The sequence below is a fragment of the Nesoenas mayeri genome, assembly GCF_963082525.1.
Source record: "Nesoenas mayeri genome assembly, chromosome: 3".
Classification (NCBI taxonomy): domain Eukaryota; kingdom Metazoa; phylum Chordata; class Aves; order Columbiformes; family Columbidae; genus Nesoenas; species Nesoenas mayeri.
This window is the reverse complement of record NC_137544.1, coordinates 16420052-16492140: the sequence shown is the minus strand read 5'-3', so window position 1 is coordinate 16492140 and position 72089 is coordinate 16420052. Positions and strand designations below refer to the sequence as shown.

General features: G+C 40.3%; 1 protein-coding gene across 1 annotated transcript; it reads left to right on the top strand.

Annotated features, from left to right (window-relative positions):
* Window positions 1-16452: 16452 nt before the first annotated feature.
* Window positions 16453-65324, top strand: TAF1B (TATA-box binding protein associated factor, RNA polymerase I subunit B; the record flags this gene model as incomplete). Its single annotated transcript, XM_080342962.1, has 15 exons — window positions 16453-16896; window positions 17683-17781; window positions 18264-18351; window positions 20203-20300; window positions 20590-20685; window positions 21259-21391; window positions 24520-24676; window positions 31927-32026; window positions 52753-52900; window positions 54708-54885; window positions 55197-55243; window positions 58110-58200; window positions 58518-58588; window positions 60835-61060; window positions 65132-65324. 15 exons carry the CDS (start codon window positions 16453-16455, stop codon window positions 65322-65324), a joined length of 2169 nt encoding a protein of 722 aa, XP_080199088.1.
* Between the last annotated feature and the right edge of the window lie 6765 nt (window positions 65325-72089).

Sequence of the window (72089 nt, the reverse complement as noted above, 5' to 3'; positions counted from 1 at the left end):
CTCTTAACCTTGACACATTCAGACAGAGACAAGAAATATTTATAGGGTAATGCTCTTTGCTAAAATGCAGTATTTCATGGAGTATATGTATGTTTTGCTTATATATTTTTTTCATTAGGGATTTTGTAAAAAATCTGAATATTAGTAGATGATTTAGCTGTACCATAAGAGATTAGAGATTAAAATATATACTATAAAAGTTTGTATAATTTTTTTAGAATGGTTTGATTCTCGGAACAACAAAAATCCTCACAGCTTTGGAAGTTTAGTTAGGCCCTGTGTGGGCCTTGTCTTTTCACATCAGCTAGACTTCATGTATTACACATTGCAAGAGTGTTAAAGAGAATGAGACCATTAGCATATACTTAGGTTACCTAATATTTTACATTTTAAAGGTTTTTAAAGGAACTTTTGGAAGAGCTCTTTCTTTTCCACACAGGACACCCCCAACAGTAGTTGAGCAGCTAATGTGAGGCCTTTCTTAGACTTCCAAAAAATCTCTTTTGACACGGCAACGTTGAAAAAAGCCAAAGATCCTTTCCATTTTTGTGTTCCCCAGGTCAGAGAGCATATTGGAAAGGCACTGCAGCAAAAGCCAGACAGCTATAGGTTTGGGCATATATATCTGCTCACTATAGCTTTAATAGCATTATGCCTTAATGACTTTCGATAGGATCTTGCAAGATTACATGAGCTGTTGAGTCCTGGCATGAGTTTCATTAGGTAAGCACTTAAATACTTGGCAAGAAATTCAGAAGCTTCACAGTCAAGAAAAGGTGATGGAAGGCACTGAGTTCACGATTAACCACGTAGGAAAATGCAGTCATGTTCATCATACCGAGCCAATGTGCTAAGGACAAAAACCAAAATGAAATAATTATTTCTATACATAAAATTGTCCAAAACAATGTCAATGACAGAACAGTTATCAGGATTGCATGATGTCAGGGGAAATTTTAGCTATTCTAAGCACAAAGTTTTGGAGCAAAGAGAGGGATCTGTTTCACACAGCTATAAATGAATCTTCATCTTTTTGCTGCACTATTCAACCTGCTACGACAAATCCCACCAGGAAACCCCTTTACTGACCTAAGAATTTCAATCCTTTGCCATGGGCTGCTCCATTGCAATAAGAAGCAAAGCAGGGTTCATCAGAGCAAATATATGACACTCAGGAAATTAGAGAGCTTTGGTAAAAAAGAAAAGAAATCCCACCTTTTAAATCAAGAAGCTTTTGTGACCATTTATGTTTTCAATATGTGGTGATACCGTAAGCTGAGCCAAGAACATCTTTACATCTCCAGTCTGAAAGCTTAGAGGTAGCTGTAACATATCAAGCACAGCTCTGTGTTGCTACTGGAATAAAAGACTTCACCAAGCTGCCAAAAATAAAAATAAAATGAGGCTCCTCTCTAAAATGTATTCCTACATCTCAAATGGTTGAGACAGATGACAAATAGCTGGCAAAGGCAGCAATTCACTGGACCAATATATAAACTACTCAAATTCCAGAAGCCTTGAGAATGGCATTACTGAAAAATAAAGCACAGCCTCCAAAGTAGCTCCTGCAGTCAATCATACCACACGTTTAAGGCAATTCTGCTCCTCCTGGGTTCAGGGAAAGTTGACCAGAAAGAAAAAAAACATCCCTGGAAGACAAAAAAAGAGAAAAGAGCAGCTTCTGCAAGCCTGGCCTTAGGGCTTGGTTGGGGGTTCATACAGATCAGTGCTAGCGGACTGGAGTTTTCTGGCTGGGCTTCTCTGCTGCAGTTTTACAAGGAGTAAATCCAGAAACACAAAGTAAGTGCAGAGGCTGTGTAGCCCATGACTCCCTGATGCACGGCTGGTGCGGTTCCCTCCTCTCTGGGACTGATCACATCTGGACCCAGCTGTCATCAGGGGCTGAATATACACGGGAGATGGGCACAGGCCTGGAGAAGAGCCATGCCCAGGAGGGCACCAGGAAAAACTCCCCTAGGACCCCCCAAACTGGCTGCCTGGTGCTTGTCCCCCTGGCCACTGCTGCCAAGCCAAGCTCCCGGACTGGTAACGGGATTGTGAAATCTGCTCAAACAGTCACAGTTCGTAATTCTAGCCAGACATGAGAGCAATACCATTTGTTTCTCTCTTGGAGCCCTGCTTGGAAAGACGTCCTCCAAATCCCGGGACTAGCTAGTTTGGCAAAGGTTTCTTTCCCCTACAAGAACAACTGTGGCCCTTTCTTGACGACTACCGCAAGAGTAACCTGGAAACTGTAAAAAAATCCTAATGCTTCCAAACTTGCAAAGTGAATCAATAAAATTAGAAGCAGTGGAAATCCCAGACTGATGAAAACCCTGGGAAGCCAAGTACATTAGAGAAGCGGCTGCTTGTAGCTCTGCTTTGAAGCAGAAGATAAAAACCCACAGTATTTAAATACTATATAATACTATATAATGTGTGATGAATTATCTACTGACAGTCTCTGTAGTACAATCCAGATAAATAAATATACGTTTAATGGGACACTAGTGTGAAAGCAGTATTAGGATTCAAATAAAGAAAAAAAATCAAGTTGACAGTAGAAGACTGCATTTCCATTCATAGTTCATCCATCAATGACAGGGATAGCCACCTGCGCTCCAGTGGGCTCCCGAGCTATTTATATACCAGAAAGCCAAAATATATGAACCCTTAGAAACACATCATTTGAAACCCTTATTGCTACAGAGAGGTCTTTGTTAAAGAAAAACCGCATGATTTTCCAGAACTAGGATGTTAAGCTGTGCATACACCTTCAAGAGAATTTTAAAATGTGGTCAAGTTCAAGTAACAAATCATCTAAGGACAAAGAGCTAAACATGGTGTTTTGAAGATGGTGGCATTGCATTGGTTAGGAATTCAGCCCAATTTTATTATTTGGACACAGGAGAAATTATTTACTCCTGTAGCCATTTGCTTATGGGCTCAGTTAATAAATATTTATTCAGCTTTTTCTGCTATATATGGTTTATAACCAGAAGAGCGGGCATGAATGAAGTAATTTAAAACCAATAGATATTCACTGGTCTATTAGAGGATAAATTAACCTGTATAATGCAATATAAGATATTAATGTGATTCCATTATTTTTTACCAGGAGGCATCCTGATACATACATTTATTGGAAGTACAAGAATTTGTTTATTAGATGGTTTAACCCCATTAGATCAAAAAGCATAATTACTATGCAAAAGCCTTAAGAATGCATTAGTACTTTGTGATCTCTTAGGTGTAAAATTTGAAATGGCAAAAGTATGTTTCTGAAAACAATATGCCATAAGCATCATTATTTGTATTGCTTGGAAGTAACGCGATGTCATTTTATATCAAGAAGTATGTAAGGAGATCTCCACCTGCATCTCTCTGGCAGGTGGTGCTCCCAGCTCCAGGAGAGGTTTGAGAGTAACCCTTGGAATGCCGTGTCCTGGGCTCTCTCTGAGGAGGTGACTTTCCCAGCAGGAGGTGGCCTTTTCCATTCCAGTCAGCTACGATGCTGGAAAGGACTTCGGCAAGAGCTGGAAAGAAATTTACTCCATTCCGAGCAGCTGGTTTTGTCTCACGCCCTTAACACCTGAACCAACCAAAGGAAGCTGCAAAGAGAAGAACTGAAGCTCTCGTCCTGATGCAAATCTTATGCGTCTTCTCCAAACACTATTTCTGCCCCAGCTGTAGCTCTGCTTTAATGAGACACCACGATTTTCTACCTAATTCGCCATCTCACCATAACACAAAGATGCCCGTCTACAGACTGGATCCACATGAGATGACGCAGGACCATAACCAGCAGTAATTGTAGGACCAGTTGTGAGCACACAGCTTACTCACTGCCACCAGTATTTTAGCAGGACCTGTGTTTCTACATAGCGATAAAATGCTGAAGTCATAGATTTCATCACCACTATTAGTCCTGGGGCTGCACCTTTTTTTCAGCATGGAGAGAATGATTTATTTTGCTTGTAGGACTGAACCTAGAAGTAGGTGCACACACATTTACACTTATTTTCTCTGAATTAACTATTTTTCTTTTTTTTTTTTTTTTTTTTTTCCCAATTCTTCTGATCTCTATTAAGGTTTTGCTTCAAGAATGTCATCACCAAATTTGCCATAGCTGTTATTGATAAAGGACCCAGCAAACACTGGCTGTGTTGACGGCTCCGCAGCAGCTGGTGGCCAAGAGCCTGCGCTGCTGCTCCACCCCAGGGCTGGGCACAACTGCACAACTCGTGCAAACTGGGGCTACATTTGAAAGTCTGAAAACTCTTTTGTGCTGTTTGTATTTGTTTGAACATATTTTCTTGTTTCTAATTTAGCAATCGAGCACATAAATGTGTAGAAGTATAAACTATACTGGAAGGCAACATGTGTTAAACAAGGAGACATAATGATACCAGCCTTGGTGCGATATGGCAGCCAAACTTAGGCCACAGCAAAGTGGTTTTTTTCTTGAGAGGGATTGAAAAGTGTTTTAGAAGTGCACAGCACTTATCCACACTGATGCTTTAGAAACTGTAATATGCAAAGAGAAACTAGCAGTGTAGGGATGGGAAGGGAGGAAGGGGGTTTCCTCAGGGACGGTGTGGGAGCAGTCACTGCAGCAAGGCAGACGGGAGCTACAGCACTAACACCGTGTGCTGGATAAAGGAACAAAACCTCCACAAAACCCCAGACTCCTCTAGCCGTCATCAAGGGTGTTTAGAAAAGGAAACGGGAACAGATATGAAAATCTTTTTCACTTTCTCAGGCAGGGAACTGAGAAATACATTATTTTTTAGACAATCATACGCCCTTCAGTATAGGCACGAAGGCATGCAATTATGGAAATGTGGGTATATTGTTTCAGCAGCTCTTAGCGCTTTGAGAGCAAGGCATGTTAATCACGCTGCCTGCTTTAGACATCTAACCCAAATGTGATCCAAATGATCGAAAACAGGAGCCTAACTTTACTAGAGACATTCCTGATAAATTGAAATGAGAGGAGCGGGGTGCACTTTCTGAGTGAGGGTGCTGTTGGCAACACCAAGAGCCAACACCACAGAAACCCAAGTACAAGTTAATTTGGATGGAGCCATGTCAATGGGATCCTAAATGAAGCTAACACCTGAATGCAGTTGTCCAGTTGGGCTCCTGCCTCAGTAGTCTCCTGCCATCCCCACCAGAGGTTCTTACCCATGGATGGCTTTTCCATGCAGCCATACCTGGGAGAAGAAGGCAAGTGATAGGAGCAAATAGGAAACTTTGCAAAGGGTCATCAGTTGTTCCCAAGGGGTCTATAGTGAAAATCCCGAGAGTTATAAAATTGTCTCCTTCAAGTGCTTCACTTTTTATCTTTGGGGTTAAAAGACTACTGATAAGAGTGACCAGGGAGAGTAAGCACTCTTTTCTGAGGAGGGCATGCAACGTGAACCGAAAGGAAGACCCAGTTTGGTGTATGCAAAAGAGAGGTTGCTGCCTGATCACTGTGTACTGACCACAGCAACCACATCTCTCATGAACCTCACGTTCTCCTGATGATAAGCATCCCAAATAAAACTAAAGACACAGCCACTGGGGTTCAATGACAATCAATTAATTATTCATGAACTGATAGCTGGAAAAAAAAGTAGTAAACATAAATTTTCTTTTATCGTTTTGCCTCAAATGAAGACTTAGAAAAATGTTCTGCATTTTCTGCTTCTAGTACGAAGGTTCTTCATGATGCTTTTCTGAGTTAACCCTGGAGAATACTTAAACTGTGCACTAATCCCTCCTCAAGACCTGCTTCTTAATACAAGACATTCCAGAAAGTGATCATAGAATCATTTAGGTTGGAAAGAACCTCTGAGATCACGTCCTACCGTTAACCCAGCACTGCCAAGTCCACCACTAAACTATGTCCCTAAGCACCACATCTACACGTCTGTTAAACACCTCCAGGGCTGGTGACTTAACCACTTCCCCGGGCAGCCTGTTCCAGTGCTTGACAATCCTTCCAGTGAAGAAATTTTTCCTAATATCCAATCTAAATGGTTAAGTGGAGAGCCGTGAGGATTTCAGCTACATATTAAATATATATATATATATGTATGTATATTTAATTTTGGTTCTCCTGAGTCTCCTCATGTATTTCTTTAGCTTCCTTAATAATGAAGTCTTCAGAGCAAGGAGCACATAACAGCATTCGTCTGGAAAGCGCCTGGCAAACCCAGGGAGCAGCAGCTTCCCAGCTCTGCCAGCCCAGCACAGCCCAGCACCATCTCCCCAGGCGCTGGTGTGTGCTCTGCAGCAGCTGATCAGCATTGGTGTGGGGCACCCAGACAGTCGACATCAAGGGAAGATGTAAAAACCTGGATGGTATTTTCCATCTTTGTTCATAGGCAGAATGTCTATATGTTTTAGCTGTTCTTTCTCTCAACAGTTACACCCTGTCCAAAGAGTGATGAAGACATAAGGATGGAGCATTCAGACCTGATTGCAGGTCTCTGATCTGCACCCAGCAGAGTGCACTTGTTCCTGCACAGGGATAATCCTGGGCTAGACTGTTTTGTTTCCCTGTGTGCTGGTACAGAGCTACTCAGCCATGTATGTTGTCCTGTGTGGGTGGAGATAATGTCTGTGCCTTTGCCAGTACCTTCCTAACTCTTTTGAAGCTAAGTGTCACACACAAGTACTTTCTGTTGTTGTCAGCCTGTGCTTCAAAGTTATTTCAGACTTGCTTTGTGAATGGATTATTTTAACATACTTTTGTATATAATCTTCTTGATTATATACCCTTCTGCAAGCTTAGAAATCACAAAGTTAACTAATAAAACACATGCTGTTTTTTCTCATGGCTTTGTGAATGAATAAGGGTGGAAAGTGAACAGATTTTCACTTCAAATGTTAATTCTGCACTAATTTCATTTATTTGTCTTGTACGTGCAGACCTTTTGTTTGACAGGCAAAAGAATGCACTGGAGTGCAGCGGAAAGGCAAATACAGACCATTTCTCACTACTCTGTCAGAGCTTGAGACATCTCAAGGACTGTCACCCTGTAAGTCCAAAGCTCATGTGCCAGGTCCTAAGTATCAGGCAACTAGCCCCAATTTCTTTGGAGAAGAAGTTGTGGACTTTTATCTGTCTCTTGATATTGCCAGGACTTTCTTGTCCTTGTGTGTAGATAAGGGAGAACTGCGGTATCCCCCACATTTCTGGAACGTAATCCCTGGTGCAGAAGTTCTCATCCTACATCTGTTTCCCCTTTCCATTCTCAGCCCATACAGCAGCCCCACGTGCGCTCCTCTGCCTGCTCAGGGAGGTCAGGAAACTTCAGACAGAGGAGAAAACACCACGGGCTCTTTTATTCCACCTTCCTGGGTCTGGTGTTGCACAGAAAGACAAGAAGGAAGACAGATGAAGGCAACGTGGAATAGATGGGCTCTTCCTACTCCTAAATTCCCATACCTGAGAGGTTAAAAATATATGGCTCAGTAAAGACTGCAGCTAAGTGTGGCCTCCAGTACCCAGGCCAGCAGAATCACCAAAATGTGTCACTGCCTAATAGTGCATGTTTTCATAGGAAACTGGAAAAGATTAAAATATGTATGAGCTACAAAAAAACACTCTGACAACTTGAAGCATATGCAATTTTCAACCTTTTAGCCTAGCAATTATTTCATTGTTATTTTAAAAAATATTTCACATAAAAGTTTTTCCTCAACATTTCCATTTTCCAGCATCAGAAGACTTACTAAAAAGGGGAAAAACATTTCCCTGCCACTATCCTCTGATTTGTTTTTTCAAAACTTCACATATCTACGTAGTTCTGTCTTATCTCTTCTTTCCCCACTTCACTGCCTCTTGAGACCAAAATGCTGATCAGATGGGGTTTCCCTTCCAGACTGAGCTTTGTATGGTTTCTCCCATTCAGGAGACCAGCTCCAGTCCTGGCAAAATGCTGTCAGCTACAGGGAAAAAACACAACCAACCAACAAATGTTGGCAAGACCGCAAAATACAGTGTGTGTCTGTAGGAGGAATATATTCTCAGGCTGGGGAAATACTGAATTTTCACAACAGTGAAGTAGATAATCTGGAGGAGGGTGGAATTTTTTTCCCTAGCACTCCCTAGTACAAATAAACACCGCTGAGAAAACAAACTTGTTTAGGTGAGAGAGGATTGAATTAAACAGTGGTATCCATTTGTGGTCACCTAAAGCTGCTTCTATGCAGATCGCTTATCTTTGTTTACTGCTCTAAATTGCCTAAATGGTGTGAGCAATTCTGGGGATGGGTGTATGCTGTTTATGCTTTTGTTTGGGTTTGCTTGCCCTTGTCATATGGACAGGGATAAGATGAAAATATGGTTCCTGGCCTGACTTTCAGATATCCTTTTTCTTCCTTTCTGACGATTGTGACTTGTACTTAGAGTGCACTAGGATTTTTAAATCAGTAGGATTAATTATCCCTTCCCTGTCTTGCATATGCTCTTGAATTAGTGTCTCATATGAGTGGCTAAAAGAAGAAATGGAACAAAGACTGTGAAGGCAGCAGTGATTTGGGCACATGGCCTTTATACCACACAGTATATTCATGTGAAAAAGCAAGCCTGTATCTGGCTACCATGGAAACAAATACACAAAGCAAACAAACAAAATCAAAACAAAACAAAAAACCCACACACAAAAACAACACAAAAAACCTGTGTAAAATCAAGCCCCAAACCCCTTCTCTGTGAGTCCACATGATTTCACACGCTACCTTCAGAGTGTGATCAGACCACTAAGCAAAGGTGACTTTATTACACAGGTATGTGCTGGATTTTCCTCCAGGCAAGGGTGGGATTCCCGAAGCTCTCCATGTGTCACGGATTTGCATCACACCTTTCCAGTTTCAAAGTCTCTTCTGAAAAGAGCTCATTTGAAGGGGTGGTCTAGGTAGGCAGAAGAGACATGAAAAGAAAATCACTAGTTTTTTAAACCTCTATAAGCCAATGTGAAATATTTGCTGTATGCAGACTGATCCAAGAAGTGCAGGCTATAAGAAATTTCATTATTTATACGTTCTTTGCGTGCCAGGAGTAGAAAAGAAGGTTTAAATAAATAAATAACAAAGATAAAGTGGGGAAAGAAGTCCCTGATGCAATAGTAAGCTATCGCTCCAGAATTACGTGCTGTAGGACTATGTGCTGACCCGACTAAGAGAACTCATGTGCAGATCTACAGATCCATCTGCAAGTGGTGACAGCGATACTTCTGTTTCCCAAGGGTGAGCTAAGGCTAAATATATTCATCTGTGATAATTGCTACAGTATGTATACATACACCTCGCCCAAGTCAGTGTTCAAGAGGGCATGATCCAAAATCCACTGAAATGAGTGAATTTTTTTTTGCTCTCTTTAATGGGCTTTGGATGGGATCTTGAATCTTGTACTTTAATGAGCAGTCAAATAGTTTTATGTTTAAAAGCAGGAAAACGCCTAGTGCAGGAACACAATGCATTAAAAGGACACCAGATGGACAATTTTCAATCATAATTAAATCATTGTCCTCAGGTAGAGACTGTATTGTTTAAAAAAGTCTTAAGATGAAATGTATTAATAAATTATAAAAAAGCATCACTCATCCCTGGTTTTCCTCTTCCCATCCTCATTGCACGAAATCTCTTAGAAATTGGTTCCAGCGTTTTTCTCCTATTATAACACTTGATCCCTTTGCCACTACTAAATGCATCCCCTTAAGGCAAAAATTTGCTAGAACTGTACTGATAAAACATGGCTGCAATTCAATGTGCTGTACTCAAACAGGTCCTCATGGAGTCTCAGGTCCATCTCCGTCCTGGCCAGGGCCTTCCTGCACTTCTGATATTTCCGCCATATAAGCAATACCTGAAGCAAAGAGATGCAGTCTCCAGCACCGCAGGAACAAAGCTTTCCTCTCGGACCTTTCTGTGTATCTACAGAAATAAGCTGTTTCAAGAATATTATGTAGGGGTGAGACAAAAAGGAGCTGTCGTGGCTCTGTCCCCTTGCTATCGTGGTGTATTTGGTAAGCACCGCCACAAATGCTGCAGCACACAGGCGAGCTCACTGAACCTTGCTGAGGCACAACGTTTTCATACTGGTGTGAAGCCATTTGGGTTCCACAATGTGCTGTAACTTACAGGCTTCATCAGGCTTTGGAAAGGGATGGTGACCTTTTCTTTCCTCAGAAGGAAAGGCCAGGAAATAGATGATGAGAAAAGGAGGGCAAAAGCCATTGGGGACATAAGATCATAAGTCAAAGCAAACCGATGCCTCTGTTTTACTATATTTTTACTATATTTTCATTTTTATTATTACAATAGCAAACACAACTACTTTTTATAGTGCCCCCCAACCCCCTCCTTAAAAATAGCTAATGAATTTCAAAGGGTCCTCAAAATTTAATTGAAATTTTGTAAAATGTTGTAGTTAGAACAGAAAATATATGTTTCTAAACTCTTCTTTTAAACCCCACAACCCTGCATAAGTATTTAAAATGAAAGCTATGGTAAAAAACGTGTGTTGTGGATGGAGAATAGAAAATTAGAAAGATAGTATTTTTGTTTATTTTAAGAATGTATTAAATATTGTTTTCAGTTTAATTTTCTTCGTAGAACATTCACTTTGCCTGGGCCATGTCTAGTTTAGAACAGCATTTATCAAACATCCCTTGTAACTGTGAACACGCATGTTGGTTTTGAAGAGTCCAGCATCTTGGCCAGGGTGATCCTGCTGGTTCTTCTGGATTCTCTTGAATGCTGCTGCATTTTTCTCTTGACAGACACAATTTGAGAAGTGCAGACTGGAGTCCAAAGCTTGGGAATGTTCTGAAAACATGGGTTTCAATTCTGCTCATTTCTACTTCTTCTGGATTTGGCTTTCCTTCATCTCTGTATTTGAACGTGAATCATGTATCTTTTTGTTTTTGAACACTGCTTCCTGTGCTCTATGGATCCATGCACCATGGCCTCTTGGAAGCATGATGGAATGAAGTACGATAGGAAAAGCTGCAGGGTTTTTTGAGACTTACATATTTTCAAAACCAGAATAGAAGGTGTTGGCTCCTTACCGTAGCCTTGTTGTCTTTTTGCATTTTCTCCTGCTACCACATGTCAGCTTATATGTGGTTACATTTAAATTACTGGGGGAAAAATTAAACCAGTCTGAAGCAACCATTAAGGATAGCAATAGATATCTCCTGTTTACCAAAACCATGTTTGAACAAAAGGGAAATCTAAACTCTATTAAGTATAAAGGATATGCTGGGCTTGCTGGGCTTGTCTGTTAAGACTTGGCCTAAAAATGACTTTTCAAGTTGCTTTCACATGCTAGTTGCTTTGTAGTGTGCTTTGGGATATTAATGATTGTTTGGCTAACAACAATTTTGAAAGTGGTATCTTTTCTGAAATTTAGTTTAACTTAGAGTTCTGTTAGTGTGCAACTAATTAAAAAAGCTTCTGGAGCTGAAACTTGGCTCACTAGAAGATGGGTAAAAGCACATAAGACTGCTCAGTGTTCAGGGTCCTGCTCTGGACTTTGTTGTGTCATGATTCAACTATCAGACTGATTATCAGCAGATTACCAGCGATGTACCTCAGCAATGGCTTCTCTAGCACCTGGATAATGGCTCCAGCGTCTCAGTCCGTTCTTTTTCTGTATGACTTGTTAGATAGTTTAAGGTCTACCACTTAGAGAGACTTTTTAAAATTTGGGCCTATATGAAATACATTTTTAAGACATCAGCTAATGACAATATGTGCTTTAAGTAAAGTTGCGGCTGTATAAAGGTGCTAAAAAAATCAGATACATACCTCTTTTTTTGGCAAAACCACGTGCTGGTATCCACATATTGGTACTGACAAGTAGCTCAGAGTTCAACATGAGAAATGAGGGGAGAAAAATGGTAAAATAAACATTTTATAGCCCCTATTGCAACCTCAGAGCCAAGACTACTCTTCTACTATGCAGAAACAATGATGGGTGAATACTTCCAGCTACAGATTATGTGCATCAGTGATCCCATCTTTGCTGTTTCTCTGGTTATGGATCATGGACCAGTATTTGCACTCTGGCAATCTAATTCCTGATGTTAATGAATAACTGCAGGAGAAAATAAGCCTGTGACAGAAATCTACATATAATGATTCTAAAATGGATCAGCATTTTTGACTACTTAATTAATTATATGGTGAAAAAAATGCCTTGTGAACACCACCACCCTCCCACCAATGCTGTGTAGGACATGAGTACGTTACTTTGCTTCCCCAATTCTGCTGCTTGCTGCATTTTCCCATGAGTCTGACATTCCGGCCTGCCCCTGCCCACACATACACTTCTGGTTCCATCAGCAAAGGAGCTGTGCGCTCACTGAATATGCGCAGACATGTGCATGTTTACCAGATTAACAACCCCCAGGATCCCACTGGATCTGAATTCCTGGCAGAGAGTAGCTGCTCTCCAGCAGTATTATCTGAAGCCCCTTCACGAATTCCACAAGGTGGCTCTCAATTCCTTTAAAAATATCACTGTGTTTGTGGATTAAACACATCCGAGAACGATCCTGAGAATGCTCCTCAGGGCTCTACGGACACACAAGGCTACAGTGGAACTCAAGATCCCCTTTAGTAAGGTGTGTATTTTTCCTTCAGTAAAGCTGGAAACTACACAAAGACTGACACTGTTAAAGTATTACAATCTGAAGGAATGATTCATGTTAGCTGCTCAATAAAATCTGAAAAAGGAGAAAATAAAGGCATTATACACGCTGGGAATGAAAACTGGAACATGGAAACACACACTGCCTGCTCTCTTCCTTTGTGGCTGCTAAGATCACCTTCTCTCGTAGAAGTGTCCTTCCTCCATTCTGTAGCTCTGTAGGATCAGGTTAATGTGGTCACCAGCAATTGTGGGGTGCAAGCTGTGCTATTATAGCATAGACAAGGTGATAGCAGCTTGGTGCTTCTCAGGAAAAAGATCCTGCCTTTGAAGGTCAAGACACCAATGAGGTCTCTACTCAGCTCCAACCAGGACATCAGTGTGCCCAGGCAGATCCAAACGACTTCGCTGCTGACCACACGTTCGCATGGTTTCAGATCACATGGGGAGGCTGAACCTCAAGAGTTTTACCTCCTAGAGCAGCTCATCTGAATGTGCGGTTCTCCCCTGCGGTCTGTGTCTCGAAACACTCCTGGTGAGAAGACCACAGATGATCACCAGCTCTCTGTGGGGAGGACAGTCACATGTGAAACCAGAGCAAGGCTGTGGCACCGCAAGGTCCTTCTGTGAGATGGGCTGGGCTGCAGCACATGTGTGAAGCAGACGCCAATGGTGCAAACCTCATACTTGGTGTGTAAGACTAGAGAAGTTTGCCTCCCTCTTAGGTGCAGTATTGCTGCTTCTGGCAGTCAAAGATTCAACATTATGCTGCTCACATCCTAAGAACAGCTCAAGAAAATCTGAGTAAAGTTCGGGCAAAAAAGTTACCTGCTTTCTCTTGTTTTCAATGTTCATATTTTCAGCTTTTCCACAGCATGGCTAGAGGTCTATTTAAAAAATAAAATTTGAGAGTCGAAGCTGTATAATAAATACTATTGCAAAGCAGCGCTGGGTGTGTCTAGGCTGTAATGTTAGATTCATTCTTCTTGTCGCGTCCTTCAAAGCTCTGCTGAGCTTGGCCCCTCCCTGGTTGTCCTCCCTGCCCAGCTTGCTGCAACCCCTGAGCTTTGCTGCTCTTCCCACCTTTGTCCCTTCTCCTGCCAGCTCCCTGCACAACCGTCTCCACCACACTTCTGCTCGGCACAGCTCTTCCCCTTCACCCTCTCTACAGTGAGGTCGCTTCTAAAGATTGGTTAGAGTGAAGACATTTGCTTCTTGTTTTCCTGATTTCCCTTTTTGTTTTCTGTCTGCCTTTAAACATGAGTTCTTCCATGGAGAGATGGTGCAAAACTCAAACTGTGGGTGCTCATAATGATGTATATTTCGTATAAACTTCAGTCTGGTAGGTCTGCCCTGTGTTCATCTGCACAACCTTTAGAGCAGCTGAGGTTGCTTTTCTGCTCTGACTCTTTGTAGTAGGTGTCTGACAATGGGTAAAGACTTTGGGGACGATCTCTGCTACAGAAGTTCATATCCTGGAGCCAGCACAACTTCACGAGCAATAGCCCAAAGGACAGGCCGAGGGACGTGTCTTTTAGTCTGATATGCAGTTTTTACATTTTCACACATAGAAGGTCTGCAGTCAAGAGCCAGAAATGTGGTATCAGCAATAGAACCCAGTTCATTAAAAATTCAAATCAATGGAAACAACAGGACGTATTATTTATCTACGCCTTGAATCAATCTGACTACTGTGCATAATGATCTTAATTAGAAAAGTGAGCCGAAGCAGGAAGACAGTCTGTCTCCTGGCTTTTAAATTATCATGCCCCTATCAGCATGCTTGGGTAACTTGTAATTAGGGACAAAGGTTACACATAATTTTATATGCTGAAAAACCGGTTTTATACATGTCATTTCAAAAAATAGTTAAGAAATAGATATAAGAGTTGCTACCCCTATTATGCTTTGATTTTTTGCTACTAGATTACTAGTTTGCACTAATTAGTTGATGGTCTCAAGAAATACTGATAGAAGCTTTGCATTTATATATAGACTGGATACTAATAACTAGTAATAGCAGTATTAGTATTTGTGCAACTTCCCTCCTGATGTTTGGTAGCTTTTCACATCTCTGCTTCACCTGCATGGACAATGCAGCTCAGAAGAGCAGCGTGGATTGTCCAAAAGCAGAGAGTAGGCACTTCTGTTCAAAAACTTTACTGGCACATTGCACCAGTACACCCAGAATTATACCAATATAGTTCCCTGTGCAGTCAGCCAATCTTTTCTTCTTTTCTGGCTTATCTTCAACTGCTGCCATCAAAAGTGTTCTGATTTTGACAAATTGGCAGAGTCCTGTGATTACACTTTCTTTATCATTTCTTTTGAACAGTTGTAATTAGAAAACAGAAGACCTAACTCCAAGGTCCTGCCTCATCAAAGCAGTTGCTTCCATGCTTAATTTAAACAAGTTCTTCAATTTAGTTAAATCCACCAAGCAGGCCCATTGCCTGCTCACAGCGTGGAGTCAAAGACAGCACCGCTCTCGGTAAGGGCAATGCGTTATTTTATGAGCTGGAACACAACTCTTCCTGTTTTACCACAGACAAAGCTACTCTGATATTTTTCAAGGTAGTATTTCATCTTACAAAAAGATCAAACTCTTTCCATCACACAAAATAGCCCTGCTTTCCCAGAACTCTATTTCCACAAACAAAAAATATGGAAATTAAAATCACAAATAGGATCTGTTTCATCAAAGTATTAGCTACATTTCTGTGAGGCTGACAATCTCCTTTTTAACGTGTCAGGAATTATGTGCGTAATTCTCTTTAATGGGTGATACAAATGTTCAACCCACACTGAAAAAAGATCACAGTTGGCATGAGTAATAACTTTTGTCTTGAACATAAACAGTTCCCCTCTAGCTCTGTACATATCCTCCAACATCAATGTAACCACAGCTGTCAGGGCAGCCTCACCTCTTTCTATGTATATTTTAGCTTTAATTTTTTCCCATGCTTTCACTCAGTGAAGATTTCTTGTCTTCCCCCCCCTTTTTTAAATTTTTTTTTAAAGGGGCCTAAACCTGTTCTCCAGTTTTGTGGGCAAATTCACTGCAATAATAGATCTTGGTGTTTAGACATCTTTAAACATTATTATTAGCGTGCAAGAAATTAGAGCCCTACATCAAGATCTGGGGGGTTGGTTGTTTTTTTAATGGAAAGTGAATTTCAGATCATAGTTTTCCTCATTCAAGGATCTCCAAGCACTTTACATAGTTAGAAGAGTTCTTGTGGCCTCCTTTTGTACAAGCAGTAGCACAGATCCCCTGCCCACAGCCTGGGCACAGCCTCAGCGGTCACCCGCCATGTGCACGCAGCCAGGGCAATGCTCCGTGCAGGGCCATGGCAGGGGCTGGGGCTGGAGGGGCCCCCAGGACACCGCAGTGGGGAAGGACCCGTGTCCCCTCAGTGAAGCAACCCACGTACCCTCGAACCACCCATGTTCCCTCACAGAACCACGGAATGGTTGGTGTTGGAGGGGACCTCTGGAGATCATCTAGTCCAACCCACCTGCTAAAGCAGGTTCACTCAGAGCAGATTGCACCTCTCTGGGCAGCCTGTTCCAGTGCTCTGGCACCTCAAAGTAAAGAAATTTCTCCGCACATTCAGACGGAACCTCCTGTGCTTCATCCTGTGCCTGTTGCCCCCTCATCCTACCGCTGGGCACCACTGAAAGGAGTCTGGTCCATCCTCTTGACACCCACCCTTAACATTTATAAGCATTGATGAGATCCCCTCTCAGCCTTCTCTTCTCCAGGCTGAACAAACTCAGCTCTCTCAATGAAGCTCGCAATGTCCCCTCAGAGATGCAGCACCCGTGTCCCTTCAGTGGAGCACCCGGTGTCCCCTCTGCACGCTGCTGTCGCCCCGGCCACCGCCACGGCCACGGCCACGGTCACGGCCACGGTCACGGTCACGGCCGTGCCGCCGAGCCGCGCAGGCACCCCGGGCACCGTCGAGCAGCGCCGGGCCGCAGCGACCGCTCCGCGCCCCGAGCCGCCCGCAGGGGCTCTCGGTGAGGGGAGGCAGCCAGGCTGGGGCGGGGGCGGCCCCGCTTGGGCTCCGGAACGCAAGTGCCAGGGCTGCAGTTTCCAGGCCGGCGCTCGGCGCGGTTGCCACAGTGCGGGTCCCGGGGCGGCTGCCGGCATGGACGAGGAGGCAGCGGTGCGGCCCGGGGAGCGGCGGGGGCGGCTGGTTTCGCTGGGCCGGAGGGAGCTGGCGGAGCACGGCAGCCGCGTGGGAGGCGCTTCCCCGCCGGGCGCTCAGCGGCTGCGGGCCGGGGCTGCGTGCGGTTCCGGCGGGACAGCCGAGGCGCCGCTGGGCGCCGCCTGCGCGGGCGCTGCCTGCCCCGGCCCGGCCCCTGCCTGCCCCGGCCCGGCCCGGCCCGGCCCGGCGCGGCCCTGTCCCGCCCGCCGGGAACGGCCGGGGCCCGGGGGCGGCGGGCGAGGCCCTGACCGGACCCCTCGGCGTGGCGGCCTCGGTGCTCCGCAGCCGGCGGGGGTGCGGGGCCACCCACGGGAGCTGCCCGCGGGGGGATGCTTCTGACAAACACTTTAAAACATCTCGTTTCCCCTCTTTTCTCCTTCCTCCTCTGGTTTCTCCGAGAAGAGTCCCGTTCTCCGGGCACGTCTCTTCACCGGCCTGTGCAGCCTGTCTCCAGCTGCATGGGTCTGCACAGTTCTAGACATTCATTTTTACTTTCATCTTCCGCTCTCTGCTTTTTGTCTCTGCTTCCATTTCTGATGGGTGGTTTTTTTCAAGCCATGTCATGTGTGGATTACTATTCCCCTTGTACTAATGTTAACATACACAAGAGCTGGTGTGTGCTGGCTAAAATTATTTGTTCACGGTTATCTATAGTTGCTAGCAAATGCTCTGATTACTTGTTGTCTACCTAGTGCTAATGTAAAAGGCATAAATATTCTCCCCTCTGAATAATCTCAAATGCTGTGAAGCAGCCTGGTAATAGTGCCATTTGTTTTACTTGAACACCTTTGGAACTTATTGTTTGTTTCCTTTTAGAGAGAATTTAATGAACGCTGTGCTCAGTGCTCGGAAGTGAACTGGGGTCTCACTGATGGAGGCAGATTTTATTGCAGATCTTGCCACAATGTTACTGAGGTAAAAAGATAAGCTACTGGCCTTAGAAAAGGTTTATTTTTATTGTTTCTTGGTTTTATATTAAAAAAAAATATTTCCTCCTTGGCATTAGTATTGGCAGTATTGTGGTTCTTCCTTTTTCATGCTTTACTTGACACTGTTTAGTGGTCGTTGGAATCACAACGTGTGCACTGAGCCACCTGAAGATGCTGTGTTGCTGCAGCTGTAGTGCTGCTGTGCTGTGTGATGCCTTAGAGATAATGCCTGGGTGCTGCTGTGCTTCAGTACCTACCAGTGTAGACAAACCCTGATACACGTCCCCTGAATGTCCAGCATAGTAATTCTCTATTTCTGCAATTTCTGAATGAAAATTTCAAAATGTTGTGTCTCCCTTTGGTTTAGGAAATTTGAACAAGTTTCTCTGTTAATGTTTTACGATGAGACAATCTGTGCGAGTTAGGCCTGGCTTTTTTTTCTTGCTAAGATGTATTCCTGTTTTGCAGAGAACTAGAGAAGTTATAAACACTGATTTTATTTCTAATACGAGAGTCCAGACAATCTCGAAAGGTTCAAGAAAGAAGGAAAAAACTGGTATGTATGAGTTTCCCTCTGTATTTTGCGTGAGAGTGGCTGTTCAGCCAGGGTTTAGCTAGCCCATTATGTCTTTGGCGGTGGCCAAAAGCAGATAGCTTGGAAAAACTGTAGGAACAAAATACATCTCCCAAATGCTGTCAGAACCTTCAGCAGTCACTGTTGGTGACTTCCTGTGCCACAGGTGACCTCTGTGACCCTGGTAGTGGAGTTTTTTTGTGTTGAACGGAGCTACGTGTTACTCATTGCCACTTTGATTTGTGGAAGGCAGTATTCATTGAATATGCTGGTGGCATGCATTCAGATGTGGTGATCCTCTTTGTTCCTTCCTTATGATGGCTATCACAAAACCAGAAAAGCTGTCTGTATCAGTTTGATGTACTGGTGGTCCAGCTCTTAGAATATCAGTCTGGCTTGCATTACAGGTGCCTGGTCCTGTAACCTACACACAAATCTACATGGAAGAGACTTTGTGCAGTTACAGTAGCTAAACCAATGCTACATCTTTCATCCAGAGTCACTTCTATACTTCTGAGTTCCTGATTCAGAAGAATAGTAGTCATTATGTGTGATGATATATATCATAAGGGTGTCACAGTAAGGCTGCTGCTGGAACTATGTATATATACTGTGATGGCTGGATAATTGTTTTACTGTTGTGGCCACTTCCAAAAAGCAAAAATGCATATCAGTGCTAAATGAAGCATGGGTTTGTTTTGTCTCTGACGCTGGCCTATCTTCGCTCTACTGCGGTGTCAGTGGGTTCTGATAATACATTCATTTTAAAAGAACAACTTGTGTGTAGGTGAAGGGAGGAGTGAAAAGCGGAACCACCTCAACACCTCCACTTGTCTTTATCCTGTATTACTGCTAAAGTCGGAGCTGTGTACCACTTCATGTTTTTTATTTCTCCTGTTAGGAAGGTCATGAGCCATCCCCCAGGCTTCTTAAGATAGAAACTCTTAGCTTCATACAGTCCCCTCTGTGAGTACAGTTACATTATACTATGGCAGCTTATTTTCAGGCATTTATAGGAGTAAACTGTATCTGTGGTTAACAGTTAAAGCCAACATTGTTAAAGCAGGGCAGAAGCTTTGGGCAGATAACTTCTAAGCTGGTGAGATGCAAGGTGTTATTGGAAGGAAAAATAATGAAGAACAGGTGTGGAGGGAATGAAAAGGAAGTTGAGAAAATGCGGAGAAAATGTCTAGAACCAAAAGCCTGTAGAAAAGGAGAAGTAAATATAGAGAAGTAGGTGTGAAAAGTAAACACAATGCCGTCTGAGGAAACAGTGAATAGATTGGAGCAGGCCTGCTTCTTATGAAATTCATGTTCTGCTGAGGTTTGCTAGAAACTTGGAATATCTGAGAAAGTTTCTTTCATTTAAATGTGTGTGTTTCTGTGGGAGAGAATGGTGAAGAACGTGGTGATATTGGTTGTTTTTTGCCTGACTCACCACCATAATGTGTTCCAATTTTCTCTGCTGGGGATGGGAAAGAAATGATCATATTTAATTTTTTAATGACAGGTTGTCAGTTATTTTAAAACTGGTCACTTAACAACTCTCCACTCAGTTGCCACACTAGAAGTTACAGTGAAATATATTATTATTGGGAAATGTGTGGAGAACAGTGCTTGTTCAGTAGCTTTTCTTCTTGATTAAGACTGTGAATAAATGGAACTTAATGGAGTATTCACTGTAGCTGGTTTATCCTCTAGGATCTGAAATTATTTAATAGAGAGACATGTCTCTGTCCTAATACCAAGAGAACAGAATATTAAGTGGAAATAAGCATGCATAAGGTTAAAATAACCCAAAATAATTCTAACAGTTTTGTTTTTGGTACTCAGATGGAGGCTGTGAATGGTATGTTTGTGAAGGCTTTCAGCTTGTACTCAAGAAACAAGCTGAAGCTTTGGAAGCATTAGGAGTATGTCCACAAATGAAGGTATGTAGATGTCAGTGTGAGTTGTACACGCTCTGTACACACGCTGTTTGTGTGTTATAGGACCTGCTATTTCAAAAGACTGTAGCTTTTAAAGTGAGTTGAACAACTCTCTGTTTAAAAGTATTGAGCATATGAAAAACTTAGCTTCTCTGGTAATTTTAAAACATAGTTAATAAAATTAGAGGCGGAACATTATTCAGATTCCGGAGTTAGAAATTGAGCTCTGTTCTCTTAGCAATTAATGATCTTGTAAACTTTGTACTAATCACTATCCATTTGTATTTATCAGGATGAAATTCTCTGCAATTTTTGGAGGCTTTACCTTCAGAAGAGCAAACAGGCATATTGCGACAGACCAGATGGGGAAACTGTCAAAGCATTACCTGTAAGTGAAAGGCTCAAATCCCATGAGATGTTTGGTATCTTTTTAAAAAGCAATAACAGAAACCTACTTTGAACAGGCTACATATCTAGCTTGTATTGGTGTCAATTAAGCATGAAAGTTGTCTTCTAAACAGGGTTCACCATGTGCATTTTATTGTTGGGATTTTTCCTATTTCAAGAGAAAAATGAATCTCCAAGTATGGAAAACTGCTTATTTTAAAAAATTTCTTTGTCTTGACATAGATAGTCAGTAGATAGAGCAGAAATTAAAATACCAAATGGATCACCAGTTACCACCCTTTCCTGCCTGCTCTCTCAAAGTCAGTTATTTAATCAAGCTTTGTTTCTATGTATTACCAACTTCCTCGTCACTGTAGCAGACTGAAATTTAATGTAATCACTAGAACTCTTCTTATTTGGAGAAATCCTTTAAAAATGCTTTTTTTTTCAGAATTTCTTTACATGTGAACAGTTTGGGTTTAAACTTCATTTACTGTTGATCATGCATGTGTTACGCTTTATTTGGGTCTTCAGACGGAAACAGTAGCTAACAGTGACTTATTTACAAAAGCAGGTGTGCGATAGCAGTACTGATGTGGAGAGTGAACCAGAGACGCCCAGCCCCCTTCACTTGTTGTCTCTCTCTGAAAGTGAGGGGGATCTACAGACTGATTCCAGCTTTGTCTCATCGATTAGCAAGGTCTCAGGTAGGAGCAACAAACTGAACTGTCTGGAAACCACTTTTGTACAGCTTTTTAATATAAATTAATATGTATATGCAGTGTATTCATGTACAATGAATTGGAGGAACTGGTTGGAAAGTGTAAAGTTTTCAGTCCTGTTTGCCACTAGAATACTTTATATTCTGCCACAAATGTAAGACTTTTCTCCCCAACCGCCACCCAAGGAGACAAAAGTTGAACAGGACCTGGAAATACAATGGGAAATGCAAGAGGAAGTTCTGTTTCAGAACAAGGTTGCTCCACGCCTCCTGTTTGGAGTGGGGAAAAAATTGCTATTATATTTGTAAAGCTAGATGTTTACAAACACGATAGCTTTGAACAATGAGCACTTGTTCAACTAATAGCAGAGCTGTCAGTTGTGACTTTGATATTAAAACAAGAAAAAAAAACTTTGTTCTTTTAGGGACGGTATTTTTTTTTCTGTCTCATAGGTACTTTTAGCTTTCTAATTTTTTTGCTTACAGTATTTTTGGTACTTCTGTGTTTTTGTCTCTACATTCTTTTTACTACTTTTCCTATAACCCCTTCTGTCAAAAATCTTCTTTTAGCATTCCATCAGTTTCTCCTTTCTGTTCACGATATCAACTTGAAAATACTGAAAATATTTAGCATTCTGTAATTAAAATGTTGCAGAAAATTAGAGTGTTTGATGCTATTGGCCAAGTGTAATGCCAGTCAATGCTGCAATGTCTGATAGTGGAAATACGTTTCTAGGCAGATTTGAAAGCTTCTGCTTGAATTTTAAACTTCTGATGGGTTTTCTTATTTTGCTTTATTCTTTGCTTGCCTTTTCTTTTCTTGTTTCTTTCAGTGTTTCTTTTTCTCTGTTATGTACTGTCCTCTTTATGTCCTATTTCTGTTTTTCTATGATATTGCCTGTATACCCTCAGAAGAATGCAATCTTTTTCTTTCATGTTTCTCTCTTTATTTTGCAAAGTCCAGAAATGGAATCAGAATGAGAAACTTGATCGTCTGCAGTTAAAAAAAAAATCAAAACAATTAGAGAGGGAGAAAAAGGGACAAAACTGGTGGCACTGGTGAAGGTAGATAGTCTTAAGATAGGCCATAATTTAATGTGCTCTTGGTCTGTTTTTTCAGAGATCGAATTCAGCTTTAAGTAGTCATACTGATTTCACTAAAAGCTCTTGAAATGGATTAAGAGTCACTAAAACTACAGTTTGGTGAAATCAGACAAACATAGGACTTGGTTTGTGTATTGAAATTTAACACAGGTAATACTAGAGGCGTTCTAATTGATTAAAAATCATTGTGAAGATTCATGGGTTTCCTTTTCTTTACTGTTTTTACTGAGCTGTTATTACTACAGACTGGAAACCTCAGTACCATTTTTTTCCCTCTGGGACTTGTCCATTGTGCAAGCCCTTTTTGTTGTTTTGATTTTTTTGGTGTGTGTGTAGAGTTAATACCAAATTTGACTGAGTATAGCACTGAGATATTGCTAGAGAAGCCTGTTGAGCTCTTAGGTTATTACCTGTGTGTAACTGTGTTGTCACGCCTTGCATAAGCTGGAAGAAGTAAAAGGAAATCGTGTGCCATCATTAAGGCCGCAAATATAATGAGGATTATTTTAAACTGAGTTGAATGTGAAATTAATAATGAAGTTTCAGTCATGAGGCTGCCTCTAAGCATAAGTATCCATGTAAAAGGTGAAACTAAGAGGGTTAAGTGATGTTACTGTGTTTGTTCTCTGGCGCACCTGTACAAGACAGACCTTGCAGGATGCTGTCATCTGGACCTTGTCTTGCTCTGTACCAGGTGTGTGTTTGAGCCAGTTCTTCTAACCTGTTGCCGCGTCCCTGCCGTTTTAGGAGCCGGTAGGTGGCATCAAAGACCAAATCTGGCTCAGGAACACAATATTTGCAGTGTCTGTCTTCATGTTGCATGTCAGTGGGCACTGGACCTCCCTGCTGACCGCTGTCACCTTCCAGGCTTGGCTGTGACCTGCCAGCATAACCACAGAGCTGAGCTGCACAGCTCTCTCAAGTTTTAAACTGTTTTTTGCAGGCTGCTTGCCATGGCCCTGCAGCTCCCAGCTGGGGAGCTCTGGATCCAGCCCTTGCTGTTCTGTCTGAACAGGTGAACAGACTGTGGGTAAACACAGTGAGAAAATGGCTACAGAATCGATGCTGATATTCTGTGCTGCTGTGCTTTAAATACAAAACATTTCCATTCGGTCTAGCTGGGTCATTGTGTAGGGAAGAGAGGCTGTTCTTTTTTTCTTCCTCCTTCCCTGAACTCCCAGCTTTCACTGCTGAAAAGGTTCCGAACTCATAAATGACTCCCTTAAATTAAATTTCTCATTGCTGCTGCTTTTGGTTTTCAGTGATTCATCTCAGTAGGGAAGTAAGGAGGTTTGGTTGGTTGTTCTTTGTTGTTTTTTTCCCACCTTCTTCACCATTTGCTATATTTTTGTTCTAGAGGTATTTTTTATTTAGTGTAGTTACATTATTTTAAAAGAATATTTACATTTCTACAGTTAGAGATTGTATGGCAGATGGTTACATACCTTTACTTCAGTAAAATTTCTGTGATGTAAATAATGTTTACGTTAAAGTTCTGACTGTGAAGTTTAAAACACTGTTTTAATCCTCAACTCCAAGGCATTGATTTAAGCACATTGAATTTTCCCTTGCTTCCCCACTGTTCCTTTATCTCTCAAATGGAAAATAGTATTTCCAGCTCGTAAGTACTGTTAGTTATGTGTTAGATAGGAGTTCATGTCCTTCTAGAAGCCCAGGTTTAAGTGTAGTTCCCAATAAAAGTTCTGTTTGGATGGGTACCAGAGCATGTTTTGTCTCTTCATATGATCCAGCATCTTAGTTAAGTGAAGCAGCAATTTATGAAACAGGTTGTCATCTCTTATCATGGGAGATGAATAAATTAGAGTTAACTGTTTAGTAGAAGAGTACACAAACTACCCAGCTACTCAAAGTAATGATTTCAATATGTTGCTAGTTGCTGAAGAAGGGTCCACATATGTTCCTTTATCTTGTTTCCTATATACCATGGACTGTGTGTATGTTGTATGAATTACTTTTTTTTTTCTTTTCTGTTTTTAACATAAACACAAGCGAGCACCTCTGTGTGCTCTGGATCGGTAGATGGTAGCTTGTATTTCATGAAGAACCAAAAGGAGAAGCTGAGGATGACAATGCCAATGACCCTTTCGTTCTGTTATATGGCGTTACTCTGGTTGAGAGAACCAATGACATTATCTGATCTCTTAAGGTATGTCTAGTCTCTAGTGAAATATTTGTTGCTTTTGTAAATAATACATTTTTAAAAAGTTAGATCTGTACTCTTGCTCTTTTACTAATTTGCTCGGAAAAAGTGAGAATTCCTCTCTATTTAGTTGTCTTATCTTTACTTTGACACAACAATTTGTGCTGCTGCTTTTGGAGATTATTCTCTCTGTTGCTTGCGATGAATCTAAACGACCTGTAAGGGAGAAAGTTTTGGAGATAAAGAAGTTTTTATCCTTCTCCTTCACAATTTCTTAAGATTAACTGGAGGTGTGTATGGTCACTGTTCTGCTATTCTTGCTGTTGTCAGCATGCCAGAATTAAATGAGTAAACATTCTCCAGGACTTACATCAGTGTGCTCATACAAACAATACCAGCAGTATACAGTGATATGAAAGGTAGCTAAATAGCTTCACACAATGGAGTTGGGCACAGAAATTAATATAGGAAGTCTTTTTTCACCCTCATATCTTTGTAATTATCAGAGTTCAGAATGATAGAGTGTTTAATGTAGGAGAATAAAATGTTCTAATAGTAGGGTTTGATGCTAAATGGAGACCGTCAAAACTATTGCTGACAGTGGTGTTCCCTTCTCCCCTCTACAAGGCTCTGAACACACTCCTTATTTACTTCCAGTCCTGTCAGTATTTAAGAGATTTTTGGACAATGCCCTTAACAAATTCCTTTAGCTTTTGGTCAGCAGTTGGACTAGATGATAATTGTAGGCCCCTTCCAACTAAAATTATTCTATTCTGTTCTGCTCTGTTCTGTTCTGTTCTGCTCTGCTCTGCTCTGCTCTGCTCTGCTCTGTTCTGTTCTGTTCTATTCTATTCTATTCTATTCTATTCTATTCTATTCTATTCTATTCTACTCTACTTAAGGAATGAAAAATAATTCAGCTTTTCTTGTTAGTAATAAATATTTGACATCAGGCCCAAATAGTTTAAATTCAGGAATTCTTAGGTCTTCCATGGAAGATCTTTTTTTATATTGATACACCTTTTTAAACAGTGTTGAAATTCTGTGGGGCAAAAAATGTTACTTTGCTAAAATTTAAGGAACAGAATGACTCAAGTAACTGTAAGTTGGCAATTCAAATTGCAAACTTGGACAAAATAAACTAAAAAATGATTCAAAATTCAGTTGATACGGTAGATTTCAGTTCTTTAATTTTTATTTTTCAAATATGTAACCTGGGAGCTAAAAGGCAAGGCAGTGAGGACATCATCCCCACCTGCGGTGCATATAACTAGTACTGATGCTGAAAGTGTGACAAATGCAAGGGAAGTTTACCCCAGAGCCTGATCTGCCATTGTGGCCTCTCTCCTCTGCAGAGCCAAATTCCACCTGTAACTTTCTAGCTTTGTACAAGCTTTCTGAGGAGGATGAGTGTTGAAGAATGCTCTGTTGCAAGTACTTTTTTAAAAGGGGAGGTTTGTATGTCTGAAGTACAGTAGTTAATACGAGTTAATTTATTTCTATGCAAAACAGTGTTTAACCCTTTGATTAAACTTTAGTGGGGCACTGTTGCCTTCATTGGTCAGAACTGCACAAACAACTGCATGTTTGCATAACTGGGTATGCTGTTATTGCATAAAAGACGCTTGTAAAATGTTCAGCAAAATGCCACAGTTTTCCAAATTCAAACTATCAGCCTCCAATACAGGAATATTTATTTAGTGGATTAAGAAATAGACCTACTGACTAGGATCTTCCTACAGAAATTCTATAGGAGTCAGAACTACCATAGCATACTCTGTATTTTTGTCAATGATTAGAAAATAAATATATAAATCATTTCTGTTAATGTTTGTATATAGCAAAAATCCAAGTAATAAATTACAATTGCTGGAGTGGAGCAAATGGTTCACAGTAGATAATTTTTGCTTATCCTATCTTGTTTGGAGAGAAAAAATAACAATGAAATATTTATTATTTGTTTACTGAATAGCGGAAACTGTTTCTGGAAAGCTTGTGGGGTCATGTGAGGGAAATACATCCTCACAAGTTCCCGTCTTAGTACAATGGTGTAGTTTGAAAAAACGAACCAAGCAAACAAAAACCCCAAAATGAACAACCAAACAACAACAACAAATCCAACTGTCAAAGTTAACTGTTAAGAGGAAAAGTAAATAGGGGTGTTTGCTTATTAATGGTATATTGTTGTATTTGGCACTCTAGAAATTTGGGAAGATCCAGGAAAATTATTCAGAACCTGGAGAACAGCCTTTGTATGGAGATATTTAGGAGATGAGTGCATTTGCTTGAAAGGATTTAGAGGAAACATGAAAAACACAGAGGAAACAGTAAAAAAAAAGCTGGAAGCGGGGGTGGGGGAGGAAGATCAAATATAGCCCAGAAAGGCATAATCAGAAAACTAGTAATTGGAAATTGAAATAAGATGATTTGAATGAGAAGGTATCATTTCATTCAATACAATTCATGTGTATAATACTTTTAAAAGTGGGTAAATCAGAATGATTCAGTGACTTAAAATGCACTGAACATATGAACTAAGTTAAATGCAGAAACCGACATTTAAAAAAATGTCATTTGTATAGCTAAGTTTTGCCATGATAACGATAGTTATATAAGACTGTAATTACATTATCATGCTTCCCTCCCTACCCTTAAGGTCTTTGCCTTTCACAAGTTTGATGAAGAAGGGGAAAGAATTTTGAATTGCGTGAACTACCATAAAATACTTGTTTTCTAACTTCTGAATATTTAAGTTTTAAAAATCAGACAATGCTCACATTTTTGCATGCATTAAGATACACAGATCAAAATAGCGACAGACCACAGATGAAAACTATGCAGAGAAAACATTAAGTATTCTACATTACCTTTTAAATCTTTATACGCAAATTGTTTTATTTAAACCAGCTGAATTACAGTTGTACTTAAAGTTCTGCTGTGTTTTTTCCTCAGTTTGGTTTTCTCCCTACCCTGAAGTCAGCTGACTGCTGCTCCTCCCTTGTGATACATGCTTAGGCACTATAGTAGGGCAGCCTGCCAGCTTTTGAAGGATTTACAACACCAGAAATATACTCCTCCTTGCTACTTGACACACTTAGCAGACAAACACTACAATTACCTCCTCTGACAGGGACATTTTTGTTTAAAAATAACATTTATAACAACCTTGTACTCAAGTCTGTGCAACACATTTTCCATTGTGAATAATGTCACAAAATCCCTATGCTGCATGTTATTTATCTAAATAACGAATAAAATTGTTGGCTTGTACAAAAAAGTTTCAAGGTGCTAGACTTGGAGATTCTGAGAACCAGTGCTTTTCAAATGCAGTTCTACCCAGCCGTGCTGGCAAGACCAAACTTGTAATCAGTTGGTGGCATTACTGTGTGGCTTTAACAGATGCATCATTTCCTTGTAGCATGCAGAGGACCTTGGATTTTTTTCATTCTTGGACCTTACTAATATATACTGCTGCTGTAATTAAAAGAACACAGACTATGTACTGTATCTGCCAGTCAAGTTTTCAGGCACTTCACTGATACAACAATCTCACAAGTGTTTTGATCGTCTGTTAAATGAAAGGTTTGGAAGAACAGCAGACAGAAGAAACTGTTCTGAAGTGCTATTCCAAATCTGGGCTTTTGGAGTAAGTGTTTAAAACCTGAATCATCAGCACATTATATTCATAGTAGGGTATTTACACCGTTTCATGTATTTTTAGAACATAAAAACAACTTTGAGCCTGAGAAAGAAGAGCATTCGTTTGTATGGAGACAGTAATTTCAAGCTAGGAAGGATGCTATTATTTTTTAAACAGTTACAATGCTTTGACACGGCACAGCCAAGTGAGTGGAAGCTCTTTTTTTTTTTTCTAAACCATTTTGATAGACATCGTTTGTTTCTGGATTTGGTTCCAGCATCAGTTTAAGCTGATTTGAGTGTCAGTTGCCTTGGTCCTGCATAAACACTCCTGCTCTTTCTCTTGCCCTGGGTGCATTCATCCAGTTCATGGTGTATTAGTTGAAAGAAGTAGATCTGCAGAAAACTAATTTTGCAAAAGAAAGTTTCGCCGGACATTTCAGCACAGGTTAATTTGCTTCACCGCGGTCCATTTCCGCCTTGTGCTGGCAGTCAGCTGAGTCTGGAGACGTGTCTGGTTGAAATCAAACCCTGGAAAACAAAAGACTGGTTCTCAATCTAAGGCTCTTTCTGAGAAGTCACACAGGTGCTTTTGTCAGCAGGGAGGGGTGCATGGCAGTGGCTGGAGGGTGGGATTCCCCGCTGCAGAGGCAGCAAAGCTGCTGGGGTGGTTTGGCTGCAATCGCCACCACACCCCAAGGAAGGTCCCGATTGTTTGTCCTCTTACATCTGCTGCTGTGCTGGCTCAGGAGGTTGCTGCCATCAGTGTCTTGGTACCAGCTCTTCAAATCCGAAAGCTGATTGTGTGATTGCGCCTTAACGCGTGTCAGTCAACGCTTATCATCGGCTGAGCCACTGCTGCTGAAAGAGGAAGGTCTTGCTTCTCTTTCTTCTCTCCTGCTTATGTGATGCAGCCCATTCTCTCTGCCAACTCTTGCACTTGTTAGGAGCCATCTATGAGCCTCCTCAGTTTGTTAGAAGATGGGGAGCAAACCTTTCTTTCTTGCCATAGAGTGATGGGTAGTCTGCTGCTGCTACTGTGAGTTACATTTGTAGAAGAAGATCACAGAATCATAGAACAGTTTGGGCTGGAAAGGATCTTCTTCATCTAGTCCAAGCCCCTGCAATGAGCAGGGACATCTTCACTAGATCAGGTTGCTCAGAGCCCCATCCAGCCTTGAATGTCTCCAGGGATGGGGCATTGACCACCTCTCTGGCCAACCTGGGCCAGTGTTTCACCACCCTCATTCTAAAAAATTTCTTCCTCATGTCTAACCTGAATCTCCCCTCCTTTGTTTTAAAACCATCACCCTCTGTCCTATCTCAACAGGCCCTGATAAAAAGTCTGTCCCCATCTTTCTTATAGGCCTCTTTTAAGTACTGAAAGGCCACAACAAGATCTCCCTGGAGCCTTCTCTTCTCCAGGTTGAACAACCCCAACTCTCTCAGCCTGTCCTCATGGGAGAGCTGTTCCAGCCCTCTGATCATCTTTGTGGCCTCCTCTGGCCCCTCTCCAACAGGTCCATGTCTTTCCTGTGCTGAGGGCTCCAGAGCTGGACATGGGACTGCAGATGGGGTCAGGATGGTGAGCACCAGGAGCGCACAGCCAGGCCAGGAGAAGGGAAGTACGACTGGTTATGTTGAGCTTTTAGGTTGCCTCAATCTATTCTGTGAAACCATCCCTCAAGTTTGAATTCTTCAATTTAGTGCAGTTGACCTTGACAAAAATGAGCTAAGGAACTGTTGTGCTAGGACAAGCAACTGGTGCTGGGTTTGGAGGACAACCTCACCAAACATGTGGACCAGTGCACTCCTCCACTCGGGGTGTGGAAACGCCATCTGCGCTGGTTGAGGAAAACTGTTTAAATTTTGTTAGCAAAAGGTACATCACAATTTGATTAGAAAGTATTGTGCAGCGACTTTTACCTCTTCATTTAAGGGACTAGTTCACAGAGCTTCTGAATAAAAAGGATTGGGCGATGTGATTTTTCAGATTGCTGCTGATTTTCAGAAGTCATTAGAAATGGTCAGTTAATTCTAACAGAGAGACAGTTTTCATTAAGAAATGCGCTTTTCATTTTAATCCCGGTTTGAATTCAATTTTTAAATTAAACTGACAATTCAGTTGAGAATGTTTAAAAAAAAAAATAAAGATATGTAACTGTAAACTTTTCAGTAACTAGCCTTTAAACAGAATGTTAGTTGACTTCAGTAGGTACACACGATGTACCATGTAGCCAGTGGTGGTCAGGGCACTGCACTGGGAGAGGGAAGGTCGGCTTGTGAGTGGCTGTGGGCTCAGGAGGGAGGTGGATCCTCCTCAGCAGTGGCTGCTCTGGCTGTGAAGATGTTCTGCCTTAGGCTGGTATGGTTTTGTTTGTTTGTTTTTCTTCTTTTTTTTCCCCCCAACACATTTTCAATGAAAGTGGCAGATTGCTATGCTTACTTTATGGGGAACTCAGTGTTTCAGCCCGTGGGACTGGATCCAGCTGTGGATTGAAGTGTGGAGGTGCTGCCCCGCATGGGGTGCAGATGCAGAGCCCACTCTTACAACCACTAGTAAGCCAGGAGGGACTTGAGATCATAGACCAAGAAGTTACTCATCTACGTAGCAAGATCAGACAGATACTGCACAGATAACCCAGCTGGCAGGAGAGAAAATTGTTTTCCAATCTCCAATATTATTTAAAGAAGAGTGTCTTTCTGCTAGAAATGTTAGCTTATTCCAATTTAATGTACTCTTCTAGCAAAACTCTTTGGAGAATGGGAGACAGGAAGGTAGTTCCAGCTCAGTGCTATGGGAGACCGCTACTATGCTTTAATCTGGAATGAGAATAGCATCTGTGCTTGTTCAGCACTGGTGTTGCCTGCTGTGAATGTCGGCTGAGATGTTAGATAAGAGCAGAGGTTTGGTGTGGTGGTAGCTTTTTATTGGTACCTGTTAAGTCCCATCTTACATATACACATGAAAAAGTCAAGAAAAATCCTGAATAATACTGTTGAGCCAGTTTTTAACCAAAAATGCATTATTTGGGTGCAAATTTTAAAAAAGTGTATTTATTAGTATACAAAATAATTTCTATTCATATCTGAATAATACTTAAAAAAAATCAGAATACAGATGTCATTAATGGGGTTTCAGCTCTGTGTATCTGCTCATCATTGTGTGACTTTCCTCCCGACCACATTACCTGACTCAAACTCCTCCAGCAGAAATTGTGTTTAAAGCTTTAAGTAAATTTTACTTTTAAGAGTTTTGAAAAAAAAAGAAATGCCATACCATTCAAAGGAGGCTTAAAGCAGTTTCAGAAATGCAGTAGCTGAAGAATGTGCAGAACAAACTCCATATAAGCGTGTTGATTGTGAGCTTACTGCCGTAACATTATTGTTTGTCAGTCATATCTGAGCCAGAACTTACAGGCCTGTTAAATGATTGAACTGGTTTTTGTCCTGTGGAGCATTTACGGGTGTGTAACTTCAGATAGAATTGTTGAGGCAGTATAATAGTGATGTTATTTCAAATCAGAAGTTGATTTGTGTATTAATTTTAGAATAAATGCATGCGTTTGTAGTAGTAAAAGTATTTTGATTTGGTTGTGTTTTTGTTTTTAATGCAGGTTTGTTGTTGAAGGTCATATTCCGTATTTGAATGTTTTTCAGCATTTTCCGGAGAAGATGAAATTATATGGAGTTGATCTTAAGATCTTTTGTGTAGAGGTAATTTTTTTCTGGCAAGGGAAAGATTTTTAAAAATGACCAAAACCCAGTCATCTTGTGATATTTCAGGTTTTTTAGTCACTGTACTAATAAATCGATTAAATATATTCTTATGCTGTAGAGTTCATGTTTTGCATTTTTGGAGCCTGTGCAGAAACCATTTCACTCTGTAACTCAGAGTATTTTAACAAGTCTTACTAAACCGATTATCTAAGTTAAAACAAAATCAGTAAGAACTTGTAGAGCAAAAGGTATTCAGAACTGCTTTGGGAACACTCAGAAGTAGGATCAATGTCTAAGGGCAATATTTTGGTGCTTATTTAAAAAATATGTCTTGAATTTGTTTGTAACTCCACATTCTTTTCATAAAATACGGGTTGCATGCTGTCTCTTGGTCTGTTTCTTGCTATATTGGTTGAAATATATCAAACCTAAAGTCTGTACAAGGGGTTGCAGCCCTTTTGGAAGCTGAATAGGGATGGACAGTCTTGAGTAAAATGTGAATTTCTCTTACTTAAGGTACTGTGGTAACAATTGCCAGCTGATGGCATGTTGCAGAAAGAAGTTTATCGTGGGTATTTGAAGTGTGCAGAACTTAGCTTTTACGAGCAGAAGGCAGCAATTCTGCTAACAGGAAAAGCTGGGGTTTGGTCTGCTGTAAGCTCTTTGTGGCCCAAGACCTCAGTAATGATGTTGTGAGTAATGTTACTGTTCTCCAGTAGCTTATATTCAGCAGGTCATGAGTTGTTCAGAAGCTAATCGATAGCATTTGTTTTTTTTATATGACTGTTATCCTGTCTGGATAAATAAGAATTATGACCTCAAATTTAAAAATTCAGGAGATCTATTTAATATGAAACCTCTTGATTTCTTTTTTTTTTTGTCTTAGATATTTCCTTAATAGAAAAGATACATCAGGTTGAAACGTGGGTATAAACTTCTTTTCTTTGTAAACTCTTTTAATTTTGAGTCTCTCTGTCCTCCTTTGCCTTCATCCTTTGGAGGTGTCTGTGTCACTTAAAAATTGTTACCTAGAACTGTTTTCTGGCCTGACTAAATAAAATACACACCCCACCCCGCTGCCCCAGCTCTCCCAGAGCTGACGGTTCGGATTATTCTGCTGTTTCCACTATGGACTGTAGCGTGTCCTGATGTGGCAGTGGGACTTTACAACTTGAAAGCCACAAGCTGGTCAGTTTAATCTTGTTGCACCTTTTACAGAGAAGAGAAAGTCTAGCCCCTTCACCCTCCGTCACTTTCCTTTTTTTCACAAACTGGGGAAAAATAACCCAAACAAATCTGACTTCTCTTGTCGTTGCTTATGATGAGTCTGTATCTAGTGTCGTCTGTTTAGCCTGCAGGAAATTGCTGATCTAAAAGCTGAATTTTTGTAACTTCCATCTTGCTTGTCTGTGATACTGACACCCGCACCCCTCCCTTCCAAAGTATAAGTGGATATATACACACTAATCAAGTAATCTCTTAAATTTGTTTTCACTGAGGTACATAGATAAAGTTCTGCAAGCTTATTGTACAATTTATTTTTCAACCACTCCAGTATTATTGTGGCTTTCACTTTCTAGGGATATCTGCTCTCTTTTTTACCTTCAGTGTTCCTGTAGTAACACATCCGTAGGTTTATTTAGTTTTAACATTTTTAACTACATCATTGGGCTGATAATTACAAAAACTTGAGTAGCTGAGTGTTTCAGAACTGATCTTGCTGATCATTGCAGCACTGAGATAACCAATAGTTTACTGTATCTAGTTTTGACATCTGAGTTTTGAGAAATTCAAGAGATTAGGTTACTGTCCCGGAGCAGGAAGGCAGATTGTGTAATACTTCATCCAGAAAATACAGCATGCATTCTTTTCTCCTTGGTGTTCTGTATATAATATTTTATAGACAATTATCTTCAAAACCTTTACGGGCTTATGACTGTTAATAACCAGGCAGGTAAGATGCTCTAATGCCATTATTTGTTGTACTTCAGGTCTGGTGAATGTAAGCTGAATGTTCTAAAATCTTGATAACTGACAGGACTACTCAATATTGTCTCCTTTTTATTTTGAGAAGGCTTTTAGTGCATTTAATTGTGTCCTGTGCTAATTCCCTGCAGACTGAATTTGAATCAAGAAATAGTTATGTCTTAGTGGCTTGAAGGATTTGAAGTCATACTAAGTATAATTTTATCAGTTTGGTACAGATTAAACCTAACTTGATAAGGCTCATCATATAAAAACATTTTCAGTGGCTTAAAGTGTGTTTTTCAGTAACAATTTCCGAAATACTCAAAATATACTGAATTTCTATGAGTTTGAAGATGTTATAGCTTTAAAAAATTAAATGCAACAATTATTACTAGGTGAGTCACATCTACTTTCTATCTTTCTGTGTAGTGACGTGTGTATGTGTACATGCACAAGGGCTTTTTTTTTTATGCCTTGTCATTTAGTAGTAGTATTTCATACACAAGGAATGTGACTAGTCTCAGGCTTCCCAGCTGATGAACCTCTGTGCTGTGTAATACAGGAATGGAGTCCATATCACTGACAATTTTTCCCTGTCCTGCGTACAGTTTTGCAATTAGAGGTGATTGCAGCATCTGTCATACAAGGAGAGGCTGAGCGCGCTGAGATTTTTATCTGTGAGAAGGCTGTGGAGGATTTCAGTGATGTGTATAAACCCCTGACGGGAAGGAGCAGGGATGGGGTCAGACTCTGCTAGGTGGTGCGCAGTGGAAGGGCAGGAGTCAATGGCACAAACTGAAATACAGAAAATTCCATTTAAATGTAGAACTCTTCTACTGTGAGCGTGAGGGAACGCTGGAGCAGGCTGCCTCATCTTTGGACATGCACAAAACCTGACCGGACACAATCCTGAACAACGTGCTGTAGTTCCCCCTGCTTTGGGCAGAGGCGTTGGGCTTGGCAATCTCCAGAGGTCCCTTCCAACCTCAAGTATGCTGTGATTCCAACTGTGTAATATGCCTTGTATTCTGTTTCACATTTTCAATGTAGGGGGAAAATAAGCCCTTCATGTTTTTAGTAATGGAAGAACTAATAGGAAGGGGATGATTTTTCATTCTGCCCAAGTTGAACTTTAAAATACGTACCAAAAAGGTTATCGTATCGGGACATCTCCATCTGGAAGTCTCAGAGCTCTGGGCATAACTGCCTCATCAATAAAGAGAAAAGGAGCTTCCACATCTTCAGATTTTCTTTATCATGATGTCATATTAGACACGCATCAGGTTCCAGCTGGAGATAAGTAATACCTAACAAGTATTTTATGAAGGATAAAAGTATTTTATAAAAGATTTTTGTGTAAAATGAGTTGTTTATCTTCCATATGTGTTTATTTTTCCATTGCTCTTAAGTCTCTTTCCTAAGCCTTCACTTGATTAGTCATTCTACTTATCCCTTCATCTATTAAAATCATGTGCATATTAGAAGTTAGCCTTTGGTAAATGGGTTTTACTGAAATGCACGATCAAAGGGCTCACAGGGCAAACGGCAGCAGTAACAGGGCACTCCTGCTTAATTCTTAGTTCACAAGTTCTAAGTTCCTGGTACAAGAGAAGAAAAGCAAGTTTTCATCTTACTCTGCAAAATTTCATTTTTCTAAACCAAGTGTTCTTATCCCATTTGATTAAAACCTTTTTTATGCATCACGAGAGAATAAGATACTTAAGTTTTGATTTTTGTTCTATGCAGTATATAAAGTTTCCTTTCTAATGCAGAGGATATCCATTTCTTTACAAGCATGCTAGTGTAGGAGTTAAAACGACTTTGTAAATTACTAGTATGTAGAAAGTTCTGTGGGTAATTTCCTTTCAGCTTGCTTTATTTTTATTGATAGTATCTGTCCTCCAGTGAAGCCACACACAGATTCCTTCTTCCATTTCTGCTTGAAGTAGGGATATATCCTTAAGATACAAATGCTCTATTTTGTTTTTAGGGATTTATCTTTATCCTCATACAAAATTGATTAAAGCATCCCTTTTCTCTTGAGCTAGCAACAACTTGTCCTTGCCATAGGTCTGCGTTTCCTTCTATTCTTGACTCAGGATTGTGTTTGACTCAAGACCTGATCATCTTCTGTGCAATTATTTTGTTTGTGCTTTAAAGTTGGTTCTGCTTTGCTGTCTCAAGTTTACCTTTAGCTTTCATTACTTTTTATAAAACTCATGGTTTTTTGGTGAATTTTACCATTAGTGCATTGTAGATTAAAAAAAGAAAATCAATGTCCAAAAATAAGTTTTGTTTTTGATTCTCATGTTCTTAACACACACACACGTGCAAACTTAAATCTATATGTGTATATATATAGGTGAGCCAGTCACTCCCATGGCCGTTGGGCAACGCGATTTACCGAAGTATTGAAGATAACAAACACGTCATTTTGGAGTGTGTGCTGCGTGGAACAGGACAGGTGTAACCTCATAAATACCCTTCAGATCCGGTTGTTCTGAAGAGCTTGGGGAATGCTCGTATTTTAGGTGCAGAAGTATCTGGACTTGGCAAGGAGCCCGACGTGTGACTCAATCAAGTTCCCTTCTTTCAATCTCTCCTCCAACTTTAAAATAACTATTTTTTTCCCTAAACTTACAAAGAATCTCGTGTGAGGTTGGTTTGGTTTGGTTTGCTTTTTTGCCCCTAAAGGATGGAGGGACTAGGAAAAAGTTGAGCTTGGTGAGCGTTAGATGAATTATGTTTAGAAATTGTCCACCAACCGGCCCTCAAAGACAAAAGGACTGGGTGTTTACCTGATTATCCTTGCTGCTACTTCTGCCCTGGAGTGGGGTCATGGAACCCGGGCTTCTCTGTATAAGCCTTTCTTTTTTTTTTTCTCTCTTTTTATTTTTCTTTCTTAATCATAGATTGAAGTAGCTGCGCAATTCTAAGCCTGTCTGAAACCTTCTGTCTTCCGAGAGGGCCACTGAACGCTTCAGTGTTGACAGTGTTGTTGGTGTACGTTGCTGTTTAGGAAGCTGTATCTTAAGAATGCTTCATTTTTTGTTTTATGATTTAATTCCATTCCTCTCTGTCTTCCTCTGTGTGTTGTTTTTGTTTGTTTGTTTGTTTTTAATAATCCACTGAGTATTGTTCCCTATAACAAGAAACGTACTGTTTAGGGAGCTTTGACCCTGCAATGTGAGAAAATTAATACCCAGGTTACTTTTCAGTTGTCTTAGTGTACATTATTATTTTGTTTCCTTCTACACATCTTACCTCCAACTTACCCATATTAACAGAAGCACTGTTTCATTTGAAATCTGCTCTATATAATTAATCTATTTCCATCCCTGGATGTCTTGATTCTTCAGGAACTCCTAGCATTACTCTCTGGCTTTTTCCATGATACAGAAGCGCTTTCTAAACTTCCAGCTGAGAGGGATGTTAGCATCCTCCTTTCCCTTTGCTTGTGGAAAACTCTTGAATGCACCTTGGTAAAGTGGCAGCAATGTATTTGGCTTGTCAGAAATTAGTGTTGTGGACAAGAGGAGGAGAATCATGCAACTCAAAAGCACGGGTCAGGATTTTCTCCCCTTTTTTCCCACCTAATTGAAAGGCTTCTTGTTTCTCTCTTTTCCCTGATATATATAATTTTTTCCAGGTTTATCTTTCTGCATAAAAATAGGCCAGTAGTTCTGAGTAGCTCTCCGTTGTGTTCGGTTTAACAAGAATTTCAATTCATGCTTCATCATGAACTGATGTTGGCTTTGACGGGAAGAGTTTGAAAAGAAATATTCGCTGCCCTACGAAAAGGTCCAATTCATCCAGGGTTGTCTTTTTCCTTAAAATACCCTGCAATAGGTGTTAAAGTAGATACCGTAATGTATTTATAAAGTAGACTGGAGAACTTTAGCTCTTTTGAGAATGTGTCACTTCAGTGCAGAGTGTTTCATTCTGTATGACGCTTTGGATTTATTGTATTTGAGTTGGAGGAGTATATACGTTGCACGCATGCGTGCACACACAGCCCTCCCCCTCCCCAGCTCGGGTTATTAAATTTCTTTCCTCTTTTATTTGGGAATGAAAGGCTTGCTTTAAACATTGAGAAGTGATCATTCTTCTCTACGCTGTCTGGAAACATTCCAATTCTGTGGTTTCTTCTCTACCATATCCTATGGCTTGTATAGTTTTTTGTTCTGTCTTTTTTTTTTTTTTTTTTTAATTTTGCTGGATTTTATTATTGGCAGCACTTTTGTAACCCTATTGCTCTGCCAGTAATCCTTCTGCCACCTATCTTTGTATGTCAGCTTCAATCAAATCTCACTTTTGCTGAGGATTTGAGAGATCCAGTTTCTGAGATGAATTTGCCCGGATTTTTTTTTTTGTCCTGCACACTCTGCTTTCCAGCAGAACAGCTCTTGGGTTTTGAGTGCAATTGTGGGTTACGGTCTTCCAGTGAGACTTCATGGTGATTTTTTACTTTGGGTCCCCCTTAGCTATCCCATAAAGAAGGAGAAATGTTTTTCAGAGCAGCAACGCCAGTAGATTGTGCTGTTTTCCTTGTGGGAGCTGGAGCTTCAGTCTCTCCCCTCTCCTGACCTTATGAAGGCTGCTTGATTGACAGGATATTTTTAGCTTCCATTTTTCCCATTGCCATTGTATTATTTTGTTCAGGATTCATGCCAAGCTAATCATTTTAGAGTTCCTGAATCTCCCCTTTTACTTTTTTTTTTTAAATACTGCATATTAATGTGGAGACTCCTTTGATGTTTAGAATTTCTTAAGATTATTTAAAAACAACATTTGTGTTTCAGAGAGCTCCTCAGTTGTTTCCTTGAAGCTTCTTGTGTGTAAATTATCTGCGCCTCTACTTTGTAAAATACTCAGTTTTATCGGATACTGGTTTGTTTTTTTGCAAACATAATTTTTCTCTTCCTTACATATGATTTTAATGAGATGGAATTGTATTCTTTTTCCAGTTACAGAACAATCTTTCTTTTTCTTCATATTTGTTTCATGACTTACCCATTTACCTGTGGCATTGAATTTAAAGGTTTGGGGTTTTTTTCTTGTTTTACTTTCCCTGCTGCTTACAGCTTAGTCGCCTCTACCTCTTGTTTCATTGCAGAGTATCTATAGTGCTGTTTCTTGCCTTTTTTTATCCAGGGGGTTGTCCCTCGGCACTATGCAGTCAAGATTCACCCTCTGCTTTCAAAAGGGGATCTTTTATTTGTGGTTTTCCCTGTATCCCACAATAAAAAGAGGGATATGACAGACCTGTCTAGGAGTGTAGTGACCTGCCAGGACTGTATTTGGAGAGGACTAAAGCATGTGCTTTCATATCTAGGAGCTGCACATTTTTGTAGTGTTTACTGTCCTACTTGAGAACAAGGTTTAAACTCGGGACTTGTATCTTTATGCAGTGCTGCCCAGTGCGGGACTTGTCTTCCAGGTTCAAAATGATCACAGAATCACAGAATAATAAGGATTGGAAGGGACCTCAAAAGATGATCCAGTCCAATCCCCTGCCAGAGCAGGAACACCTAGATGAGGCTACACAGGAATGTGTAACGTTAATCGTTTGTGTTACAATATGGTTAAATATTGTGGAGTTTTACTATGGCAAGAAGGTTGAAGATATCAAAGCTCAGATTTCAACCTTCTTTCTGATTCTCTTAGTTACAGGCAACATTATAATTGGGATACAGTTATTAATACTTACGCTGTATAGACATTTTTTGCCTTGTGACCATCTAACAACTCAGTTGCTCGGTAAAAACTGGTTTGAATTAAATGGGGATGTGCCACAAAAATGTATTTGAATGAATTCGGCATTGTTCAAGCATAGTAAAAGCCATTTTGTTTTGTAAATTTAGCGGACGAGTTTAAGTAGTTCAAGACGCCTCCTGATTCTGATTTCCCTGTGAATGTTGGGGGCAGAAGAACTGTCAGGTAGCCTGGAGGAAGACATAAAATTGGAGAGTTTCTCATGGATTAAGGAAAGATTGAGTGATATTTTGACGATTACCAGCTTTATACAACCAAAACTAAGACTTGGTTGCAGTCTTCAGGTTTTGAGGCTAATGGCTCAATTTTGGGAGTAATTTGGCATTCAGTCCTCTTTAATTGAGGATGGGGTGCATGCAATTTATGCTCCTAATATTGGTTGGATAATTTGGCCTTGTTCTGACCAGAAGTAGCATCAGTATGACAGGTTTCTTGAAAACTAGTTCTTTGAATACACAGTACTGAATAACACATGAAAACTGTCTAACACTTTTATATCTAAGTGCATTGCTTGGCTTATTCACGTTGGAGACACCTGTTCGGATTTTCTTGTTAGATACTTTGAACTGCTTCTGTTTTGTCTCCCACAGTCAGGAGCGTATCACAAATTCATAAAATATTTTCCTGTGTTTGAAGTGCCTAAACTTAGACAGATAGGATCTTCCTTGGGAGGCTTTGAAAAGTAGTTACCTCTGTTGCTTACTGAGAGCATTTTCATTAGATAACTTCATGTAGATACTGAGGAAGGATAGACAGAGATTAGCAAAGGGACTGTTTAATATTAGAGAACTGATGCTTTTCCCTGCTTGCCTACGCTCAGCTCTTTTCCTGGAGGGCTGGGCAAGCTCATAGAGTTTGCATGCGGCGTTTGCTCACGGTGGTTGTTCTTCCCACCTCGCACCAAGAACAAAGCCTAAGTACTTTTGCATCAATCTTTACGCTTTATACTGTGTGCTCAAGCCATGAGGCAATCGGGGAGAGCACGATGTCTGTGAGGATGTTGTCACTTGGGGATGGCTGCAGAGCAGACAGCTCAGATCTGCCCTTCTGCCTACGCAGAGCCAGGGTAAACTCTAGCAGAGGCATGAAGTTATATAAAGTTGTAATATTGGCCACTGAAGATCCTTAGAAATCTCATAATGATTGTTTTTAGCATCGCTAAAAATACAGGCGTTTGTCCTGTCTTTGGGCTAATGCCTTCTTCAGGTTTGCTGGTATTGTTCCTCGGTTTGTACTCTACATTGAATGCAATGTGGCTGAGTGCTTCCATACAGCAAATGCTATTTTAGAAATTGATATATATTTAGCAAGTGATAGAACAAGGGGAAATGGCCTCAAGTTGCACCAGGGAAGGTTCAGATTGGATATTGGAAAAAAATTCTTCATGGAAAGGGTTGTCAGGTGTTGGAACAGGCTGCTCAGGGCAGTGGTGGAGTCACCATCCCTGGAGGTGTTTAAAAGGCCTTTAGACGAGGTTCTTAGCGACATGGTTTAGGCTACGTTATGGTTGGACTTGATGATCCCGAGGGTCTCTTCCAAACAAAATGGTTCTGTGGTTCTGTGATTCTTTGTGATTGTTTCATATCAAACATGCTATTTATGGTACTGTAATTCATCAGCTTAAAAGCAGAAGGATTAGCATTTACTTTGTTACAGAGTTTGGGTATGTGAATAGAAGTTTATGAAATTGACAATATTTTTTAAGTGCTCTGTTTCTTTACTTCTGGGTGTGGGTTTAGTCTCCTAATTATAGTACTCTTCTAGGAGGGGCAGGTGAAGTGAATCACTGTTCTAGGGCTTTATGTTTTTTGTCTCACTGTCTAAGGACATATTTATTTCTACCAATATCTGTTCTGTGTCCAAGCACACCCATGAAGTGGGTTGGACCATGCTATTATGTTTGTTAAATAGGAAGAAATTTTATTTTTTAAAGAATAAACTCTTTCTTTGAAAGCTGGTGTTATCAATGCTATTATGTTCATGTACCAGCCTTGATTTAAATATCTGTGTGATATTAATTATGCATGTTTCTGTAATCCCTTCACAATGCTGTTTTCAAACATGCCATTGTTGTAGCCCAGCTACATTGGAATTACTTTCAAATAACTCTTGACTTGCAGTAAGGAAATGGAGATCAACTTTTTGTTAATATATAAACCTATCATGCACTCATATTTTTAAATACTCCATGGAATTCTGATTGGGTTTTTTTGCTTTTTTTACCCTCCCTCTTCTCAAAGTTATAGAAGAACTAAGGGGTGCAGAAACTCACAACAAAGATCATTAAATGTAGGGACAATTTTCCTGCAAGAGACAATATTATCTACTTATCTTTCAGCCTAAAGATAAGGTGCATAAGAGGACGCTGGGGTGGTATATTGTTTAGGAAGCAAGTGTTGAAGGTCTTTTCTAATATGAGGACTGGGAGGTGTCAGAAGAGGTTGCTGGTCTGCAGGTTCAGGATTAAACACCAGGAAATGTGGCTTCCTACGTTTTGTGGGTAACTGGTGAAAACTCCTCACGTTAGGATGTTCTGGATGTTAAGAGGGCCAGATAATGACTGGCCAAACGCAATGAAGGAGAAGGGATCTGGAATGAAAAAGTGCGGGTTCTCATTGTTGACGCAGCCACCAATGGTGTGAAGCTGGACAGACATTTGGTCGTGTGGTTGTGGCTTCCTTGGCTCTGAGATTCCTCCCTACGCATCTCTCTTGCTCGCTGCTGGATGTAAGGCTAAATAGATCTTCTTGGATTGGTGTGGTACAGACACTTTATTTGTTTGTTTGTTTTAGGATTTCAGTTCCAGTTTCAGGTTGTGGCTTTTGTGTTCTAGGGAGACTTTTTTTTCAGATCGTAAAACTTCATTTTTCATTAACTAGTTATCTCACAACAACTCTCTTTTTTTTAAGTCATAGTTCAAGCCTCCAAATTAGGTGAACTAAATACCATCCTTTAAAGTTTCAGATTTAGAAATCTGGGGATGTTTCTTATTCAACTTGAGACATGTTGAAGTATGATTAGATGGAAGAAGAATGCAAAATCATTGCGTGAAAGGGCTATCTCTAGCCTATGGCAAAAAATCCTAAGCAATGAAAGCTACAGGTTTCTTAAGCAAAAACTTTGCTTTATGAGAAAAGATTTTGCATGCTTGTATTTTTGTAGTAGTGATGATCTCAACATCAGGAGGAAGAAGGAGCACTTGCGAGAAGTCTGGCCTAGGAATGCGGCAAGATGAGAAACATGAAAAGCCACGTAAGAGTAAATAAATTCTAGAGGTCATGGGGAAGCCATCCTGAAATGGCAGAGATATGGCAGCTTAAGGGTTTTTGCACTTCACCTGTAATATTTCTGAACAGCCTTCATTTCTGTGCAGTTTTTCTTGGCCATAAAAGTAAGCACAGGTCTTGGATTTGTGAATAGCTGAAGCTAACACTAACTTCTCTTTTCATGTCTTTGAATAGCGATTAAGGTTTTAAAGTTAAGCATATGGAATTTAGGAATTACTGGAATGAATTTGCTTTTAGCCGAGACTTATGCCTAAGCGCACTAGGGCGTAGTCATTAATCATTTCATCTCGTATTGTTTCTAAATCAAGATAGTGTCTCAGTTTAACATGCAGAGGGTAATGAGCTGCTCCATATGTCTTTTCCTTTTCTTCATCTAACGTGGGAGTGGAAGGCTGCATTAGCGCACAGCGTGCGAAGCCAGCGCAGTTGCAGAATATTTGGTTCTCCCTCTTCTTTTGTCGCTGGTTGTTCCCCCGGGTCACAGGACGGTGGCGGCAGCTCCGGGGCCGGGCTCTGGGGGTGGCGATTGTGCTGCTCCGTCCTAAGGTGCAAAACTGGGACAAAGAGACCTGCCCGAGGCAGTGGGGTGGGTTTGTGGCACCAGCGTGAGGAAACCTGAACATTTCCTAAGTCCTGTGAAGTTATCCCTTTTGTTTTTTTCCACACTGGCTTTTCAAAAGGATTTCATATCACTTAATAATCTGTTGCTGGCTAATACTCACGTCTTTAGGTCATCGCGTGGCTCACAGGAAGCTGCTGCCATTGGATTGCCTCCCGCTCCAGGTTTTGGGGGATTTCATGTTTACATTTTAGTTTGGGTCTCATTCAAACAGAGTAACTCTGACTAAATCTCTTAATAAACTCCTGAATGTAGGTCAAAATATTTGCTCTGTTTTCTCCCAGTGTGTTCAGACTGGAATGACAATGGCTTTCTGCTTCCCTGGAAAGTGTATCCACCAGACTGGCTTTTAGACAAATTCCTCTGTTTGCTGAGGTCATTTTCTATTAATAAAAACATTCAAGGTCTGATGTGCAAGAGCCTCTTTTCCTGACTAAAATTTGAATGAGCTTAATTGCCATATGATTTTTTTTTTGGTGGTAACTATTTAAAGAATTCAAATTAAGCTAGAAGCCAGTCATTCTTGTTTATTTTAAAATAATCTTCTAAGAGGTATAAAATTCTAGCCATACAAATTCTGCTAATCAGTTATGCTGTTTTTACATTCTAAAACAAGCAGCGATTCCTGCGTTGGTCTGTTGGTGTTTTGAGATACCTTGTAATCATAGTTTTGTTAGAGGTAGGTGTCTTTCTGTCTGTGGGATTTATTTTCTGTCTAACTCTGTATTTTTTGTGCATTTTAACAGGTGCATGCAGTACTTGTTCAGGATAGACAGCAGTGCAGAATGAAAAGAATCAAGGGCGAGGCTTTTATTTGAAAGGGAAAAAAAAAAGCCGAGGAGGAAGTTCACTGCTGAAAGGGTTATTGTAATCAAGTTTATCACGGGAGCTTGCTGTTGTGTAACAGAAACTCTAGCTTGTCCATACCTGTCTTTAAGCATTACTTAATGAAGAAAGAAAACAAACCTACCAAAATATTTATGAAATTCAATAAAATTTGTTCCCAAACTCTTATATTTCAACACATTTTGACAGTTCAGCTCCTTATTGGATTACAGTCTCAATTTGTAGAAAGATTGCGTTTTTTTAGAAAAGCGATGTTTGTCAGAGCTTGTGAGCGCGAACAGGCTAACGCTTAAGCACATCTCTATTGGTTTAATAATATTGAAAGTCATTTATTCAAAAACCACTTTAACCAGGAATCATGTAATGAAAAAGATGTCTTCTGAAAGTAGCCTATTAAAAGGTCTGCTCTACATCCAAGGAAAATCTAGTCTCTTTTTCTTTTGCTGCTAGGGAAGGAGTATCTCTGTCCTTGATGTTCAGTTAACTTTTTGTCTTGTGTGGGAGTTGCTGGCTCATCCACGTGCTGTCTTATAATCTTTAGTAAAAACTGCTTGTGTCACTTGAGTGCAGTGTAATATCCTAGCACACATAGATTTTTTTTTTCTGTCAGAAATGCATGAACATTGTTTATTTAGTCATCTTCTAAAATCTTTTTTTCTGTACAAAGGTCCTTCTCTGTTCTTCTGCAGCAATGAGCAGTAGTAATTTGGGATTTTAAGATGTAGTAGCTGTTTCAGCTGGAGCAGTTATCAAAGAAGAGGGCAAGAGAGAGGCTGCCAGTGTGACTTCTATGATTTTCAAATCTTATCTTGACTATTTTTCTTGGTCTTTTTCCTCTGCCCATTTGTTGCCAGTCAGATGATTTGGGTGACCTGTTTGCCTGTCTTCAGGGTGGATAAATTGATCTGGTTTTCCTGTCTTAACCTTTCAGTTATCCTTTCTGCTTGATGGCAGCCTTGTAGTGCAGCAACTTTAATTGTGTGCTTGGTCTCTTTATGTCTTGTCTACTGGAAGAAGTCTCAGGAGCTGTGTATTTCTTAGCAGTTATCTAAATGGAGTTTTGTAGCAGTTTCACCCGTCTTTGTTCTTCTTGTCATTTGGTTCCCTTTTAATAATTCCAGGCACACCCTCTCGCTGTTACATCAGCATCTGTATGTGATTCATGGATATCAGGGGTTGAAGACACGTATCCGCTCCCTTAGTCCACAGAAAAGTGACTGCTCCGAATCAGACTCGAGGCTTGTTGAGTCGGGGGTCCTGTCACTGATGGTGACCTGGAGAAGCACGTCCCACACACTGGGGAGTCACCAGCAGTTCACAAGTCTGGGACACTTCTGTCCAGCCGTGGTAACAGCGCTCACACTGTTATACAATTGCCAAATGGTTTGGGTTGGAAGGGACCTTTGAACATAGCATGTCTTTTCTGTATACCCCATGCTCCGACAAGGCATTCATGAAGGCATGCACAGAATCTAACTGTGCAACAGAGCTGACTACATTAGGTTTTTTTCCAGCTAGGTTAGATAGCAAAAACATTTTAGTGAGCTTTGCTCACTTCTTAAAGTTTGTATTCAAAATAATACACAATGCTAAAGCACGTTTAATTTTTGTGTGATGGCTGTTCCGTTAGTTTGCTGCTATTCCAAATGGGACAGTGATGGTCCTTTGAGAGATAGAGGGGAAAAACAAATGTGGTTTAAAAAATATACATCAACAAGATTTGTTGGTGTCTATATGGGAGGTAGCCAGGTTGGCAGTACTGTGAGAATACACAAAAAACATAGAGAAAAAAAGTAATCTTTAGTAATCTAGGAGTTTTGGCTTGCCAGCCGCATTAAGAATCTAGTATATAACAATTGGTTCACAACGTCATTTCATTCAATTTTAAATACTAATTTGGGTGTAAATTTCACAGCTGATAGAGTTATTGTCTGTACTGTCAATTCTTTTATGTAACCTGCGTGCACTGTGGCTGGCGTCGTCCCACATCAGCCTTATGCTGCAGATGACCAGATATATCTGAACCAGTCCAGCAGCAGAAGCAAAGTCAGGTGAACCAGGCTCCACAGAGCACTCGGCTGCTGTGCTCATTGTTGGTGCCTGATTTTCCCTTACCTAAATTTAGAGCTAGCTTGGGTTCCTGGGAATGTGTGTTTCAGTGCAGGCTGCATTCAAAAATGTTCACACACCCTAGGGCATCCATTTGGTTTATTACTCCTACAGAAAATATAATTTGTTTTATGGACATGCCTTGCTTTATGCAAGGATTGAACCAAAATGCTGGATTGTGGTGCAAAACGCTTTCTCCAACTCTCATAACTTGATATTTTCCAAACCTTCAAGTTAAATTAACTTTCTTAGTCCATTTCCTGAAAAGTTCAGTACACTCTTTTTCAAACTTGGTCTACATTGTCATCTTAAAAATGATGAAGCCTTGCTGTTTTTTCCATAGTTGCCAGCATATCTAAACTCTTAAGTCTCAAAGATTCCCAGAGACTTACAAAAAGCCGATAACAAATTAAGTCGGACCTTATTAGATTCCAGTATTAAATGATCATTAAAAGAATCACTGGGGAGAGATGTCCACTGCTGAACATGAGCCGCAGGTGAGGGTAGAGCCTTAGAGAATGTGCAGGTGTGGGAAGAAAGGGTTCCTGGGATTAAATTCACAGGTGGAAGAATGACGAGGAAAGGAACTGTGCTGTGGAAAAAATACTGAACAGGAGAGGAGGATGGAAGACAAAAAGTATAAAAGGGAGAATATAAAACAACTCTGTAATTCTTTTTAAAAAGGATAGAACTTTATCACCATAAAACTGAACTGTGAATACATGAGTAATGCCTGCTGGGACATTGTCCTGATACAGGAGAAGGAAATGGCCTGTACAGTCATCTCAGAAGAGAGTCAGTCAGACCACATTTAAAAGAAGCAGCTATGGAGTCTGCAAATTAATCTAGAAAGCCAGCCAATGCGCACTGTTTTCTACTTGTTGATCAGCAACATTCTGATATTGTCCAAACAAGTAGGAGAGGCTGCAATCTTAGCTTACCCGAAACAATTACCTGTTACTGCGATCTGATTATCATGCTAATAGTTTGGCTCATCTGCTTCTGAAAACCACCTTCTTCTTTTCTAATACAGGTGAAAAATTCCATGTAACTTTGAAAGATAAAGGCAACCCATTTTAATAGTCGAATGAATATTTATCGTTGTGAAAATGTTGTTGTAGACACTTATTTCACCACCTCGACAGTGTGTGTTTTGTTCTCCTGTGCTCAGCTAAAAGTCAGCAGGGGGGAAAGAAAATGAAGTATTCTCAAGTAGTACTGATCTTGTGGAGAAGACCTGAAGCTACCTTATTTGTCACATGTGGGAATAAGATACAAAGACCTTAAAGACAAAGCTGTTAAGATGAGTTCTCGGTAACCTCTGTACCCAATCTAGACAAGTTGTAGACTCTGTCAGCGTTGTTGATCAGACTTGAAGAAATCCCAGCTTGCGACACACCTGAAAAGGCTGGCGGGTGGCATAACTTTAGAGGGATTTTCTGACAGTCTTCCTGAAATTATTAAGTGCCCCCAAGGGTTTGTAACTGAGCTTTATATGCAGAGTGTTTCCCAGGTTCTCCAAACAGGGTGAGAGCTCCGTAACTCCACGTGCTGATGGATGGGGGAGTTGTCCTCATATTTAGCACAGAAACACAACTTGAAAATGCGTTAACGCAAAATTCTTTAATTTGTTATTGGATAAGCGAAAGTTTTACTTGGAGAGTGTGTGGCATGTGATCTAACGCTGTCCCCTCTTGTCCTTGGGGTATAATCACAGGGTGCTGGAGGCACATGTTTGTCATCCAAAGGAGGCCCCAGCTCTGGGTCGTGCTCCCTTAGTAGATTTGCTGCTTGACTTTCAGTGCAGCTTGTTTTATCAGGTTCTTATTTTCTGGCAGAGGTACATAGCTAGGTAGAACATGATAAGTTTTATTATTTTTGAAGCTTTTTGTTTGCTGTATCTTGCCTTTTTTTTTTTTTTTTAATATTGTCCTAACATTTTCTATGTTTGTTGTGTGGAATTTGGTTGTTCTTTCTAACTCTCCCAGTACAATATGGAATTTTTCAGAAGAGATTTGCTGTATGAGCTCACAGCTCTTTCAGAATTAAACAGATTATGAAAAGAGTATGTAGCAACGGGTAAAAATCATCAGCGCTTGATTACTGAAACACTCTACAGTCTCTGCAGCCCGGAACCTCTCAGCCCTTTGCTGTGATGTGTCCTACTGAGATGGGATCTTGTGTTGGATCCAGCTTACTCTTGCAGTTTACAGTTCAAGAGATTACTGCGTGCTGCTGGAAGTGGTTTTTGGTTCAGCTTGCGTCGTCATGACTCAGCGCTGTGTTGTAGAAACATGAGGACTGCAGTGGGTGTTCTGAGCTCAGGGGGTTAAGCCCTGGAAAGTAGCAATTGCTTTGCTTGGTCTTTACGGTGGATTAGTATGTCCGTCCTAGGTCTGCACTTCCAATTATGTTTAAATCTCTTTATGAACACATATCAACTAAGAACAGTTTTTGTCTGTTAACAATCTTTTAAAATAGGCCAAGTGAGAGCTCTCAGTGTTAATTTTTATTTGTACATTTTACACCGCTTGTGTTCGCTCTTCCAAAAAGAAAAAAATATCGTCAGTTGTCATTACAAAGCAAAGAGCGTTTTCTAGCCGTTTTGAAAACTAACTGAATTGCCTTCTCTAGATTGCAAACAAAAGCTTTGAAACAAGAGTTGTTGTTTGGCATGAGGAGGAGGGGATGATTCAGTAGGACGTGGGACAGGAACGCTGTCTCCTTACCCTGGTGCCATGAGAGGAGCTCGGGTACAAGGGGGTGCAGGGTCTGCCTTGAGTAGTCCAGCTAAGGGCTATGTTCCTTAAAGTACCTCTGTGTTAAATTAGACTGTTCAGATAGCTTCACTGGTGACAGTTTCATGTTTAAGAATGGGAATGCTTCAGATTACTGAATTCCCAGTGTCCTAATTTATTTTCATCTGTGATATATTATTAAGAAGCTACTAATTCAACTGCTTTTCATTAAAACAGATTTCCTTTATATCTAATTAGGAACAGTATTTCTGTAATAGTTTTATTTGAATTATCTGGGACTTTAATTTTTCTCCAACTGCGCTGAAGAGTACTTACGTATGATGCAGTTTTTGTTCCAAGATTGTTTTGGTATTCAATTGAGCTCTGCTTTTAAAGAGGAATTGTAAGTACCGTGAGCCTGGTCTTCTGTAGGAGTCTCGTAATGCCTGTTTTTCTTGTTTCTCAAGATAGTCCTGTAGCAGTCTAAGCCGATTTTTAACACTGTTTAGAATATATACTGAACATGATACAACTTCCTAACTGTTAAAAAAGTTGCATGTGTAATAGTAAGTGACAGTAGAATTACTCATTTGCTTAAGCACATGTTCACACCGTTAAGCAGGTCTGAACTTCAGTCTGAGGGAAGACCATTTGAAAAAAGAAAAGGAAATGTTGGCAATCATTCAAAACAATAACATTTGAGCATTGGCTACATAGCTTACATTAAAATAGATGAAACCAAATGATTGAATAAAAACACATTATTTCAGTCTTATTGTTGTTGTAACCATGATTTCTGTTTTTAATCTGGTCTGTTAAAAAGGCAGAAACCTGAATTTACTCTTGTTGAGGAGGGTTTTGAACTGGTTCACCAAGTATAAACCCCTGCTTAATTCCTATTAAAGGAAAGTACCAAATGCACAAATTGACTTGATAAATATGAATATATGATAAAGTGTTCTGCTGAAATAGAACCAACACAAGCAGATAAAGCGTTGCTTTTTGTACACTTGAAATGGTAAAGTAGCCTGAACAACTGAAAATTATTGCTTTAAGAGGTAAATTCAAATAATCATTTAAAATACAATTAATTAAGAATGTTTAATAAAGCAGTTCACGTATTAAGAAATTAGGGTCAAGTCTCACAGTCCATACTTACGCAAACTTCATCAGGTCTTGCTGAGTTCATTTTGAGTAAGCATGACAAAATCTGTCTGTAAGTTATGTTCTTCTCCAGCAGGAAACCGTCAGTAGAAATTGGGTGAACTTTCTTCATTACATCAATATTGCAAAGAGAATTGCAGATTTATTTTAATGAATAACTATGCCAATATGGAATTATATATATATATATTTAATGAAATGATAGTAAAGATTCTGTGGAAAGGTTCTAGAGAATGTGGGCCTGCTGCTGAATGGGAATGGGGACATAGTCACAAAGACCAAGGAGAAGGCTAAGGTGATGAATGCTTTAATTTTTTTTGCCTCAGTCTCTGCTGATGAGAGTGGCCTTCAGCAATCTCAGGTCCTTGAACCTGTGAGAAAGTCCAGGGGAAGGCAGACTTATCCTTGGTGGAGAAGGAGCACGTTAGGGTATATTTGAACAAACTGGAGGCATGAAGGTGCTTGGGCCATGATGGGATGCTGCCACAAGTGCTGAGGGAGCTGGCTGGTGTCACTGCAAGGACACTGTCCACTTTTGAAATTTGGTGGTGACTGAGGGAGTTTTTTGGGGACTGGAAGAAAGCAAACATCACCCCTGTCTTCAAGAAGAAGGATCTGGAGATATAAAGGCCTTATAGCCTCATATCGATCATATTCATACTAATATGGAAGACGATGGAGCAAATTAATGTGGAAATGATTTCCAAACATAGAAGGTCAGGACTGCGACTAGGACTGCTCAGCATGGATTTATGAAGGGGAAATCATCTGACTGACTTGGTAACCTATGTTGAGTAGAAGTCTTGGTGGATGTTCTTTGTTAGAAGGGATTTTGACACTGTCTTCCACAACGTCCTCATTGACAAAGTGATGAAGTTAAGAACTAGCTCAGTGGACTGCTGCGGGGTGGACTGAACACTCAGCAGGTTCGCAGACAATATGAAACTGGGAGGAGCTGTTGACAGACCAGGTGGACACGCTGCCATACAGAAGGACCTCGACAGGCTGTAGAAATGGGCCAACAAGAACCTCATGAAGTTCAAGAAAGGGAAATGTTAAGTTCTGTACCTGCAGAGCAAAAACCGCAGGCACAAGTACATGCTGGAGACTGACTGGCTGGAAAGCAGCTTTTCGGTGAAGGTCCCGAGTGTCTTGGTGGGCAAGATGCTGTGAAGATGAATGTGAGCCAGCAATGTGCCCTTGTGATGAAGAAGACAGACATCATCTGGTGCAGCATTAAGCAGAGCATGGCCAGCAGATCAAGACAGGTGATTGTTATTTTCTACGCAGCACTGCTGAGATAGATGTGGAGTTCTGGGTCAGGTTCTGGGCTTCCTAGTACAAGGATATGAACATACTGGAGTGAGTCCAGTAAAGGGCCATGAAGATGATTAAGAGAGTGGAGCATCTTACAAACGAAGAGAGGCTGAGAGAGTTGGGACTGTTCAGCCTGGAGATAGAAGACTTGGGGGGGTATGATATGAGAGGAGAGTGAAAGGGAGAAGAACCAGATCCTCCTTAGTGGTATCCAGTGACAGGTTGAGGAGAAATGGACACAAATTGAAATACAAGGAATTCCATTTAAGCATGAAGGGAAAAAACAAACAAGTAAAACCCAAACCCAACAAACAAAACAAACAACAAACTTTTTTTCTTTTGTACAGCAAGGGTGGTGAAACACTGAAGCTGATTTCCCACAGAGCTTGTGGAGCTGCCGTCTATGGAGATACTAAAAATCCAACTGGACATGGTCCTGGGCAACCTGCTCTGGCTGACCTGAGCAGGGGCTTGGACCCAAGGGTCTCAAGCTGTCCCTGCCAACCTCCGCCCTCCTGCGATTCCCTGGTCTCTGAGCTCTTCACAGAGTTCACCCTCAGTTGCACCTCTATTTTTTTTTCCAACACTTTCAATTTTGGAGCATCTGGAGACATACTGATCACTTCACAAAAAAAAAGTAATAGGTTGGTTGCAGGTCTGAAGCACTTTGCTATATTTGTTCTTTATTTCATAAGCTTTAAAACTAGCACATTCCTCTCTACGGTACTGCAGGCTGGCTCCATTCTTGCATGTGCGTTTTATCATAGAGAGTACTAAAAGAGTCTGTATAAATAATTCTGTATTAAATAATACAGAATTTAAAAGAGAGAACTAATTTTAAATCAGTAAAAAATATGGGAATAGAGCAAATATATAACACCCTCTAACTTTGTCTTTCAGTCGTGGCCCGTATATGAAGAAGTATACGACAAAATGCTTGAGCTTGCAGCATTTTTAGACCTGCCTCGTTTTCCAGATATAACAGATAGCTGCTTTCTTCATCCAGACATGCTGTGCATGAAGTACTTGATGGAAGCTAATTTACCTGGTAAATATTTTCCCAAGCTCGAACTGATAAAATATTTCTTTGGTTTATTAAACTCTAGCAAAAAGACTTGAATTACTGCTTCAAAATTGCCTACTCTTTTCCTTCTAATTTATACCTATTTAAGCTTGAACTGAAAGATAATTTCTATAGAAAGCACCTTCATCAAACATTTCCAGTATGTATTATAGGTCCAGATATGCAGGGGCACTCTGGTGCTGGCTCTCTATGGCTATGGAGTGGATACTTCAAATCTTTCAGTACCCATGTGAACTAAGAGGCACTAGTTGAAGTCACGTGATTCATTATCTTTAACTAAATGATTAATGAAGTTGGGACGTAGTTCCTTAGTACTGGAATTGTCTCATATATAATATTGACTATATGGTCTGTAATATTACATTTTAGCATTCATTTGAGCATTAACGAGCAATGCTGTGTGACAAATGAGCTGCTGTCTCACTTGATTTCCAATTTAGTTTTGAAATAATATATCGCATAAATATTGAATATTTTTGTTTATCCTTCATTTAAGACTTGAGTATTGAATTGCCAAAGAAAGACCAATAAGTCCTAGTATGTGAACTGTTTGTTGGGCTACCATACTACCTATCAAATACCACTGTCACTGAAGATGAGTTATGCAGACAAATAGCCTGGAAATTAATATTATTATTTTTTTTTCTCCAAAGCATTCCGACAATTTATAGTTTGGGGAGTTTTATTGTCTTATTTTGCAATTAGTTAAAACAAAAAAAGCTACTTGGCCTTTCTGTTTACTCACAGTTGAATGAAGAGAAGATAACCAACAGACTCAGGGCTAAAGTTCCAGAGCAAAAATTCAGATTTTGTAGATTTACACTCACGTTGTGATCCTGTAGAGGATCACATTATTTTTCAGATTTTAGAGTATCAAATGAATCAAAGAAAAAGCTAGAAATCTGGCATTTTCAGATTTATTAAAGAGAAATAAAAAGCTAAGTACTCTTTGAAAATTACTGTAAAAGACTAATATATTATTCTTAACTTTTCCTTACAACTAGGCTATTCATCACGTTGAAACATTTTGTGTACAAATTGGAAAAGGACTATTGTTGTTGTCTAACAATTCCTAAAAAAGCATTCAATTAGCAGTGTTTCTTAGGACACTAAATACTGATGAAAACGCCATTTTAATTATCTGAAAGAAAAGAAAATACACTGAAAGTATTTATAAGAAAATCTGGTTTCTAGATTTTGTTCAGCTTTTACTGTTCTGTACGAAAGGATTAAAAAGTAGTTCCTACTGAACTCTCTGTAAGCAGCAAGCGAGTATAAAGGTACAGCTGGATTAAGGTTGTACTTAGTCATATGTTGCTAACCTTTGTGGAATCCTACGGTGATGTAATCAGCTCCTGTATTTCTTGCTGAACTGGAAAGGTGAGAAATTTGGGGGATTTGTATCTATGAAAAATAAGCACAGAGTAGTAAGAGACTATACAGATACCGCACTGCTGCTCTTGGAGCTGTAGTAGGATCTTTTTGTAGGATCTTTTTGGCATAACCCGCACTAGCGGGTATGATTAGACTTCACAGAGTAACGCCAGGTTTTTCCGTGTGAATATATAATAAGTAGCATCTGTTTTGCATGTAAGCACAGTGAAGGTTGCCTAGTATTTTTTAAAATACCCAGTACTTGTCAGCCTGAAAAAAATGGCTGTCTAATGGTCCTAAAAGACCATTTTCTCAAATGACCAACATATTTGCCCTGTAAAAGTACTTCCAGCTTGTCTCAGCATACTCATTTTATATTTCTATTTGCATTAATCAGATGAATTGCATAATTGGACTTGTCGAGTGGTGAAGAAGATCTGTATTGGAGAAGCGGATTTCCTGACTCTTGTGCCTGGAAATAAGTCAACAAGAAAAGTGAAATATGATGTTCTTGCTGCTGCACTTATTATAGTTGTGCTCAAATTATTGTTTTTATTAGATGATCACTATGAATGGTAAGTGTACAGGCAAATCTGTAGAAAAGCCCAGATTTCAAATAGTGCAAATGATTGTCTTGGATCATTCTTTCTTTAAGAATATTAAATTTATAGTATTTGAATTTTGATTAAGTTCAGTAGCATAAAACATACACCTGAAAGCATTTTAGATATCAAATTTACTTATTTTTAAAAATTGACAGTTTTACTCTGAACCTTGGAATAAATTAAGGTGTAATTTTTGTTGCTTGTGTTTGAACTGCATGAGAACAGTGCAGTATTTGGATCTACAAAATAGCCTTAATTTTACTCTTTTTTTTTTTTTTTAGGTTACTTTCAGACTTTGCTGAAGAAAGAAATAAAAATAACAAAGAAGGTACATAAATATTCTGGTAGAAGCAGCTTTATGGTTTTGTAAATGCAGTAACTTTGTAATCAGGCTTAGAAAGACTTGTTGCATTGATCATCAAAATCTGGTGTTGTCATTTATTCTTTTAGGGCAAATCTTTATTCAGAGAAAACAGATCTTGTTCACATAAAATCATCTCAGTTTGCCTGCATAATTCTTATTGTACTGGATAGGGGAATTTGGTTCACATTTTGCTAGGTACCTTTCTGCTTTTCCTTCTGCATGTTCACCTCTTATTTTAGATTTTTATGCACAGTAGGTGAGGATGAATGGATATGCAGTAAAGAGGGAACACACTTTTATTGTAAATAGCAGATACTTATTAGGGGCATCAGACCACATTTATGATAAAATCCAAACTTGTTTAGTCTTGTTAAATAAAATGCCTTAGTGTGTAACATATTTCAGATGTAATCTGCTTACTTAGTCCAAATAATCCTGAGAGAGTGTGAAAAAGCTAGCAGCAATTAAGATGGAGGAGATAACGGTGTGAATGTGGTTCTTTGAGGGCAGAAAGACCAAATAAAAGATTACAAATCTTCAGGAAGATGTTCCGTGGCCTGATCCAGATCACAGCTGGAGATAAGATCAAAGATGTATTACAGTGGTTTATCTTCTAAGCCTTCTGTCCAGTTTTGGGTCCATTTTGACCCTTCTGTTACTTTCTGAAAATTCAAGCCAATAGTAAACTTGGCGTTAGCCATGTGTGAGCACAGTTACCACTGGATCTGGAGATAGTCATCGCTGTTAACTAAAACTGGTAATTCTCATTTTCAAGTGGATACACAAACTTAGTTTGGATCTTATGTCTTTCCTTTTAATTTCCATGGAAAACGTGAAGCATGTAATAGTGACAAGAGCAGAAGTTGTGAAGCTGCTCACAGGCTGAGGCTCAAAGCCATTGATCTCTTAATGGGGTTTCTCCCTTATTAACAAGTCTTGTTGCCCTTGAGAATTAACAGCTCCTTCTTTGCCCATTTTTTTACTTTAAAATCAGCTGGTGCAAAATGATGTATACGCTGTGCTATGTTGTCCTGACCATGCTGGGGTGACAGCAGCTGCGCAGTGGAGCTGATGTGAGAATGTCTGTTGGAGCGCTGACGAGTGCCAGAGCTCTAAACTGCCTCCGGCGTTTTCCCAAAGTCAGCGTGCTGAAATGAATAATGGTTAACACTGAGTTTTCGAGATCCAGTTTATGTTGGCTCCATTTACAATTTAACTATCCTTTCTCTAGTCTTTTTTTTATTTTAATTTAAAAAAATAGTATTTCAGCTCCTACAGTTTTTCAAGACGGACTGGAAGCCATACAGTTGGTTTCATTTACCTAGTATGTCTGTGTGTGCTGTTCATAGAACATACAGGCAAACACAGTACTGTTTATGTTCAAATAAAATGTGATTGAGATGTATTTATGTATGTGTGTATCACAGAGCTGTGCATTTTCTAGACAGCTCAGCCATATGAACATCAGACGAGCAGGTACACGGTTGTTATAGTGTAGCATCGTGTCTCTGACAATGGTTTTGCTTGTGACAAAGGCTTAATAATTCCTAGGATGTTTAATACAAATTTCTGCCCTTCTCCCCATGCCCTTCAGCTGCCGTCCCAGCAGTTTGGGAGTACTTACATAAAGCCCTCGGGGTTTAAGGAGTTCATAAAAGAAGTTGTACCCACACCTTTGAATTTTAAGAACTACTGAAGGATCTTTGTTCCCTTCATTTGTCTGTTGCATTTGGAGTCCATCCGTATTTGTGTCAGAATAACTTGAACAGCAAAATACAGATAATACAAAAAATATGTAAGCTCGACTATAAGAACATGGAGTGATCTGTGGGGTTGTCATGTTCAGGGACAGGAGTTGGACTTGATGATCCTTGTGGGTCCCTTCCAGCTCAGGAGATTCTATGATTGTACCAGTATAATCACCTTCAGAACAGTTTAAACAGCTGGCTGGCAAAGCAGAGCATGATGCAAGCGCCGCATGCAGTGCAGCGGGGGTGATGGGGAAATGCAAAGCTTGGTTAATTCACAATGCAGATAATCCACCCACAGGTAATAGGAGTTGATTATATTTTAAATGTATAATATATAAATCTATACTGTAGTTCTGTTTGGAATTGTTATACTTACTGTTCCTGGTTGTTCTGCTTCAGTCCTGTGCCCATTGGGAGTGTTGATGATAGATGGGCTGCTAGAATGCCACATGCCTTAATGGTTTTGCATGTGCTGGTAAATATTTGTTCACGTATCAATGAATGAAGTTCCTGTGCTCAAAAACATGGGAGGCTGATGCAAAGTGAATACGATTGTCTAGTTCATCCTTCCTGCCCTGTGATGTTTCATGGATGGTAGGATAGACAGCGGGGAGCTGATGAAACTGTTCGAAATCTTAATCTGAGCTTGTTTAGATCTTATTTGTTTAAACCTAAGCTTGATGTATAGTTTCACTAATCCCTTGAAGTCAACTTTCAAACAGCTGAAGGCCACTTCACATCATGGAGATCTAGTTCACTCCATAGAGAGAGAGGGTAGTTTCTTGCCTTAACTTTCAGCAAGGAGGGAAAATGTTTGTATTGTGCTAAACCTATGAAATCTATTCTCAGCTAAGGAGCTGCCTTGCACTTCTTATGACATGCTGTTCTTTCACTGCATTTCTGCATTCCTCTCTCTTACAGAATGGTTAGATCAAATATGCCTTCTTAAAGCATGTAGAATTCAGGATAGGTTTGCATATAGGTGGAAGACACAGGGTCTAACTGCATGGAGACCACCTTCTATGTGTTACATGTTTCTTCAATTTCTTCCCAACCTAAAATGTGAATGTTTTATTCAGGTCGTCCATACTTTGAGTTCAAAAAGTGGTACAAGGTTATAAAATGTTCATTGGATGCAGAGCAAAAGAAATTGGATGAAGAAAGAGCCAAGTAAGAGGTTTTAAAGTACTTTTCTTTTTCAAGGTATATGGTTTTACATGAAATCCTGACCCTACAGAAATTAAAAAGGTCAGGAATATTTTCCATCCAGCAAGCTAGCATGAACAGTTTAAATCCCTATCTTAATTTTCTATTTACATCATAATGTTTATCTAGCATATTAATTAAATGATCATTTTCTGTGACAAGGAACTTATACAACTGAAAACTGATTACCGTACTAGCAGTATTTGTAAGAAATTACTATTCTTTTACTTGTTTGCTCCAACTTTCTTTTTTCTAACAATTCTTATGTCTCTTACTGGTAGGTATCAGTGGAGATGTGAAAAACCACTGTTTTATTCAGCTGACAAGAAATCTAAAGTTCTTAAGAGAAGACGTGAGTAAATTTTGCCTGTTCTCAGCAATGCAGAAGTCTGCACCAACTTTTCCCATCATAGAGAATCTGCAGCTGACTGTGATAACATTTACATCTTAAAATACTTTCTCTTCTCTCTTTCATCTGTGGTTACAATTAATGTAGTACTATTTTACAACCCATGGCTGGAATTCTTCAAACATTTTCCTCATGCTTAACTGAAACTTCCTTTGCCAGTCTTCCTAATGACCTGCTGAACCTTGTCTCAGGTTGAGTACTCTGTCCTCATCCTCACTGGTTTGTCAGCTGCCTTTCCATAACCACGATCTTTGTGAATTGTTGCTTTTCCATAGCTTTCCTGTCCCCTTTCTCCTTTCCTTCCTCATATCCTTTGGTGCGAATATCCCAGGATGTCCTCTGGTAGACCTTGCATGTCCCTCTTTTCTCCCACTCCCTCCTGCAGTCTTCTGTAGAAAGTGAGGAAGGCTTGTCTGAACTTGAATAGCCAGCTGTACGTGCTCAGAATGCAGGTACACCTACTTTATTTTAGCAGCTCCTGAAGTACTTATGAGAAATTACTGGGTTTTATATTGACATAAAAGCAAACAAACAAAACAACAAAAACCCCACTTGTCTGTGGAAATACAGAAAGCCAGAATTTTATTCAAACAAATTAGATTTGAAGTTCTTCATTCTACATTTAGTAGTATCTAGTAAGCAGCAGAGATATTTGGAGATGTTCAGAGTGGCATGTGATATTTTTCCCTTTATATACTCTCTTACTTTCTGGAACTGACTGGTTCAGGGACTTCTAGACAGGTTGTATAGTCCTATTTGGTTTGAATAACTCATGTTGGATTTCTCTTTCAACAATCCCATTGAGGTTTTTTGACAGAGTTGTCAGGCTGCCCAGGGAAGTGGTGGAGTCAAAATCCCTGGAGGGGTTTAAAAGGCTTTTAGACAAGGTTCTTAGGGACATGGTTTAGTGCTAGAGTTAGGTTATGGTTGGACTTGATGATCCTGAGGGTCTCTTCCAACTGGATCAATTCTATAATTCTGTGATTCTATGATACTATGAATGTTCTTACTCTTCAAAATTTGGTAGGGGTGATCCTACGGTCAAGTTCTGTGGAAAAACACATTTATGTTTATTTATTTCAAGCTGATAATTTGCTCAGATGCCCTTTAGTTCCCGCATTTATAAGCCAAAGTGAATAATGATTTATTGTTCACCATTTCTGAGGCACTGTAGATTCCTCTTCTGGCTCTGCTTCTCTTTGAGCCAGAAGAGGACCCCTTAGATTATGGAGCTTTACCCCTGGCTGTTGCAAGCAGGAATGCCACATGGTGCCATTGCAACTGGGCAAGATTCATCTTAATACAAATTTAAAATAGTAGAGACCAGAGTGCTCTAGAACACGTAGGTGCCGCCTACAGGTTTTCAGAAACCTTTCTCAGCCTTTGCTTTTGATGTTAGATTTTAGTGTCCTCCGGAAAGAGAAGTTTCCCAGTCCTTGTATTACTTTGGGATGTCTTTTCTGCCTTTTTTTTTTTTTCAGTTTATGAATGAGTTTATTTGGTTACAGGTCATAAAAAGGAGTTGAAACTCCAACAACGGTGTTTTTTAACCTGATTTTTATTCTAAGGAAAGAAGGCTTAGGCAGTCACATTGTGTGTGCTGATCTATGATCAGACCTTCTGTCCCCTCTCAGCTGTAACTTATGAAAGTTTGTTGTTTTTTCACTAGCAGTGGGGGTTTGTTGTTTTATTTTGGTTTGTTTTGTTTTTTCCCCAGTTTAAATTTGCACTGTGAATAGTTTAACCTTAAATCCATATGTGTATGAAACCAGGGTTCCTTAATTCTGGTACACAGGTAACTGCTCAAAAAATCTTTGCCAGTCCTAGTGATGGCATGCAACCAGGTAAATACAGCGAAAGGCATCCTGGCCTGTGTTTTCTATGAGAATAAAAATACCAGCAGTATCAAGTGGATTTTACATGCTTTATTTGGGAAACACGTCTGAAAGATGTCACATTTTGAATTATCTTTCAAAACATTTCACTAAAGTATATGACAGTTAAATGTTATATCGAATGAGGGAGAGAACATACAGACCTTCAAGTTTCCTCAGTATTCCTTGCAGAGATTTAAAGAAAAAAAAGGAAAAAAAAGGTAAAACCACCCTATTTTCTTCCTGTATTATTCACCTCTCAATAGTATTGTAATACTTAATATTTTTGCCTTGTCTTTGTATCTCTTTGTACAGAAATGGTCGTGAACTTACAAAATCAGTTTGGCAAGCTGTCTGGTTCAGTGCGACCTGCTGAAAAGCCAAATCCTTCAAGTTTTCAGTTAAGTTGGTCTGAAGAAAACACAGACGGGAGTTGTTTTCATGGGCACAGCCTGAAGGGAATTTTGCAAGAAAAACGTGGTGTACTTGCAGCCATGAATCCTGACTATTGGCTGTGTACAGTTCAACTATGTCGCGAGAGGTAGGTGTTCAAATCTTTCTTAAATACATTTTGGAAAGTTCTCCTGAAAGCAAAGTGCCGTTTATAGATTTCTACAAATAACAGCTATGGGGGGTGTGCACAGCTTTGTATTCACAGATAGTTAAAATTCATAGAAAGGGGCGTGTGCAGAATGGTTAGTCTTGGATTGGGAGTAGACAAACTGTAATAGAAGAGTGATCAAAGTGAGCTTTTGAGAAGAGACGAGATGAGACAAAATCAACAGCTAGAGTCACATGGCAAGAGTAGCAGCATGATACAAATATTCACTTCACTTCCTTCTCTATAGTGTTTTGGAAAAAAGTTGCACGACATCTCTCCTGGAAATGGGAAAACGATTCCATTCCTCTCTCCCCTGACCCTCCAAAAAGCATAGGAAACTAATTTTTAACTCACTGTCCTTTTGTGGTGGCCTTAATCAAAATTAAAATTAGCAGTCGGAGTTAAAATAAGCAGGCGATTAATGCCTCTAGAATGTGTTTAAAAAAATAATGAGTGAAAAGGACTCTATCACTATTTCATCAAAGTATATCAGCAATCAAGTTGTATTTTTTGCAAGCAGAAAAGTAAAAATCAATTTCTTTCATTGGAAAAGTAATAGAAGAAATATGGAAAAAGAAAATATTTTGTGCTATTAAAGAAGTTTAGTGTTTGTCTTTACTAGAGAACTGCTCCCAAATCCTGACTTCACAAGTGAAAGGGATTTTTTTTCAATTAAGAGTATATGAAAACAGTAATTCTATTCGTTAGTAAAACTATTTTCTTTAAAGGACCTAAGTAGCAAGGAGAGTGATAGCCCAGCTAATCCAGCCATATACAGAGTTACAGAGATATTTCAGTATCTGCCTGGTTTGTATTGAACTTCTCACTCTTTAATATCTTCCCCGTTTGTGCTAAATTCTGCGAAAATTGGTGAATTTGCTATTTGGTGGGTGCTGGCAGAGAACCACTGCCAGAGACACAGAGCAAAACTCCTGCTGAGGGATTGTAGGAAGTGAGCAGATTTTACACCAAGGAATCAAATATATCAAAAATAGTGTTTCTCATAAACTCCCCGGGTAGTTTAGGGCTTCCGGATCACGTGCCAGATTTCAGTTCTGCCACTGGTTGTGTCATTAAATCCTCATCCAGAAGATTGACATACTGGTGGGTACCAGTGGAAGATATGAACTTTGCAGATGGAATGGATTCTCCTGAATTTCTCATGTGTGCGGGTAGTGTGTGTGGTTTCTTTGGAAAGGAGGTCAAGGTACATTAATGTGAAATGAGATTTCATTAGCACATTGAATAACATCTTAAATCTTTATCAGGTATGTACTTCTAAACGGTGTGCTTGAGAGAGCAACAACCCCTACAGAAACTTAGAGATGCATTCCTGATTTTTAAACATTAAATATTCCCCTTGAAAATAACTGGCTTTTACATGTATGCAGTCTTTTCTGTCTTTCAGTGGATTTATTTGCTTATCTTTATTTTCCTTTTCACATTACCTTTCACATATCCACCGTGACAGAAATGGGTTGGAATAAGGTAAACACAGTGTTCTATTACAAGAGCTTTGGTTGTGTGGACTCATTCTTTTGTATGAATAAGAAGTTTTTTTTGAAGGGAGGAGAGGTAATAATCCTTTTACCACAAGTTTGCGTAAATCTTATGTACACACTGAATGAGTGGATATTTCGGTGTATGTTTGTGTGAATAATCTTTCATGCAAAGTCTGTTTTTAAGCCTACATTTTCATATGTAATATATTAAAATGTTAATGGCAAACTGTCATAGCTTTCATGAAACAAGATTTGAATTTAAATTCTTACTGGTTAAATTTCCCATTGTATCATTTGCAATGCAAGTAATTAATTATACATCTGACACTTACTTAACTTTGGAAAACATTGTCTGCTCCCTCAGATATGAGGTTTTATCTTATGCAAGTGTTTGGTTTTACTTCTATGATACATACAAACTTAAAATCTTTCTCTAAAAATCAATGTGGTCTAACTGGGACTGCTGAAGTGCTTTAATCCCAGGACTAAGGTATGATTTCAGATCAGCAAAGCTGAGATGGGTCAAATGGTTGGTAAAATGCTTTTACATTTTCTTTTAATTTAAATGTGTCCATTCTAAACTGGATTCTAAATTGATGTGGTATAGATATCTTTAGGTGGTAAGTGATGAGGTGTGTGAAAAATGTTGAGAAAAATGTATTTCCCTTATCACATCAAAATTGAAAATCATTTGGCATTTTTTTAGCTCTTCAGAGATGCTCCTAGAGTAAATGGCACAAAACCAGCATAAAATGGGGCAAAAATGTGTGCATATTTAAGTACTCTTCTGAAAAGTGTAACTCGAGTTGATCAAATAGGTGCTCTACAGTGAGGATGTAATTATGTGTTTGCCTTGGAATAAACAATATCACTCCCTTGCCTCCCCCCAGTGAAAACTGAGATTTGACACCTAAGTTGCCATAAGAACCGCAATTGCTGAATGTCAGGGTTAGGACTAGGATGTAGCAAAATGTCTTAATTCATATTAGCCCAAAAATGCAGATTTGATTAAACCAACAACATTTCTCAGTGAAGATCAAATTTAGCAGATGTGTTGAGTTGTGGGGTCAGCTAATTTGCTCTGACACTGCCGAGGTGTCTGATTTAATTTAGTTTTTGTAAGAAGTCGCTGGCAGTTTTGGAGGAATGTGAGGTAGGTCAGGGGATGGGACCTACAGTGAGAGAGACCCAGTTTCAGATTTCCAGTCTGCCAGACTTGGGGAGCCTTTAGACAAAGACTCCGCTCCCCAAAGTGCAGCTTGTGTGGCACCCCAGGACGGGTCCGTCTGTTCCTCCAGTTTGAGGTAAAATGTAAATGTTTGTTGGGCTAGAGGGAGCGAGCAAATGACTCTATACTCTGGTAATTAGCACACTTGCCCATAAATTGGGACAGACAGGTTCCAGTCCTTGTTCTGGTGAATATTTAAGGCTGCTGCTCTGAATCAGACAGAGGGGAAATTTTAAACTCTGCTTCCCCACATCCCAAGGCAATACCTAGTGAGCTAGAAGGTGCATAGAGCTTATATGGTGAATAGCACCTAAATCCCTGCAAGTGTAAAAGGTTTTGGTTTTTTTAAAAATTGAAACAGCTGGATTTTATACTATTTTAAACTTACCACTTTTAATAAAAACAAATTTGGGGCTAACCCAGAAAGGGGAGTTTTCCAACATGAATTGCGGAACTTACTGTTTACAGAGCTATCTCTGTGGTCCATCCTCTGTGTCATCTTTTGTTCAGTCTGACACTGGGTACCAGCTAGTCCAGTCTGCTATTTTCATTAGATACTTCATCAATAAAATCACCCCATCATTCTCCTTAATATTTTCACCATGAAAGCTACAAGATAATGAAGCAGAAGTCTGCTGTAGCACTGATTACTTTCTGTCAACCCAGCCAACGTTTGCCCCAGTGCTTCCTATGTTACTCCGTTGGCTTGAACTTCACTTTTCCCTCTTGCTTCTACGTAGATATTTTCTATTTAGCACACAAAGACAATGGAGAAGAAACGGATGGGTTGCAGTCACATGGTGTAGTGTCAGGAGGAGGAGAGGGGACCTGGGGAAGAGTGGAAGAGAATGGAGAAAAGAGCCTGAGGTGTCTGCACTGGGCAGCCTTGGCTATTCTAAAGATGAGTTAAGGCAGCTGTTGTCACTCTCTGCTACATTTGCTAAAAGCTGCCAGGATGGACACTGGATCAATTTAGTCCTGCGAGGCAAAGAACGTTTTCATTGCCTGGTTGAGTATGATCCTGATCTGTACTGGAACAAGCTCTACAGCCTTTTCCTTCTTCCCGTGTCTGCACCACCTCTGAGCGTGTCTCGGTCCAGTCCTCTGCTTCGGCGTTTTGCAGGAATGGATCCTTTCACAGAATCGACCAGAATTGTGATTTATGCTGCTGATAAAATGTTGGCATTTTCCTCTAATTACAGTCAAATGTATAAATGCTGGCTGAATACTAACTAAATACACTTATAATTCAGGCCTTTTTTTCTACCCGTTTCTTTTCAGGTCATGTGGTCATCTGGCTCATTACAGAGAAGTGGAGTTTCCCCAGAGTTACCATTTTGTACTAAGGTTATTCTCTTTTCTTCTGAGGATACCGCCCTCTTCAATCCATGATGACGTGTGTCTGATAGAACACAAGCTTTTTAATAAAAAACTCTGTAAAAAGCCAAAATACAACCCAGTCATAAGGAAGTAAAAAGGTCTAAAACTATTACTGTTAATCACATGTAAATTAGTTGGTTGGATACCAAACCATGGTATTACATCTAAAATTCTACTGATCCTTTTGCCTGCATGCACATTTTTTGTTAAGATAGTTATGCTGAGATCTACTACTGCACTTTACTTGTGTCATTTTATCTATAATGTAAGTCACTGTTTTCCAGCTGGGAAAGTTACCAAGGAAACTGTTTATCACAATTTATTTCCTCACTGTGCATCAGAGCCAACAGGAAGCTATGAAATTACCGCTTTTTGGCATAATTGTACATACTTTGAGCGTGCTGGACAGCACGTTAGCATCTAATTACACTGTGAGATTTTGCAATTAAAGTATCTATTTTTTTTACTTACTGTTGTATGACAGCAAATATATTTCTAGAAAGTCATGTTTATTTTATTTGAAAAAAATGTGATAATAAATAAAAGGAGCAGTCAGTCGATGTTTTTCTAGTCATTGTTTCTAAACAGGCTGTTGTGGAGTCTCTTGTTATGCCTGAACCTCTCATTCACATTAACACCTTTCATGTCCATGTTCCACTCCAGGCTTCACAGATTGTGCAGCTACTTTTGTACCTGGAACTGTGCATCCTAATTCTTGTGCAACGGTACCTTCCAGGTCCTCCTGTCATTCTTCTTTTGCAAGGCTACTGTTGTTTGAATGTCTTCTGATCATTTTATAATCCAGCATCTTCAGCAGCTTGTGCCTCAGCCATCCCACGAGTTTCTCATGCTCAGTCTTATTTATAAACTATGTTTTTAAACTGTCCCAGACAACGTGTAAATGAGGTTGGGTGCTGCCACTACATTAAAGACACCAAAACATATACATATGTTGAACAGAGATGTTGAGTAGATACCCAGATGAATATTGCTGCTTTCAGTTGAATGAAATAAAGTTCAGCACCTCCGGCTGTCAGTATGGAGTACAGAAGTTGACAAATCTGTTTGATCAAAGCCAAAATCAACAGCTGTTTCTAAGCGTTATTATAGACAAGAAAAATGGTGTCTGTGGACTTTCAAAAGAGTAAGAGCTTCCTTCCTGAGCAAGGACTCCAGTGAGATGTTATCTGGGAAGGTAATCAATTGGACGAGTAGCCTCTTAGTATGATGGAAGGCTTTCCAATTGGTTGCAGTTCAATCCGTGAATCTGTTGTCTAAAAATTGAGGACAGGCAAATGATAGCAGGGGAGATGTGCTGCCTGGCAGTAGCACAGTGATAAAGCAGAACAGACAGGAATGTTAAAGGTTAAGTTGTAATAGTTGCTTTGAAATACCAGCAACCCAGGAGGCTGCGCTGGCTCAGTAGAGGCAGGAGATAGTTGAGCATGGTGTCCTGGGTTAAGGCGACAGAGAAGACACCGTTTGGGTGAAAGTTTTTACTTTTTCAGATATTTCAAGGAGTTACTGTAGAACGGGGATTTAGAGCAATGACCCTGTGATTGTGACATGCAGATGAGAAGGCACAGCTTCAGCCATCCCGAGCTGGACCGAGCGTGATGGGGAAGAGGAAGGAGCAGACTGAGCTGTTACTTGTTCTATGTCTTAGACATTTTTGAAGTGGGTACAGTTTAGTATGTCTCAATCTGTTGCCGCGTTGTGCTGGATACCTCAGATTCCTAACAGGATGTGTCTTGAACTGATGCTTACGTTAATGGGATATACCAACTTGAATCTCATCTTGTGTCTGGTGCTTGTATTTTAAAATTGGCCATTATCTATTATGTTTGACCTCACCTGAGTGAATTACTAAAGTTCGCAAATACTTGGTAAAGTTATTCATTGGTCTCGTTCTAGATGAGCATTTGTATCAGTTAAAAATCTACAGAAGAGTAACACACATTGTCACTTTTCAAAAGGGCTTGCTCAAGCGACTGAAAATGCCTCATTCTTTTTACTGTAATATCTGTTAAAGTTTTGAATTAACTATCTAAAAGACACCTTATTATACACAAATGATTCATTTAATTCAGAAGTACTTATTTGAAAGACTTATGCACTTAATTATAGGTACACCTTTCTTTTAAAACTACTGTAGTAGTAAAATCTGAGCTTCATAAATTAAAAATACTGTGCTCATTGTTACATTGTTACAAACGTAACGAAGCTCCCTTAGATGTTAGAATAAATTAAAGCCGTACTTTAATAAACTGGAATAAAGCTTGCAGTTAATCATCAAGAGCCGTGTGCCTTCTGGACACACAGGTTAAGAGTCAGATTTAAAAGCAAAGGGTGTGCCCGTAAAATACGTAAATGTTAGTTCTATCCTGTTTAATCCATCAACACTTACATTGGAGTAATGATGTTTAAGAAGCTGACGAGCCCCAAGAGAGCCTGATCCGAGTGAAGTGCGGTTGAGCTCTCTCGGGACAGCTACTCGGAGCCCAGTTACTAGAACCCGGCGCTGGAGCAGCTGCCGGAGGTGGATGCTGAAGGGCAGCGTGTCTGCCCCGACCAGCACCTCCAGCCGCCTCTTCTGGCTGCTCACAACTTACAGCTCCTCTGGAACCGTTTGCTGAAAACGTCCGGGGAAATCTCAGCTTTCTGATACCTACTTTTTTGTACTGCTTCCCGTGGAATTTTTAAGTAGAGAGAGTTTGATTTGTTTCTTACTTTAAAAGTTGAGTGACAGTTCTTAAGTATGTATAATAGATAAAGGCAAGTGCTTCTTTAGATTAAACTTTTAAATTGTATGTGCTGAGAAGATTTAGAATAGTTAATAATTATTTAACTTAGACAATAGCAAATCAGGTATTCTGAGACCTTGATGTGCTTTCTAGGCTGAATTAAGCTTTTTCCTAGTTTCTGTGTTATATTTTAACACACTGGGTTTTTTCTTTCTTTAATAGTGCAAAAGTAACATTGCTTTATGATTTCGCCTAAATAATGCAACCTTCTCTTGTTTCAGTGGAGAAATATGACAGATGTCTCCTCGTATTTTGAAAGGTACAGCCTGCAGCAGAATTGGAATTTTACCATACTGATTTTGTACTGCATTCATGTGTCTGCATTCTCAATATCAACTAGTCTCAGTCAAAATAATTTTCTTAGTAAAGTTTTTGCCATTTTCCAGAAAATGAAGGAGAGATTTTTTACTTTCTCCTTAACTCCTATGCAGAGTGAGGGCCCTGCACCTGATTTAACAAAAGAATGAGAATCAGCCAAGCTCTGTGCCTGCAAGCAATTCTAGTCTAATTTATTGTCTATAACATGTAGCATGGGCTTCACTGTAATTACATCTTTCCTAACCCATTTTTAGCATGACCCCTGAAACAGTCATGTTTAGAAGATTTGGGAAAGCTGCCTATGAGGTTGCAGGCAATGCAATGAATATCTCACTTCTCGTAACTTCTTGGGAAGCTCAGAAGTCCCTTCCTCAAAATGACTTGTCTCACTTTTTGGACAAATAGGACTTTTGCTGATGGTCCTGAAAAACTATTTCAGGGTGTCTATGGAAAGTTGTTAAGAGGGTGCTTTTGCAGGGCCGGGACCAGTACCCACAGGAGTTTTGGGACATGTAAAGTCTGGAAATGTGAAGTCCCTGATTAAGTGTCTGCTCCCTGGTTCATTTGTCCCTTCCCCATGTCAGGCTGAGAAGCAGAGAAGGTTCAGGATAACTTTGATTAATTGATCTCTTATTTTGATCCAAAACAAAACACACTTCCCAGCATATACGGTCATATGTGTTTCCTGGCTGAGCATGTTAGTGTATGAATTTACCAGATCAGCGTCTCTCGCTACATTTGTTCTTGCACTAAATGCAGAATGCTTGTTTTCCACTATGTCCTCTGTAGTTACTGGTCTCATTGCTCCTGATGTGTGAAGCTCCCTTATTCCTGTCCGGGTTAGATGAGAACATAAAGTGGATGCCAAGATGTGGAAACAGGCGTATGTGAAGGAGCTTTCCTCACCACTGCTTGTGCTCGGATGATGCTGAAACGGTGAACAAGAGGGTGAGGAAGGACTGGCAGAGCAGGGGATGATGAATGCTTGTATCCTCACGTGAGGTTGTAGCTGCCCTTCTACAACTGCTAATGGCAGCGTTTTGAGCGCCAGAACACTCCTCCCTGATCCTCAGCATCTACGCTCTGCCTCCGGCAGTTCATCAGGTAGTTTTAAAAGAAAATGCAAGATATTCCTCTAATGATCTCGCATGGCTGCTGTGTATTGTAGAAGTACTTTGTGTCTACTCCCTGTTGTCCCAGCAGTGGCTTTGCTCATCAGCTGCAGGCCCTGCCATTGCCTTGTGAGAACACCACTGAGTGTGTGTAGTGGCTGCATTGCAACCCGAAAGCTTGACCTGGGTCCTGGGGTGCTTCTGCGGTGCCTTTTCATGGCAGGCACGTGCGGTGGCTGGCTAGGGAGCACTGCGTGCCGCTGACAGGGCTGCCTGAGCATGCGGAGCAGTGGCTGCTGCGAGGGACACGGGTGAACACGCCCAGGTGGGAGAAGAGTGTCCTAAAACTGCATCCAAGTGTCCCAGCTCTCCCAGTCAGGGCATCAGACCACAGAGCTGGTGAGCTCCTGGTGAGCTGCCAGCTCCTTGCTATCTCAACAGGCTCCATGTCCACAGGCAGGCTGGTTCCTGTGCTTCCGAGCAGGACATGGGCCGCGGTCCCAGGACGCCACCACTTCATGGCTGCACCAGGGCTGCCCGGGACTGCTGCCCACAGCTTGCTCTGGTGCTAGGATGTGGTGGAATCCACCTGGCCATGCATCTCATCTGCACAGTAAGTTGTGCCTCATCAATATAGAATCACAGAATCGCAGAATAATTTTGGTTGGAAGAGACCCTCAAGATCATTGAGTCAAGCCATAACCTAACTCTAGCATTAAACCATGTCCGTAAGAACCTCATCTAAATGTCTTTTAAACACCTCCAGGGATGGTGACTCCACCACTGCCTTGGGCAGCCTGTTCCAATGCCTGACAACCCTTTCCATGAAGAAATGTTCCGTAATGTCTAATCTGAACCTTCCCTGGTGCAACTTGAGGCCATTTCCTCTAATCCTATCACTTGTTATGTGGGAGAACAGACCAACCCCCTCCATGCTACAACCTCCTTTCAGGTAGTTGTAGACAGTGATAAGGTCTCCCCTCAGCCTCCTTTTCTCCAGGCTTAACAGCCCCAGTTCACATAAGATCGTGACAAAACACTTTTGTTTGCTGAAGTGAGATCCGTGGTGTCTGTAGCTCCTAACTGGGCAGCTGGGTGGTTTCTGTGCCGCGGAGCAAAGCGGATTAGGCAGAGAACAGCCCAGGAGCTGCACACGCTGTTCTCTCGCTGCAACACTGTCGGGCTGTGCGGCGGGACCTGTGCACGCAGACACCAAACCCCGAGGAAGCGCAATATGGAGCAGAGACACATACTATGATTTTATTGTTGATAGAATTCTACACTTCAGGCTGACTTATTTTTTTAAAGGCTACTGCAAAATTGATCCATTTACATTGTTGTCATTTCAGAGTGTCCTTAGTCAGGCTGATGGAGCAGCTTCTCCTGCCCCTGAATAGTCTGTATGCTCTCAACTGTGTATGCATTATCTTTGGGGTGAAATACAGAATTAAAAGGGGAATCTTTAAGGAATGCCTGCAAGATTGCATACAGGGATATGCCTGAAGTGAAAAGACAAACCATTTCTTTTATTTTTCTCTTCTATATTTCACACATCGTGCTTTCATTTATTTCTTTACCCTTTATCCCACCAGATTTTTCTGTCTTCTCTTTCCTACAAGGCATTTCCAGCTTCCTTTCGCACTGTCATTTGTCTTTCTGTTGCTTTCCACCATATCTGCTTTCACCTCACTTCCTAGTGAGGTCAGGAACCTCCGCCTGAGCTTTTTCTTTCTTCTTCTTCTTTTTCTTCTTCTTTTTCTTTTTCTTTCTTTTTCTTTTTCATTTTTTTTCCTTTTTCTTCTTCTCTTTCTTCTTCTTTTTCTTTTTCTTTTTCTTCTTCTTTTTCTTCTTCTTTTTTTCTCCCAGCCGTTTGATGCCTTCAGCTAATTCTGCGTGGGTCAGTGATGAGCTTCAGGCCGTCTTTTCCAGCTCTGCCATCAGTGACCACAGGCCTGTGGCAGAAGGGAAACAGCTTTCCTGCTGTGCTGTGTAAGGGAGAGAAGCACAGAAGATTCACTGCTCTTTACAGCCAGCTCTGCAGCCTGGCCCTTGCATTTTAGGAGTTCAGATGAAGTAGAAAGTATCTTGTTTTGACTCCCTGTTGCATTTTGTGAAATCAGAAGTAGTGTTACAAACTTGATGCAACTTGTTTGTGTATTACACAGGTGTGAATGGCCAGTGCGTATAGATGATAATTATCAAGTATGAGATTTTAAAACCTTATTTGTTAGGTAAGTCATAACAGCAGCTGATTCTTGTCCAGAATAATTCCCAGTTTCTCTAAATGCTGATGTCAAAAGACAAGACTAGGAGGAGGTGCAAGCACATTGAGACAGTGCTTGGCCAGATGGTTGCAAACGGCATGTGAGTTCGGTGGCTTACATATGTGTTTTGAGTGGGATTCGTTTAAAAGGAGACGAATACGTGAAGAAGGGAAGAACATTGAAGGCAGGGCCGAGGCAGGAGGAAAGGTGAAGGGAAGGGCATGAGAGGTGGAGGAGAGCGGTGAGACGGAGGTGAACGGGCTGAGCGAGGGAAGAAGCTGGAGCGAACGCCAGCAGGCGCGGGGCACTGGAAGCCCTGCCCGAGCGCTGCCGCATCGCGCTGGCACGGCTGCCGCAGCTC